This window comes from Vulpes lagopus, chromosome 8 (genome assembly GCF_018345385.1).
Source record: "Vulpes lagopus strain Blue_001 chromosome 8, ASM1834538v1, whole genome shotgun sequence".
Classification (NCBI taxonomy): domain Eukaryota; kingdom Metazoa; phylum Chordata; class Mammalia; order Carnivora; family Canidae; genus Vulpes; species Vulpes lagopus.
The window spans coordinates 86290962-86361952 of record NC_054831.1 but is presented as its reverse complement, the minus strand read 5'-3'; the positions used below and the strand labels follow the sequence as shown (position 1 = coordinate 86361952).

General features: G+C 43.1%; 3 protein-coding genes across 7 annotated transcripts; 1 reads left to right on the top strand and 2 right to left on the bottom strand.

Moving 5' to 3' along the window:
* Window positions 1-7175: 7175 nt before the first annotated feature.
* LOC121497560 (60S ribosomal protein L35a-like) lies at window positions 7176-7568 on the bottom strand. Its single transcript, XM_041767288.1, has one exon. It carries the CDS (start codon window positions 7543-7545, stop codon window positions 7213-7215), a length of 333 nt encoding a protein of 110 aa, XP_041623222.1. The 5' UTR covers window positions 7546-7568; the 3' UTR covers window positions 7176-7212.
* A 16748-nt stretch (window positions 7569-24316) lies between these two features.
* Window positions 24317-35470, top strand: GNPDA1 (glucosamine-6-phosphate deaminase 1). Of its 2 annotated transcripts, none has more exons than XM_041765768.1 (7): window positions 24317-24459; window positions 25311-25440; window positions 28567-28668; window positions 30076-30258; window positions 31321-31505; window positions 33197-33371; window positions 34064-35470. In XM_041765768.1, the coding sequence occupies exons 2-7, from the start codon at window positions 25317-25319 to the stop codon at window positions 34162-34164; spliced, it is 870 nt and encodes a 289-aa protein (XP_041621702.1). In that variant the 5' UTR covers window positions 24317-24459; window positions 25311-25316; the 3' UTR covers window positions 34165-35470. The 2 variants fall into 2 exon arrangements, with proteins under 2 accessions (XP_041621702.1, XP_041621703.1); XM_041765769.1 differs by lacking the exon at window positions 24317-24459 and adding an exon at window positions 25101-25119.
* An 8512-nt stretch (window positions 35471-43982) lies between these two features.
* On the bottom strand, window positions 43983-63032 carry RNF14 (ring finger protein 14). Of its 4 annotated transcripts, none has more exons than XM_041765763.1 (9): window positions 62875-63032; window positions 59932-60110; window positions 57532-57701; window positions 56324-56475; window positions 53036-53563; window positions 52176-52404; window positions 48814-48986; window positions 47737-47867; window positions 43983-45388 (listed from the first exon to the last, which is right to left on the bottom strand). In XM_041765763.1, exons 3-9 carry the CDS (start codon window positions 57683-57685, stop codon window positions 45331-45333), a joined length of 1425 nt encoding a protein of 474 aa, XP_041621697.1. In that variant the 5' UTR covers window positions 57686-57701; window positions 59932-60110; window positions 62875-63032; the 3' UTR covers window positions 43983-45330. The 4 variants fall into 4 exon arrangements, with proteins under 4 accessions (XP_041621697.1, XP_041621699.1, XP_041621698.1 ...); XM_041765765.1 differs by having other exon boundaries at window positions 57532-57714; window positions 59962-60110; XM_041765764.1 differs by lacking the exon at window positions 62875-63032 and adding an exon at window positions 62581-62825.
* Between the last annotated feature and the right edge of the window lie 7959 nt (window positions 63033-70991).

Below are 70991 nucleotides of genomic sequence, written 5' to 3'. Positions count from 1 at the left end.
TTCCCTCTTGTTTCTTGTGTCCTCTTTCCATGACACTCTCCACCTCTCATCTCTGTAGCCTCTGCTTGGCCTCATTCTGCATCAGGTTCTTTCCATGTATAAGAATGATGGCTGCCTGCTACTCATACCTATGTTCTCCCAGCTTAGCATCACCAGGGATGGTTTAAGATCTTGGGACAGAGACCTTCTCTCCCAGAATCATGTATGTCATGCCATCCTTGTATCAATCACGTGTCCAGGAAAACAAAGTCTAAAGTTCTTGGCCTCCACTGCTCCCACACCCACATCTGTGGTCAGATCAGAAGAAGGGGACCTTCTCAGACTCACTACCTAACTACTGCCTCGTTAGTCATTTCACTCGGTTGCAATTTTACTTTTTCCAAATGAGTGGAATGGAATCTTTTTTTAGAAAATGTAGGAACAACTTCAGTAATTGAAAGCACTTTCTATTTTACTCTCAATGGGTTCAAAATCTGAGAGGGACTCTCAAGGGACTGCCCAAATTTCTCAGGTAAACAGCTATCAGAGCCCACATGTTAAAAAGAGAAAATGAGCTGAGTCCTTGGATGTTAGTGCTGGAAGACTCGGTGGGGACCATGTAGTCCTCCAACTCATTTTACACAGGGAGTAATTGAGGCCCAGCGCTGGGAGGGGGTCTCAGCGCTGTCTAGTCACACAGATGAAAAGCAGTAGAGCCAGCCCTGAACCCTGATCTCCAGGCCATGACCTTTCTTCTTGTCCAGCATTTTTTTGAGTGCATCCTCCCTCAGATTAAACAAAGGGCTCCAGATTCATAGTAAGGGCATAAGAAGGAGGCGCTAAATGGCTGCACAGACTTTGCAGTTCCAATTCATTCTCTGGGCATCACAAGGACCCAATTTACGCTGTGGGGAGGATTTCTTGCTGAAATCAGCACTGCTTGGGCCATCATCTAGCTATGAGTCACAAATTGCACAGGAAGTATCTGAATGAGCTTTCTCTGAGCGAGTGAGGAGAGAACAGAAGGGTGAGGAACAGAAATAATATGCAGACATTTTTGGAACTGAGACAGAGCTGCAATCAACAGACTCACTTGACCTGCCTCCTGCCCCGTATAATGCTCTCTGGGCAGTGTAGACAGTGCACACACAACCCTCTCCCTGCACACTTACTAACCACTTATCCCGGGTCTCCGGGATCATGCCCTGGGCTGAAGGCAGAGCTAAACCACTGAGCCACCCAGGCTGCCTAAGAAATACTTCTGAGACATGTTTGAGAGTTTTTTTTTTTTTCCCACATGAATTTGTATGAGTTCTTTATAGTAAGAGTTGTCTTATAACTGGCAAATATTCCGGCCCAGCTTTCATTTGTCTTTTACTTGGTTTTTCTCCTGTGATGTGTTGAATTTTTCATATGTGATCATGTGATCCCATTGATGAATCATTTCTTTCATGTTCCCTCAGCTGGAATGTCATGATCCAATATCCTCTTCTCCTTTGTTTTTTTAACCAGTGAAAATCATTTCTTATAAATCCGTCGAAACTTCCCTTAAAAACTTGAGTTTGTAGTAATTTGCACTCAGAATTCAGGACTCCCATTCCCATCCTACTTCGATTTATCGAAATTTTCTTCCAATATTTTGTAAGCTTAAATACTAAAATAAACTCCCGATAGTTTGTGAGGTAAGGATCTAAGTTTCTGTTTTCTTGTTGTATTTTTTTCCAAAGGGTTTATCAGTTATCGTAATAACACTTAATAACCGATAATTCTCTTCACTCCCAGTAATGCTTTTTAGAAGTGCATACTGTGAGGACGTATATTTCGTGGCTGTTGTTTTAAAATGTGTGCATAAATCCATGATGCTGTCTTCTTCCAAAGGCGGAAATTAATTCCCCTCCCCTTGAGTGTCAGCTGGACTTAGTAACACAATAAAGTATAATGGATGGTGTAAGCGCTTGTGTGTGACTCACGAGACCAGGTCATAAGAGACATGCAGCTTGCTTCTCATCCTTTCTTGGTCACCCACTCTAGAGCAGGGCAGCTACCAGCCTTCCTATCCACCATATATGTAACGGAGGAAACTCTGCCCCACTCAGAGTGCCCCAGGTTTGTCTGGGAGGCGCTGAGAAGAGCCTGAAAAGGGCACACAAACCAACCTCCCTTGTGCCTGTAGTCACAAGGCAGCTACTTGCCTTTTTCTGCTCTTCAATACCACTAACTGACTGTGGCTCTTGGATCCCCTTGGAAAAGCATCCCCTCTGCATAAACCATTGTGAGAGGCCCCAGAGCGGAGTGTTTCCTGGGGGTTGGGGATAGAACTGGCTGCTTTTGAGCTCCAGCAGTTCCTCTGGGCCCTCAAGTGGCTCAGCTTTGCCCTGAATCTTGACTAGCTCTATCAGCTTCTTTTTGTAAGCCCCTCTCTCTGTAGAGTGCTCAACACAGTTCAAAGGAGTGAGCAGGGGCACAAGCCCTTCTCTCTGCTTCCAGACATTTATTCTTTCTCCCACAGAAAAAAACATCCCACTTAAATGGATGAAGCAATGGAGGCTATTGGGGAGATGGATTAGAGCTCTAAACAGCAGCCAAGACATAATGCTCTGTTATTCCCTAAATTCTTTTTATAGGCCTCACCTAAGAGGCCCCTTTGACTCACCTAGTCAGTATTTGCCCTCTCACAGAAATACATACCCCTTCCTTGGTCCAGATAGCTCTTCCTTGGAAACCTAACAGCTTCCTCTTTGCCCCAGAAGCACGACCTGCCTGAGCTTCTGCATTAAAAACTGACCTAGCATTCTTAGGAAACCAGTGCCTCCTGCACTTCAGATCCAAGAAAGAGAAACACTGTGTTTCAGAGAAAATTCTCTTGCTCTCTTGCCTTCAAAAGGTCATTCACTGAAAAGAGATAGGGTTTTCTTGTCAAGAGTGGGGTGGGAGCTGCTTCAGAGACAGGCTGGCAGCCTTCAGAACCAACCTTTTTAACAAGCAGCTCCACTGTTGGAAAAATTTTAAAGACCAGAACAAAGATTTAATGGCAATGGTGCTTATTACAACACTGTAATAGTGAAAAATTAGCAATAGCCTAAATACTCAATAAGGGGACTGATCAAAATATGGCACAGCCAGGGTCACCTGGGTGGCTCAGTGATTGAGTGCCTGCCTGCCTTCGGCTCAGGTGGTGATCCTGGGGTCCTAGGATCGAGTCCTGTATCAGGCTCCCCATGGGGAATCTGCTTCTCCCTCTGTCTGTGTCTCTGCCTCTCTATCTCTCAGGAATAAATAAATAAAATAAAATATGGCACATCCATAAAATGGAACATCATTCAGCTTTTAAAAACTATACTGTAGATGAATGTTCAGAGACATGGAAAGATGAACATTGTAAATTGTTAGAAAAAATTACTGTACTATGATGCCATTTTTTAAAGTATATACACTAATAAATGTAGGATGGATATATATCAAAGGCTAACAGTAGTTGACTTGAGATGATGGGTATTTTTATTGTCTTTATTTTGTCTACATGTATGTTCCACACACCCTCTAGCTGGTCTGTCACCTTGTAAAGAGAAGAAAATGGTTAAGAATTTTCTTTTTTCTTTTTTTTTTAAGATTTTATTTATTTATTCATGAGAGACACACACACAGAGAGAGAGAGAGAGAGAGGCAGAGACACAGGCAGAGGGAGAAGCAGGCTCCACACAGGGAGCCTGACGTGGGACTCAATCCTGGGTCTCCAGGATCACGCCCTGGGCTGAAGCCAGTGCTAAACCACTGAGCCACCAAGGCCACCCAAGAATTCTTTTCTTTTTTTCTTTTTTTTTTTTTTTAATTTTTATTTATTTATGATAGTCACAGAGAGAGAGAGAGAGAGAGAGGCAGAGACATAGGCAGAGGGAGAAGCAGGCTCCATGCACCAGGAGCCTGACGTGGGATTCAATCCCAGGTCTCCAGGATCACGCCCTGGGCCAAAGGCAGGCGCTAAACCGCTGCACCACCCAGGGATCCCCAAGAATTATTTTCAATGCAAAATTTGACTACATTTCTACTAGACAAGCTAAAATCAAAAGGAATGACAATACCAAGTGTCAATGAGGATATGGAGCAACCTAGACTCTTGCCCACAGCTGAGGGGAGTGCAAATTCTAACAACCACTTTGGAAAAATGTCACACAATATTACTAAAGCAAAGCACGCATCCACCCCATGCCCCAGCTGTTCCGTTTCCAGGTATATACCAATAGAAGTGTGTGTTTATATACAACAAGTACACACACAAAATCATTACAGATTAACAATAACTTTATTAACAATAACCGAACTCTGGGAAAATACCAGTGTTCATCAGCAATAGAATGAGTGAAAGAAACTGTTGCCTATTCATACGCCACAATACTACAGAACAGTGAAAAATAACAAACCACTACAAATGATAGAATTTCACAGATCTAATGTTGAGTGAGAAAAGCCTGATACTGAAAAGTATACACTATATTACTCCACTTACATGAAGGCCAAGAACAGGCCAAATGAAGCTATGATGAGAGGGATCAGTATAGGGGTTACCTGTAGGGATGGTACTGATGGGAAAGGAACATGAGGGAGCCTTCCAGGGTGCGGGGAATGTTCCATACCAGCATTGTCCAAAAAATATATAATGCAAGTTATCTATGTAATTTAACATAGTCTAGTAGCCATATTTAAAAAGCTAAAATGAAATCAGTGAAATTTAATTTTAATGATATATTTTTATTTAATATCCAAAATGCTGTCATTTGGACATTTAATTACTATTTAAAAATTATCAATGATATACAGTCCCTTTTTCTGTATTACATTGTTGAAAGTGTATTTTACACTTACAGCGCATCTCAATTCCAATTAGCCATCCTTTTTTTTTCTTTTAATTTGATTATGTAATCTCTACACCCGACACGGGGCTCAAGCTACAACCCCCAGATCAAGAGTCACACACTGTAGCATCTAAGCCAGCCTAGGTGCCCCTCAACTGGCCACCCGTCAATTGCTCAGTAGGCTGATAACTACCATATCAAACGGCACAGGACTGTACCTTGATTTGAGTGGTAACTTTGTGGGTAAGTACTCATAGAAAAGTTCATCAAACTGCGCATGTGAGATAAAAGTTCTATTTCGATCAAATAAATAAATACATTTTTAAACGAACCTTTATAAAAAGGGGGGGGGGTTCAGAGACACATCTAGCAAAGGAAAGTAGCCGATGGCTGTCTCGCTCTGCTGACCAGCCTTCTCAGGGCCTGAGGACACCGTTCAGAGTTCTAAGGGCAATCTGGCACGTCAGCTGACTTGTCTGCAGCAGAGACCCACCCCAGGGTGTGCTGGAGCACGGTGCCACCAGCAGCCCTACAGAAGGAAGAACAGAAACTTAGGGAGAATGCCCCAGTGTAATAGGGAGCTGGACACCGTGCCTTCTAACTGGGTTTACTGCTGGAGTTGAAGAACCCACTGGCCAGAAACGTCCGTGTGTCCACAGCTGATACCGGTTCCACCTGAGCCTGATAGAATCCACCTCCATAGCTTTCCTCAGGGAACCGTAACGCAGGCCCTGTTGCTGAGGTACAGAACGTATGCCTGATGACTTCTGGACTTTTTTTTCCACTAATGTGTTTATTTAAAATTGTGTGTGTAGGGTGACCTGGCTGGCTCAGTCGGTGGAGCCACTTCTCTTGATTTCAGAGTTGTGGGTTCAAGCTCCACATTGGGTATAGAGATTACTTAAAAATAAAATCTAAAAAAACAAAGTGTGTGTGTACAAGTTCCTGTGTGTATAATGGAATAGTATACATTATACATTAACATTAAATCCATGACTTCACTGGTGGCTCAGTGATTGAACATCTGCCTTTGGCTCAGGTCACCATCCCGGGATCCTGGGATCTAGGGGTCCTGGGATCGAGTCCTACCTCGGGCTCCCTGTAAGGTGCCTGCTTCTTCCTCTGCCTCTCCCTGTGTCTCTCATGAATAAATAAATAAAATCTTTTTTTTTTTTAAAGGTGATTTTCTAGAAAAACCCAGGCCTCAGAGAAAACAACCAGGGCAGGTTTCTCCTGAGGAGCTTACGTTGTAAACACGATAGAAATTATTTTTTGCTCTCCTGAGGCAAAGGAAAAGGCTCCAATTCCTCAGCCAGTGAAAACCCCAGAGCCAGGCATTTTATTTCCCAGGTCAGCAGATCTCTTCACATTGCACTTCCTGTTTGTCCGGCTCTGCGAAATGAAATAATGTGGCCTGCAGGACTGAGAAACCGCCCAGGGCCTGACAGAGAGGAAAGTCAGGGGAAGTGCACATCCGTGAATACCGAATTGCTAAACAAAGACAAAGAGCAGCACCCTAACTTTGAGCCATGGCTCTCTTTTCTGAATTTGCTAGTACCTCAACAGTGTCAGGAATGTTTTTCCTATTAATATTCTGGAAATCTTTTCTCATCTTTTTTCTTGGCTCTGACCGGAACCAAGTTCCGGTCTTGAGTTCTTGGGGAGTGGGGGTATACTCTCAGCATGTACTGAAGAGAGGCCTCCCCAACCCGCATTCAGAAGGTGCATGGGGTTCCTGTTCTATTTCTCCAGTGCCCTTCAGGCCTAAAGCCCTACATGTAGCAGCTATTGAGGGGACACAGAGATGTCACCACCTTGTTCTTAAGGAAGCTCAGTCCAATTGGGAGTGGAGGGGCGGAGAGACAAAGCCTAAAAAGGCAGAAGGAAAGCAAGAAGGAAGGGAAGCAAAGAGTGGACTGAGGAAGGAAGCAGCCACCCTCCAAGCCCCAGTCTGGTCTGCAGAGGACGTTGGGAGATGAATTTTATATCCCTCCTCAGAGCTCTCTGCCACATGAAGGGCCTGTAATGGTCATGAAAATTGTTTCTATTCACTTACAGTTTACAACGTGCCGAGCACCAGGCTGAGCACTAACCACGCGTTCTCTCAGTCAGCCCAGCCCAGAGCACAGGCTCTGGAGTTACTCATTCAGGCAGCACACTTCATTAAGAGACTACTATGTGCCAGGTGCTGTTCCAGGTACCGGGAAACAGCTATGCCAAAGCCAAGTTTCTACCCTAAGAAGTTACACCAGAGGCTTTACTTGGATCAGATTTGGGTTTTATTTATTATTTATTTATTTATTTATTTATTTATTATTTTTTATTTTTTAATTTTTTTTCAAGAGAACAAATCTACACCTTTATTTATTTACTTTTCATAAGTTTAAATCCTTGAGGGGTACAGCATCACGCGGATTCTGTGGCCAATGGCTTTCGCAGGAAGGTTGCTTCGGAATTTGGCACGAACCATGCCGCTGTTTCCATGAGCACGAGTTACTTTTCCCCAGATTACTCTGGTTTTGTTTGGTTTGCCACCAGGAGTTACTGTGTTGTTCTTTGGTTTGTAGACGTAAGCACATCGCTTGCCGAGATAGAACTCCGTTTCATCTCGAGCATGAACACCTTCGATCTTCAGTAGAGCTGTGTGCTCCCTCTGGTTCCGGAGTCCCCGTTTATAGCCGGCAAAAATGGCCTTGGACCAAAGCCTTCCAGACATAGTCGTCGCTTTAGGAGTCCTGTTCCCAGCAGCCTCCACAGGCTCCAAGATGGTGGAAAGAGCAGATTTGGGTTTTAAACCTGTGTCTGCCTTTTGCTGGATGATTGGCCATTAGCCGCTTGGGCCTTTATAGTATCTACATCTATAAAATGACCCCCCCCCTCAAAAAAAAAAAAGAGATTTGCCTTAAAGGTTTTGTGGGAGTATTAAATGAAACACACAAGTCAAGGTTTTAGAGTGGCACCAGCACAGCCTCAGTAAACACTGGGTGTTATTTACAATGCCCAAGGTAGGTACCTTTTTTGCCACCCTCTTTTTTTTTTTTTTTTTTTTACTGTAGAAAATATACAAAACATAAGATGGACCATTTTAACCATTTTTAAGTATACGGTTCAGTGGCACTACGTACATTGACACTGGTGTGTGGCTGTCACCACCATCCATCTCTAGAATTTTTCCCATCTGCCCAAACTCCTTACCCATTAAAAATGAGCCTCCATTCCCCATTGCCTCCAGCCCCTGATAAACACCACCCTACTTTCCATCTCTGTGAACGTGACTACCCCAAGTGCTAGTATAAGTGAAATCATACAATATTTATCCTTCCGTTACCAGCTTATTTCACTTAGCATAATGCCCTCAAGATTCATCCAGGTTGTAGCATGTGCCAGAATTTCCTTCCTTTTAAAGGCTGAATAATATCCCATGGTATGTAGACACCACATGTGTTTTTCCACTCACCTGTCAATGAACACCTGGATAGTTTCCACCTTCTGACCGTTGTAACAAATCGTGCTATGAATACGGTGTACAAGTATCTTCTCAAGTCCTTGCTTTCAATTCTTTCGGGTATATACTCAGTAGTGGGATTGCTGGTTCATGTGGTAATTCCATTTTTATTTTTATTTTTTTACATTTCCACCAGCAGTGCACAAGAATTCCAATTTCTCACCTCTTCACCAACACTTGCTATCTCCTGGAGTTTTTTGATAATAGCCATCCTGATGAGAGCCAAGTGGTATCTCATTGTGGGTTTCAATTTGCATTTCCCTTGTGGTTAGTGATGTTGACTATCTTTTCATGTGTTTAATCAGCCACTTGTGTATCTTCCTTGGAGAAAGGTGTATCCAAATCCTCTGCCATTTTTCAGTTGGGATTGTTTAGTTTTTTGTTGTTGAGTTGTGTAGCAAGGTGTTTTATATCCACTTATTCCTTTCTTCGCACAGTGCTCCTAGAGCCTCCTCTCAGTCCCCCAGCTAGGCCCAGACTCATGCCCTGCCTCCTCTCCTGGTATCTCAAAGCAAGCCAGACTGATAAATGAAACCTGGAACCGCAACTAGAGAAAAAAAAGAAACAAAAGCAGGAAGAAGGGAGGGAAGGTCAGCCAAGGGCATAAACAAGCAGGCATCAATTCTCTCAATCCAGTGGGTACTAAATTAGGTACAAAATATCAGTGCCTCAGAGTCTCAGGAAAACTGATTCATCATTGAATTTCATAAGGCAAATCGGTCTTTCACATTCTAGGAGCAACCTCTCTGCCTCTCCTGTGATGAAAGAGCAGCAGCAAAGATGAAAGAAAGTAAGAAAAAGGGTGGGGCGCCTGGAAGCACAGTAGGTGCTCTGCAAGCAGACCAGGAGCAGAACTGTGTCTGGGGGAAGAAGCAGGGAAGGTGATGGTTCCCCCATTGCATCCTCCAGAGGCGGAGACTTACAGCACTAAGGTAATGAGGAAGTTGATGTTAAAAAGGCAGGTGAGGCTGTGATGAAAAGTTGTGCAGGGAAGACATGTGAGAGCAAAACAGGAGATCCCTGAAATGGGAGCCATCCACAGTGCATTACTGAGATACGCTTGCTCCTCCGACATCAACCCCAGCCTTGCCCCAGGCAGTTTCTCCTTGATAATAGAGTAAGACAATAGCTCTTCACCCGGAACCATGCCGAATGCAGGTTCATAGGCACCATCTCCAGAGACACGGCCTCAGTGTGCCTGAGATGGGCTCAGGAGCCTGCACTTTGGCCCAGTTGCCCATGATGACGGCAGTGCCAATGGTAGAGCCATACTTTGAGCCCTTTTGGGTACTCTCAGGCGCAGAGGCAACCCTGGGCTTTCCCCAGTCTGCAGGACAGCCGTCATGGTCTCCGCTCCGCCTTTCTCTCCCCAACTCCCAGATTCCTGAGATTACAAACAAAAATTAGGAGGTGATTACTTATTTACCCTGTGACAACAGGATTCTTTCCTTCCCAAAAGGATTTGCTAAGAAATGCTTCTATTTTTCAGGCTCTTGCCCTGAAGTGTTTGCCACATAAAGAGTGTGAGAGGAAAAACTTGGCAGATGGCATCTGCGGGAGAGATGAAGAGCATCTAAGAGCCATGGCAGATTGATCATCACTGAGCAGTGAAGATAAAATGAGAATCATAACCTAAAGTTACATTGAGAGGAGCACCTGGGTGGCTCAGCACTGATGCATCTGCCTTTAGCTCAGGTCATGATCTTGGGGTCCTGGGATCGAGCCCCACGTCAGGCTCCGTGCTTAGCAGAGAGCCCATTTCTCTCTCTCCCTTTGCCCCCACCCCCAGCTCATGCTCTCTCTCAAATAAAATCTTTAAAAAAATAAAAATAAAGTTACAGTGAGAATAGGATTTTATGTACTTGTCAAGGACACATCCATTGTAACTGTCATAATGACTCATGAGTCTCATGTGCCAGGCCTTGTGCTAAGTACTTTATTCATTAATTAAAAAATATATTTAGATGGCAGCCTGTGTGGCTCAGTGGTTTAGCACCACCTTTGGCCCAGGGCGTGATCCTGGAGACGTGGGATCGAGTCCCATGTCGGGCTCCCTGCATGGAGCCTGCTTCTCCCTCTGCCTGTGTCTCTGCCTTTCTCTGTGTCTTTCATGAATAAATAAATAAAATCTTTTAAAAATGTATTTATGTATGTATTTATTTATTTACATACGAATAAGTAAATACACAAATGGTTATAAAAATATAAACAGAGGCTGTGTTTCCAGATGGTCACAGGTCATTCAAGCAACATAGCCTTGTGATTTTAGCACATGAGCTCTGGACAGACTTAGGTTCAAATCTTGGTTCTATCATTCATCAACTATGTGACCTCAGCAAAAAACATCTCCTGGCCTCAGCTTCCTCATCTGTTAAATAAGGAAGCATGTTGCTCCCCAGGCTGCTCTGCTGATTAAATGAGATGATACAAGTGAAACTCTTAGCACGGTCTCTGATACGTAGTAAAGCCGCTTTTGAGTGTTTTGAATGGTCGTTGTTACCACTGTTGCTGCCTGAGGAGAGTGAGTCCTCTGACCTAAAGTAGGGCATGTCGGGCCAACAGCTGTTTCCCTTCACCCGCCCCCAACAAAGATCTAGAGAGATCCAGGGGCCACTGCTAGGCCGGAGTAGTCCGTGAGGTGGCAGCCAGAGCTGGAAGCAACCTGCCTCTGGGCTTCCTGATAGATGACTCCATGCACAGGTAGTATGGCCTAGAAAGGCAGAGGACCTCATAAAATAGGTGTGAGGTGGCTTCAAGAATTAAATAGATGAGCAATGCCTGGCACACAGCAAATGTTCAATCATCAAGTATCACTATGATCTACAATTGTATAAGATACTTGCTAAGAACATGATCTTGATAATAATTAGCATTAATTGAGCATCTACTCCAAGAGCCAGCTCTTGGGTCTGGCTGCCCAATACTTGCACCCTTTGCTGATAACAGCATTCCACCTTCTTCTGTGGAAATCTCAGCCCTCCGTGCCACAGCCCTGGGAGGGGTGCCCACACAGTCCTCCGTCCCAGCCCCTGACAGACCTGTGAAGCCTCATTATCCAAAGGCCACCAGACCAAGCCCACAGTCTGATGGAATCGGGTTTGTGGACTTGATGCAGTGAGGTGGGCTCCTTTGGAGTTGAGAATGAGAAAAGAGAGTTCACTGGAGAGCAAAAGCTGTCATGACGTGAGGGCGGCTGAGCAGTTGGCTGTTCCTTGTCCCCCGTAAGAGATGAGAATAGCAAAGCAGGCCTTTGCTTTAACCTTTTGTCACAGATCAGAAAGCACTGGTCACCCAAAGAGAGGTCCTTCTGACATTTCACAGCTTCTGCTTGACTTCTGGAGAATCTGTTTCCTGCTGGCTTTCCCGCTGGCTTTATCTTCTCTGTCCTCCTGGCTTCATTTTGCACCACAAACTGCCTTTCACTGTCAGTCCAGGCCACATGTGGCTCTTTCAACCCCAACAGTGACTTCATTACAGACGCGCTTTTCTTCCAGACTGGTATTCGTTAGAAAACTGTCATAATGAGAATTGGAACCTCTGATGACTGGAACATGACTAAACCCCCTAGAGCCACGCAAAGCCCATGGCCACATTGCCTCGAGCTGGGGCGCCCTCAGGGGAGAGATGAGGTCAGAGCAGGGCATGGAAGGCAGAGCTCAGGGAAGGCAGAGCCACCAGCTGCTGGAACTGACACACTTGTCCCCGCCTGGCCTCCCAGAATATTGACTGTTTAGTTATTCTTTCGATTCTGGGAGCTAGCCTAACCTCCCCCCCCCAACCCCCCCCACCCCACCCCCCCCCCGCCCAGGATTATCTGTTCAAGCAAGCCACTCAGTTTCTACTGCTTGCCATCCTAGAACTCTAAACATACCTCTTTCTGCAGGCCTTTTGTTTGCTGCTGGCGACAGAGACGAATAGGCTGCAGTCCCACTCTGACAACTTGTGATTAAAGGGTGTGATTATTATAGGGAACAAACAGGGTGGCTGGAGGGGAGAGGGGTGGGGGGTTGGGGTAACTGGGAGATGGGCATTAAGGAGGGCAGGTGATGTAAGGAGCACTGGGTGTTATATGCAACTGATGAATCACTAAATTCTACTACTGAAACTAATAACACACTCTATGTTAACTAACTTGAATTTAAATAAAGTCTTTTTTAAAAAGGAGAGTGATTATTCTCATGACAAAAGATTTTTCCTTTTGGGGCTCCCAGCTGGCTCAGTCAGTAGGGCACGTGACTCTTGATCTCAGGGTTGCAAGTTCAAGCTTCATGTTGGGTGTAGAGATTATTTAAAAATAAAATCGGGGCGCCTGGGTGGCTCAGTGGTTGAGCAGACGTCTGCCTTCGGCCCAGGTTGTGATCCCGGGGTCCCGGGATCGAGTCCCGCATCGGGCTCCCTGCATGGAGCCTGCTTCTCCCTCTGCCTGTGTCTCTGCTTCTCTCCGTGTGTGTCTCTCATGAATAAATAAGTAAAATCGTTAAAAAATAAAAATAGAATCATTCTCCCTCTGCCTGTGTCTCTGTGTGTGTGTGTGTCTCTTGTGAATAAATAAATAAAACCTTAAAAATAAAAATAAAATCTTTAGAAAAGATTCTTCCTTTTGCAAAATAATTCACTCTGAAGTCCTCCCCATTCCCCCAATCCTCCTGTAAACTAGATGAAAGCTCACTCTATCCCCAGCAACTAGCAACTGGCCTACAAATAAGCCCTCAACAGATTCACTGAATGAATGGATGGATGGATGATGGGATCATCTTCATTTCCACATATAAGGAACCCGCCTCAGAGAGGCTTATAACTAGCCCATACACATGCTATCAACAAGTGGTAGAGCAGAGATTCAAAGCCACACCAGCCTGCGTCTTCACTACACTACACTGTGTTTCTCTTGTTCACCCTGGAAAGGAGCTCTCGCCTTTTCTCAGGAGAAAGAGTCACCAAGAGAAGATTCCAATGTCAAAATAGCACATTGCAATTTAGGGGTTCCCTAAAGAGTTAAACTTAGAATTGCCACGTGACCTGGCAGTTTTACCCCTAGGTATAGACCCCAAAGATCTGAAAGAAGGTATGCAAGTACATGTGCACACATGTTCACAACAGCACTGCTTGGGCAGCAGGACTCGGACTGGTCCTAAAGGTCCACTTGTTTCAAGCATATGCATTCCCTGCTTGCTAACCTAAGTCCCTTGATGGGTAGCAGTGCTAACTTATTTTCCTTGAGATTTGCAGACTGCTGGTTTGGAGGAGCAGAGAATCAAACTTTTGCAGAAGATAAGGGTTAATCACATTTAAAAAAAGCTGCCTGGGCAGCTCGGGTGGCTCAGTGGTTTAGCGATGCCTTCGGCCCAGGGTGTGATCCTGGAGACCCGGGATCCAATCCCATGTTAGGCTCCCTGCATGGAGCCTGCTTCTCCCTCTGCCTGTGTCTCTGCCTTTCTCTCTCTCTCTCTCTCTCTCTCTCTCTCTCTGTGTCTCTCATGAATAAATAAATAAAATCTTAAAAAAAAAAAAAAAGCTGCCATTGATGCCAGCAAGTCTGTTTAGGGTCATGTCGACATACAAAGAACCACCTGGGCACCTCCTTCTTCTGCATGCAGTCCCCCTGCCTTTTCCATTGCTTCCACTTTTTTTTTTTTAAGATTTTATTTATTTATTCACAAGACATACACACACACACACACACACACACACACACACACACACATACACAGGCAGAGGGAGAAGCAGGCTCCATGCAGGGAGCCGGATGCAAGACTCGATCCCAGGACTCCAGGATCACACCCTGGGCCAAAGGCAGGCGCTAAACCGCTGAGCCACCCAGGGATCCCTATTGGCTTCCACTTTCAAACCATCCAGCTTCCCCTGGACAGGGAAGATGGTCTGTGAGACATTAGTCTATCATCTTCCCCAGTTGCCAGTCTCCTGAATAAAAACAACCTTTCCTTTCCTTCCATCACTGTCTCTTGGTTTTCAAGCAGTGGACAGCCGAAATCTCAGTTTGGAACTGGTTCTCTGTCCTGTAGCATTTGCAATAGTCCAAATGCCCATCAGTGAGTGGATGGACAAAGTGTGGTATCCAGGTACATGGAATATAATTTAGCCACAAAAAGGAATGGAGTAATGATACCTTTTACAGTATGGATAAACCCTGAAAACATTATACTAAGTGAAAGAAGCCAGACACAGAAGGTCATGTATTATATGATTCAATTTACATGAAATATCCAGAATAGGTAAATGCACAAGACAGAACACAGATTTGGTGGTTACAGGGCTGAGAAGAGGGGATTCTTTAAATATAAATAAATAAATAAACAAATAAATAAATAATGATTTTTATTCATTTTTTATTTATTGGGGTGATGAAAATGTTTTGGAACTAAATAGAGGTGATGGTTATACAACATTGCGAGTGTACTAAATGCCACTGAATTGTTCACTTCAAGATGATTAGCTTTACGTTGAGGTGAACTTCACCTCAATTTAAGAAAATCACATTCCTAGAGTCATGTTAGCACTCAAACACCAAATGCTTCCCATGGCACCTCTCCCAGCCCCAGGCACACAGTAAGTGCTCAATGAATGTTGATGCTTTTTTTTTTAAAAAAAGATTTATTTATCTATTTTAGAGAAAGAGAGGTGAGCAGTGGGGGGTGGGGTGGGCAGAGAAAAAGAATCCTGAAGCAGACTCCCTGCTAAATGCAATTCCAGGGCCCCGAGATCAGAACCTGAGCCGAAACGAAAAGTAAGGCCACTTAACCAGCTGTGCCACCCAGGCACCTCTGCTTGATGCTTTTAATTGGTTTTTCGGCTGCTTTGGAGAAACCTTCTTTTGGAGGCAGTGTGATTGAATGGCTAAGAATACAGACAGCTTGTGTTCAAGCCCCAGGTCATCCACTTGGGTGAAATTCTAAACTTCTGTATGCTAATTTTCTCATCAGTAAAATTGGAATAATATGCCTACTTCATAGGACTGTTCTAAGGACTGAAACTGTAAATCCATGTAAAGCACCTTGCCCAGTCCACATAGCACAATAAATTCTCAGTAAATATCATCTCCTATGGTGATGGTGATTATCTGTGACAGAGGGTTCTACTGTCTACTGGGTTCCCTCTGTTTTCAAAAGTTCTTATCACACACACTCTCTCTGTAATACATTCTGTGCTGCAGAGATCTGTTTCTGCCAGGAAAGAAGCTGTTATTTTCAAAGCAGACTGACTCTCCCATGAGAAGACCTCCAGCTCTGAAATCCCAAGGCCGCCCTGGAGTACCCTGCTTGGTTTTCATCTCCATCAGCGACAGAGAGCTCCCAGGAAGTGAACTCTATACAGAATAATGAGAGTGGCTCCTGTCTCCTTTGGCTGCCCATGCATGCAATTTAGCGCATTTATTGTGTGCTCTGTTTCTTGGGTCACATGCTATGTCAGATGACACCGCTCCCTCCCAGCCCCAGGCTGCTTCCTGTGTTCTGTGATGTGGAAGAGACTTGGAGACGATGGAAACATCCCACACAGCTGGTCAGCCAGACTCAGAGGTCCATGCTGGTGCAGAAGGGTCACCAGGCTCAGAAGACATCCTGTCCACACCCCCAAACATATCAAACCTGTGCCTCTTGTCCATGCCCCGGTCACACCTTTGATTTTTTAAATCACTGTTTTAAAAATAATTTATTTAGTAGAGGTAATGCACTCACAAAGGATAAAAAAAAATCAAACAGTATCAAAAGGATATGACGTGAAAAGGAAGACTCTCCTGCTCCTTTCCCTTCAGCTTCGAAGCTTTTCTGCTCTCCTCCCCCAAGAAGATCATCATGACTGTTCTTAAATGTTGTTCTAGAGACAGTCTATGCATATAGGAACATATATTTATTCCTACTCCGTGATCCCCATGAATCCTTTAGTGTCGAAGATACCATACCTGGAATTCTGCATCCTGTTGTTGTTGTTGTTTTTGTAAAGATTTTATTTATTTGAGAGAGAGAGAGAGCGAGAGCACACAAGCACGAGAAAGGGAGAAGCAGATTCCCCACTAAGCAGGGAGCCGGACATGGGCCTCAATCCCAGGATCCTGGGATCATGACCTGAGCCAAAGGCAGACGCCTAACAGACTGAACCACCCAGGCACCCCTGCATCTTGTTTTTTTTTTTTTAATACTAAATTATCGAGTAGTCTTTATAGCAGTTCACAAAATTTCTCCCTTTTAACTGCTGCATTGTGTTCCATTTTATAGAGCTGCAAAACTTTATCCAACCAGTTCCCCAATGATGGACACTTAGGTTGTTTCCAATATTTTCCTTTAACAAAGTGGGGCTATAATGAATGCCCCTCTGGAAGGAAATGAGAATTAGATTTCCTTCTGTTGGGGACGGGGATTCTTCTTTTCCCTCCACTTTCCCCAGAGTTGCTTGTATATACAGGACATGTCCTGTATTTTGTCCTGAGCTCTCTACTGACCAACAGGATGCCACGAATGTCCGATACTCAGCTTTTTTTTTTTTTTTTGTAGTTAAGTTACAAAAAACAAAACAAAACAAAACACACACACACACACACACAAAAGTTAGAGCTATTTTTCTTCCACCATCATTGGTACTTAAATCAATTAAAGGCCACACTAACTGAAAAGCGTATCTCTTCGAAGAAAGATCTGGACAATCCCATACGGTCACCTGCAGGTTTAACTGAGGGGAAGTTTATAAAAGGGAAGACTGCAAATTAAAGGTACTTATTTTCATATTCAGGAAAGGAAAATACTGTTCCTTGGCTGAAGTCCCAGATCGTGAACAGCAAGCACTATCAATAAGAGGTAACTTCAGATTTTTGTTCTGACCATCAGCCAATCAGCGATAACGTCACCCCGGTAACAAGCTTCGGAAAGGGAGCAAGTCTCGCACAGCCCCAGCCTCCGAAAGCCAGCCAATCAGGAAGCCCCTGTGCAGACAGCAGCCAATCAGCAAGCCCCTCACTCCGGAGCCCGGGCTGGAAAGTCAGCGAGCCAAAGGCAGCTTTGCTCTGCGCGGCTGGAACCCAGCTGAGAGTCCTTCCCACCCCTGCGGACCTGCTCTCCCGAAAGGCCACCAGCGCCTGGCGTCGCGTCTCCCCAAACCTTACCTAAAACCAGCTCTAGCCAAGTAAGACTTAAGCACACTTCTCACTTTCAGGCAGACATGAAGTTCATCTTTTTTGTATCAGATATCAAGTTCAACTGAATGTTACCTTGCAAATTTGCAGCCCTTTCACCGTTTGGACTCCCGTTGATGGTTTGTTTGTGAGGTCAGACTTGTGAGTGCAGTTGCACTGATGCAGTTATGAGATCTTCGAATTCAGCTCTTGGACTCTTGCAGTGATTTCTATTATCTATTTTTTATTTCTGTGCATCTGAACCCACACCCCCAAACCAAAAGCAAGCAGAAATTTTTGTGCTGAACTTTCTGAGCAGTAGTCATCTATTAAATCAGGAAAAATTCCTTTTGAAGCTTTCTGCAGTGTGCAATTGTTCGTTTAACATTACAAAAAAAATTGTAGTAAGCCAATATAAATCAGCATTTGTTAACAGCTATGCATCAGAGACGTATGATTTCCTCAACTAGTGTTAAGGAAAGTGATAAACAGATTTTTTTAAATTAAGAGAAATTTAGGCTAAAATTATAAAATAATTGCAGCAGAAATGTAGTTGCCTTCCACACAGTATATGATATGATCACTCTTTCAGCTCAAATAACCTGAAAGTGTTTTCTGGTTCCAAAATTGCAAGCAAAACAAACAAAACAAAACAAAAGCAAAATTACAAGGAAATTTCAAATAGTAGGATGAACTCCATTGCTATAATAAAAATGTAAAAGCTCCATTTAGCATTACAGAGGTGATCAAAGATCTAAATGTCTCACATTATGGCACAGCCACAATGTAAGTAATCTCAATGCAGAAACAGCTTTTCCTTTGTGCAATATTTTTCTTGAAAAAAAAAAAGTGCTAATAAGGCTATTGTGAGTAAACTCTCTTCCAGATAAAACCTCAGACACAGCAGCAAATTTAGGTAGAGAGTGAACTCACTAAATCTCACACACACCAAAGATGCACAAAAACACTTTTGGAGGTGATGGATATGTGTATTATCTTGCCTGTGGTGACAGTTCACAGGTGTATGCATACGTCCAAACTCATCAAATTGCATACATTAAATATATGCAATTTTATTGTATATATTTTAAAAGTTGTTAAAAATGTTTTTACTAAAAAAAAAAGTTTTTACTACTGGGACACCTGGGTGGCTCAGTGGTTGAGCATCTACCTTTGGCACAGGTCATGAGATACAGAGGCCCTGGGATCAAGTCTTACATCAGGCTCCCCACAGAGAGCCTGCTTCTCCCTCTGCCTATGTCTCTGCCTCTCTCTGTATGTCTCTCATGAATAATTATTTAAAAAAATGTTTTTACTACTTTTGTTGGAGATAATACAAACGACTTTTGGTGAATGCTTGTATAAGGGTATATACAATACTTATTCAAGGTCAAAGCACAGCATAAATAATTCTATGGTTGGTCATTCTAATCATGCTCTGCATAATGCTACTCAACAGTACTCGATGTCTTTTTCATTAGGATTGAAGTAACTGTTGTGAAGTTGCTCTCCTATTTCAGCATTGATACTGTTCTAAGTGATCAATTTAGGATTTTTGTGATTTTATTGGCATTCAGTATTCTTCATTTCTCTCACATTTAAAAACTATTTATCCAAGAGAGAGAGCAGGGGGAGGAGCAGAGGGAGAAGGACAAGCAGACTCCACGCTGAGTGTAGAGCCCAACATGGGCTCAATCCCATGACCCCAAGATCATAACCCCAGTCGAAATCAAGAGTCAGAGTCTCAACTGGCTGAGCCACCCAGGCACCCCTTAAAGCTATTCTTTTTTTAAAAAAATATTTTATTTATCTATTCATGGGAGAGGCACAGAGAGAGGCAGAGACATGGATAGAGAGAGAAGCAGGCTTCTCACGGGGAGCCCGATGCGGGACTTGATCCCGGGATCCAGGAATCACGCCCTAAATCAAAGGCAGATGCTCAACCGCTGAGCTACCCAGGTGTCCCCAAAGCTATTCTTAAAAGGGATATTATGTATGAGCTGGAAAATAAATTTCAGCCCAAAGTGGATAATTATTTCAGCACCTGCTATGACTATCTTTCAAAATGGATTTCACTCATTGAAAAATAAGATTTTTGGCATAGGTGTTACTAAACACTGTTTCAGCATGGGAACAAGTCAAATCAACATGTGTAGTACTGAAGAAAAAAGGAATAGAAATTGATGACAATGCTCCTTTCTGTTACTGGGCACTTTACAAAGTTATTGATTAAGAGATGCAATGTAATCCTGAAGAGTGGAAAAGCAGGTTATTCTACGAAAGATGGTATTATGTGCTTCAACCAATCACATCTGAAGAGCAATTCTTAGTGTTGTTAACTCTTTGCAAGTACATGTTCCATATGCTGGTTCATAATGCTAATTCTGAGCACAATTTCTCGTTGGCCAAGAACAGAATTAGTTGAATATGACCATTGCAGAAATCACATTAAAATGTAAATGGAACATAGACTGTAACTTCAGGGAATTTTATAAGCAAATTCTGCAAAACAAGGAACTATTTTTTTTAAGACTTTATTTATTTGACAGAGAGAGAGTGCACAAGTAGGGAGAGCAGCAGGCAGAGGGAGAGGGAGAAACAGGCTCTCCAACAAGCAGAGAGCTCGAGGCGAGGCTCGATTCCAGGACTCTGGGATCATGACTTGAGCTGAAGGCAGATGCTTAACTGGACAGAGCCACTCAGGTGCCCCAAAACAAGGAACTCTTAACGAGAGCCAAATTGCCAGGGAAATATAATGGAATAAATAGGTATGTAATTTAGATATTTATAATTTACTTTAGATAAACAAGTCTGTTTTTAGAATATGTGTGTCTTGGGACACGTGGGTTGCTCAATGAGTTAAGCATCCAACTCCTGATTTTGGTTCAGGTTATGATCTGCGGGGTAGTGGAATCAAGCCTGAGTCAGGCTTCACACTCAGCAGGGAGTCTGCTTAAGATTTTCTCTATCTTCCTCTGCTCCTCCCCACTGCCCCCCCCCCCAGATAAATAAGTAAATCTTAAAGAAATGCAATATTTTAAAAATCTCAAATATATACGTGTAGGCAATTAGGAATAATTCAAATTTAACTGGGTCTTCTGCGTTTTTATTTTTTAAATTGGTGAACACCTCAGGCCCAGTTTCTGTGCCTCCATGTTTTGGATCACCCCTGCCTATAAAGCCATCCTCCTCTTCTTCAATGACAAAATCCTAATTCTCTTTCGAGACCCATCTCAAAATTATTCCTTAGTGGTGGCTAACTCTGTGCCAGGCATTATTCTAATTGCCTTACATCTATTAAATCATTTATTCCTCCCTGAGGTAATCATTCTTAGTTATAATAGCAAATATGATAAGGAAGATATTTTTCCTATTTTATAGATGAAGCAATTAGGGCACAGAGAAATTAAGTGACTTACCATAAGTTACCCAATTAGTAAGTAGTGGAGCTGGGATTCAAATCCAGACAGTGTGGCTCTGGAGTCCATTCCATGATACGGCACCCACATCTGTAGAATATGCTTGCCCTTGGAACCCAGCCCAGGCCACAACGAGAAGTCCCAACGTGAGTGTTCCAGATGACAGCCAGCATCAACCACCAGACATGTGTAAACGACCCTCATGATTCCGGCTCCAGCTTTCGAGTCTTACATTTGAGGCTCCAGACATCATCCCCACTGTATCCTGTCTGAATATCTAGCATACAGAAATCATGAGAGATGATAAAAATGTTTTATTTTCATTTTTTAAGAAATTTTTATTTATATATTTGATGGAGAGCACAAGCAAGGGGAGCAGCAGAGGGAGAGGGAGAAGCAGGCTCCCCACTGAGCAGGGAGCCCAATGCAGGGGCTCGATCCCAGGACCTCGGGATCATGACCTGAGCTGAAGGCAGACACTTAGCTCACTGAGACACCCAGGCACCCCAATAAATGTTTTTTTTTTATTTTTTATTTTTTTATTTATGATAGTCATACAGAGAGAGAGAGGCAGAGACACAGGCAGAGGGAGAAGCAGGCTCCATGCACCGGGAGCCTGACGTGGGATTCGATCCTGGGTCTCCAGGATCGCGCCCTGAGCCAAAGGCAGGCGCCAAACCGCTGCGCCACCCAGGGATCCCCCAATAAATGTTTTTAAAAATATTTTTTTAGAGCAGTTTTAGGTGCACAGCAAAATTGAGAGGAAGATCCCGAGACTGCCTGTATATCTCCTGTGCTCACACATGAACCGCCTCCCACATGATCACCATCTCCCACCAGAGGGGGGCACATTTATTATGTAAATATAATAAATATCTGTTTTTTGTATAATGAACCCGCACTTACACATTGGAATCAGCCAAAGCCCACCATTTTCATCAGGGTTCATTCTTGTATATTCCATGGGTTTAGACCCACGTAGAGTGACACATACCCACCATTACAGCATCATACAGAACAGTTTCACTGCCCTAAAAATTCTCTGTGCTCTTCTTATTCATCCTTCCCTCCTCCCTAACTGCTGGTAACTACTGATCTTTCTACTGTTTCTCCAGTTTTGCCTTTTCCAGAATGTTATATATTTGGAATATTATGGCAGACATAGACTATTCAGATCAGTTTCTTTCAGTGACAAACGCTTGAGTTTCCTTCCATGTCTTTTCGTGGCTTGACACCCCAATCCTCTGTAGCTCTTATTGGACTCATTGTCAGGCATTGAGTTTTGGAATAATCTATTATGCAGCATTAGATAACAAAACATCCTTCCAGGATTTTCTCTAACTAGCCTCAGGGTAAAAAAAAAATTACTTATGTTTTCACTCATTCATTCATCCAACTATTGAACTTAACAGGGTATATTTGGCTTCAGACATGGCCAGATCGAAGTGGCTCAAATGATGTCATCAGGGTTCTGTATCTCTGTATCTCTTTTCTCACTGGCAGCTCTAAGCTTTCCTGGATTTTACAGCTCCCCACAACGTATCTCCTCAAAATACCAGCATAAACTCCGAGGAAGCTCTGAATCATCTGCTGTAACGATGAGTCATGTTTTCAACTTCAAGTTGTAGAAAACTCTACTAACAGTGGCTTAAAGTTTAAACCATGAGGATATTTATTACTTAGAAGAAGTCCAGAAGCAGAAGCCCCAGCACTGGTCAAATATTAAGTCCTTAAGTTCTTTCTAGCCTTCACTCTATCCTAATGCTTATTGCCTCATGGTTATAACACAGCCTTCCCAGCTCCACCCATCACATCTGCCTTCAAAGCAGGAGGAAAAGGAAAGGAACAGAGACAGTTTGTTTCACAAGCATGGCACTTTTCTCAGAAAGTCAAGTATCTTCCCAGAGCAGTGTTTTTACTTCACTGGCCAGAACTAGGTTACCTGGCCACATCCTCACTGAGAAGGTGGGAGAGTAGCTAACTTTCCAGAGGCTACAGCAGGAAGCAGCCAAGAAGGGAGCCTGTGAGTGGCTGTTGGGTATGCATCTTCCATGTCTGCCTAGCCCTGAATCAATCATTGCCAGGGGCATGGAGATTTCTAATTGATTAGATCTTAGGCCAAGGGGTAGGACTAGCTTCACAAACCTCACATGAACCTCAGGGACTGCACAGGATTTTCTGAGGCTTGGGGCAACGTGTTTCCTCAAAGCAAGAGCAATGAAAATGTACCAGTCCATCCACAGGAGAGCTACAGAGTGTTCCACTGTGAGGATGAATCCACAATTCTTTTAATTAGCCCATTTTAGTTCTAACACAAGAAGATGGAAGGTTGGGTATGGGTAAGTTTAAACCCAGGCGTGCAGTGGGAGGGACATGAGGGGACAGGAGGTTAGGACAGGGAGCATGTCAGGGCAGAGAAGGCTGCAAGGAAGCTGGGGAAGAGGTAATCATGGCTGGCCATGAGAGCCAAGCTATGCCACTGTTTCAGCCAGTACTCACAACAAATACATGAGGTCACTATTACTTATTCCCATTCAATTCTCGTGTTCCAGAAGAGAAAATTCAGAGCTGGAGAAGTTGAGTCATTTGCTGGAGTCACTTGCTCCAGAACCAGGGATTGACTAGATGAGATCTTTCTGATTCGTCCCCTAAGCTCTTTGATTCCAGAGCTGCTAGGCTTAATTGAGACCTGGAACTGGTTCCCTACAGAAAGGGTAAGGGGGGTGAGGGTGACAGGCCCAATTAAAGTTACATGAGGTCACTCTTCCTGGAACCATCTGAATGCAGCTGCTGCAGACCAGGCCCCATTATCTGATGTGTTTGGAGACTGGGGTTGTGAAAAATCTACAGTGCTCAAGCTGAGATGAGGTTTCTGACTGCAGAAGGAGCAAGTCTACAGAATTGTAGAGGTAATAGCTCCACCACATCGCGTAGGGCCTCACCAGACGGACATCACCTCCATCAAGCTGCTCTGGAGCTGCAGCTGGGCCCCAGGGGAGGGGTGCGCCCAATCCCCACCTTGCTCCATGTGAACGCCACGTGTGGCGTGTTCCCATTTCTGTAAAAATTAAGTATATTCGAGGTTAAACAATTTGGAAATGTAGCCTACACTGTTGGCAGTGCTATCTGGGGGTGGGGCGCTGGGGCAACCACCGACCTCCTTTTTTCCCTAGTACAGACTGCTGTGAAGATTAAGCTCAGAAGGGAAAAAAAAGGAAGAAAAATCCAATTGTATTTAAGGCAAAAAAGTTGTAATATCTAGGTTAAAGGGAAAAAAAAAAAGAGCTAAAAAAGTTAAACCGAAGGCAGAGCTAGGCCCAACCCCGGGACCTGTAAGGGAGCGATTCTGCTCGTCCCCCCGCAGCTCCCCGCCCCCGCCCCCCGCGGCCGCTCCCAGGCCCGCGCGCTCCCGAGAGGGTGACGGGCGGCGGGCGGGGCGGAGTCGGCTCCGAGCCGGGCCCCTGCGCGTCTGCCCGCACTCGGCCCCCCGGGGCGGGCTCCGCGTGACCCGGGGCCACGTGAGCCGCGCGGGGCGGGGCCGCCGGCGCTGCCGCAGCCGCAGCCGCCGCCGCGGGAGGCGTCCGAGTAAGTGGGGAGCGGGGCCGGCGGGGGCCCTCCTCGCGGGCGGGGGCGGGCGGGGGCGGGCGCGGGCGCGGGCGCTGACCCCGCCCCGGGCCCCCAGGCCGGAGCCCGCGAGCTGCCGGGACCCCTTCCCGGCGCGGGGCCGGAGGGGCGATGGGGTCGCTATCGGCGTCGGGAAAACCTCCCGTGCCCTTGGGTTGGCCTCGACGGCCACCTCCGCCTCCCACTCTGGTCGCCGTGCGGGAAGGTTACGTCCCCCGTGTGCTCTGGGGGAACTGGCGGTCCGCAGAGCCAGGCCGGCGGGCGGCAGCACCCCTCCCGGGAGACCCCGTGGCTCTCCCCTGGCCTGGTGGCCCGATCGATCGCAGGCCCCCTCTATGGAGGAAGAGGCCGGGATCCAGAATAGCCAGCGCGTGGGGTGGAGGGGCGGGACAGGGGCGGGGTCGAGCGACCGGGTCCTAGCCCACTACGCGGTGCACATGCAGCCTCGTCTGATATTCGCCATCGTGGACTCTGTCAGGGAGGTACTGTTGTCCTCATTTTCGCGGAAGAAGAAGCAGGCTGGGAGAACTTGAGCCCTTTGACCAAGGTCCTGCGGTTGGTTAGCTGGTAAATGGAGGGACTGAGGTCAGAACCCGGCCTGTCTTCCAGCAGCGCCTCCTGGTGGGTGGCGGCGGCATGGGCCCAGCCTGTGTGAACTGGACGGTGGGGTCTTTTTACCTCCCCCTCTCTCAGAGACACCCTGGGGAGAGGGTGTTGCTGGGTGAGAAGGACTTCTCCCCTCCCCCCAGCCGCCTGCATCCCTATCTCCCTGTCCTTTACCACGGATTCCTTTTGTCACCTGCCGCCTCCAGGACAAGATGAAGCTAATCATCCTGGACCATTATTCTCAGGCCAGCGAGTGGGCAGCCAAGTACATCAGGAACCGCATCATCCAGTTCAACCCAGGGCCAGACAAGTACTTCACCCTGGGACTTCCTACTGGTGCGTTGTGGGATGGAGAGGGTGCCAAGGATTTCGCGAAAGTGAGCGAGCATTAGGGTTTTTAAGGGGCCAGGTATGTGGGCTCACAGAGCCAAGGGACTTTTTAAAAAAAATTATCATTTATTTGAAAGAGAGAGAGTGCACGAGCTGAGGGAGAGACACACAGAGAGAGAAGCTGGCTCCCCTGCTGATCAGGGAGCCCAGTGTGGACCCGATCCCAGGACTCCAGGATCAGGACTTGAGCCGAAGGCAGACGCTTAACCCACTGAGCCACCCAAGCGACCCTAGTCTCAGTTTCTTATGGAAAAATCAGAATAGTGCCTTTATGGGAGGATATTTTTTTTTACCCCAGCTCCTCAAGGCAAATGTCCTGATTCTTTCTCTCCAAGTTTGGGTGGATTTGTCCCAGTGTGGCATCCACTAGAGCAGGAGACTTCAGACTTTCTCTTTTTTTTTTTTTTTTTCAGACTTTTTCTGTAAATGGTTACAGAGTTAATATTTTACGCTTCCCTGCCCATATAGCCTCTGTTGCAACTGCTTACTGTCCTTGTATCTCAAAAGTGCTGCAGATAACACGTAAATGAATGTGCATAGCCATCTACCAATAAAACTTGATGGATGCTGAAGTTTGAATTTATATAATTCTCACATGTCACAAAGTAATATTCTTCTGATATTTATACTTTAAAAATGTAAAAAACTGATGAGCTGTATGAACACTGGCAGCAGGCTAGGTTTGGCCCGTGGGATGAAGTTTGTGGGCCTCTGCACCAGAGAGGTTTGTGGGAGCAGTATCTGCACGTCTCTATGAAACCACTAATGTCTCAGGTCCTGGAGGGGCTGCACTAACATCCTGTTTTCTAACTGTGGTGCTTCTCTAGGTCAGTCTCTGTTTCTGCTGAGATCCCTCCCTAACTCCCTATCACCTGCACAATCAGATCCCAGCTTCTTGGTGTGGCATTCAGGGTCCTCTGAGATCTGGCCCCTTGCCGACTGTCCTACTTGAACCAGCACAGTATTACCATTTTGGTTCCTTGGAGCATGGCTTCTGTCGGGGCTCTGGGTGGAAATCAAAGAAACCAACTCCGGCTAACTTAAGCAGAAAAGGAATGTACTGGCTAGATATTGGGGAGCACAGAATTGATGGGAAACAGAGAAATTTGGAAAGTGGACATGATGAAGCTCAGCGGGAGGCCGGGGAAGTGTGTGGCTCAGGCATGGCTGAGGCCTTGTCTTAGGGACAGACTGATGATGGGGACAGGGAGGGAACTTCCATTCAGCAGGTATTTGTTGAATGCCCACTGTATGCTGAGCTCTTCTAGGTGCTGCGTATACAATGACAAAGACATAGAGTCTTGCCTTCCTGAGTGGGACAGAATAAGCAAGTTAATTGACAAAATACAGAGTATATTAGATGGTGATGAGTGAAGGAGAAGAATGAAACAGGGAAGGGGGATAAGGAGTGTCTAGGCAGGGGTGGCGGTTACAGCATTGGCTATGGTGGCAGGGAAGGTCCTTCTGAGAAAGTGACATTTGAGTAAAGGCCAGAAGTGAGAATCACATAGGTCCCTGAAGGAAGAGCAATGCTGGCTGAGGTGGACCTACCTTGAGCTGCTGTGGTAACCAGGGGCCAAGGTATGTAGAGACTTTGTGAGGATTGGTTGTCACTTTTTGAAATGAGAAGCCATTAGTAGATGCTGAAAAGAGCAATCTGATTTGGGTGGGGCTTCTTTCCATTTTCTTATTTTTTAAAAAATATTTATTCATGAGAGAGAGAGAGGCAGAGGGAGAAGCAGGCTTCTCACAGGGAGCCTGATGTGGAACTCGATCACAGGACCCCAAGATCATGACCTAAGCCAAAGGCAGACATTTAACTAAGCCACCCAGGTGCCCCTCCATCTTATTTTAAAAATATTTCAAATATTTACAAAAGCTGAAAGGACAGTACCATTTTCCTAGCCTTACCAATTATTTATTATTAGAGACACACAGAGAGAAAGAGGCAGAGAGACACAGGCAGAGGGAGAAGCAGGCTCCATGCCGGGAGCCCGATGCGGGGACTCGATCCTCGGACCCCAGGATCACGCCCTGGGCTGAAGGCAGATGCTCAACCACTGAGCCACCCAGGCGTCCCAACCTTACCAGCTATTAACATTTGCCACATTTACCCTTCATCTCTTCTGCCTCATATTCTCTGTCTACACACACACACACAGACACACACTTTTGAACGAGCTACTTGAAGCTACTTCATCTCTTCTGCCTCATATTCTCTGTCTACACACACACACACACACACACACACACACACTTTTTAATGAGCTACTTGAAGGTAAGTTCCAAACCTTCTGACACTTGACCTCTGCTCTTTGGGCATGTATCTCCTCAGAATAAGGAAGGGTACATCCTGTTGCATAACTATAGCGCTGCTATCATACCTATTAAAAATCATTCTATAGTATCACTGATATACAGACAATAGTAACATTTTTTCTTAATTGTCCACATTTATCTTTTATGTTTTTTCCCCCCAATAATCCAGTATCCAAACTTCATGCATATTTAGTTTTTTAATCTACAGAGGTCTTCCTGCCTTTATGTTTTATGACATAGAGACTTTTTAATGAGACTCAACTCACATGAGTCTGCTGCCCCTTGGGGAAGTCTTCCCTGAACCCACAGACTTAGCCTGGTCACGGCGGACATTACTGCTTCACATTGCAGTCCTAGACCCGGAGCTCTTTCACCGTGGCTGCTGTGGCTCTCCCTCCTCCATGTTCCCATCTTGTGGCCCACCGCCTCCCACATACTAGTTGCTCAGGGAATACGTAAGTGTGATATTTACCCAGGTTCCTATTCCAGTCATTCCCCTCAGCAGTGTGCTGAGCACCGGGATTCAGCAGCAGAGTGGACAGGCGCAGGCCTGCCCTGGAGCTGGCAGTCTGGCGGGGAGGGAGGCATTCAGAAGCACTTACGGGATGGCAGTTGGCACTGGGGCACCGGGGGCAGGACTTCGGATCTGACCTGCCGTCTCAGATCTCATAGGGTCTCCCTGCTGAAGAATCCTGACTCATTCCGCAGGAACTAGGAGCTGAAGGGTGTTCATGGCTGTGGCCTCTCTTACAGGGAGCACCCCAATTGGTTGCTACAAGAAGCTCATTGAGTACTGTAAGAATGGAGACCTGTCCTTCAAATATGTGAAGACTTTCAACATGGATGAGTACGTGGGTGAGTCTGTCTCTTTCAAGGTCTCACCTGATTCCAGGAGGGTCCTGCTCCTCCCCCTCCGGGCTCAGCCCAGGAGTAGAATGGGGATGTCTCCGGGACCAGTGATGTTTGGTGATAAGCTCAATTAGCGACGCCCGTCTCTCCCAGGCCTTGGTGTACTCACCTACAAAATGGTGCCATGACAGCTGACCTCGGGTTGTAAGCATTAAGGGATCTACCAGGTAGGGGAGCCTTTTGTACACAGCGAGCATTTTAAATATGAGAGCATCTCCTCCTCCTCCCTAGCTCCACGCCACTTCTTTCTGTAACCAGGGGGATCGTGGCTGGGTGTGTTCCGCAGTGTCTGTGTCTCGTCTTTCCGTGTCATCCTCTAGCTCCGCTCCCTGCTGGGCACACTGGGAGAGGAGCAGAGACTGGTGGCCCTTCCGGTGCTGGGAAGCTATACCTTGGTCTTCTGTCTCCCTGCCCCCCTCTCCCATCATTTCGTAAGGCTTCACTTTAAACATTTTTGTTTTCAGTTGTGGTAAGATACACGTAAAATTTACCATCCAGCAATTGTTTTATGTGGAGTTCAGCAGTGTTAAGTATATTCACGGTGTTGTGCAACCAATCTCAGAACTCTTTGCATCTTGGAAAACTGAAACTCTCTACTATTCCACACCAACTACCCGTGTGCTGCTTCCCAAGCCCTAGCAACTAGCATTTTACTGCTTCTGTGAATTTCACTACTTGGGATACCTCCTTTAAGTGGCATCGTAGAGTACTTGCCTTTTTTGCAACTGGCGTATTTCACTCAACAAAACCTCCCAGCGTTTGTCCATGTTGCAGTATGTGTTAGAATTTCATTCCTTTTTAAGGCTGGCATTAAACACTCTTCATGTTTAATTAAACATCCACTTGAAACTTTTTCTTCTTGGCTAGAAATCATTTTGGGGAAGCCCTGAGATAATTCTCTCCAACCAGCTGGTGTTCAGGTTGGGGTTCAGGTTGAAAGGGGTATATGGGGGTGAATGGTGGGGTGGGAGGCACAGGGCAGGGGGTACGCATGCTTCCTTTCCCAGATGGCCCAAGGCCTATGCCCAGGTTGCTACGCCTTCTCAGGAAGCAGAGAGTAGCCCTGGCCTCCCGTCTACAATTACTCCCTGTGTGAAGGAGATCCAGATGAGGGGATTTCTCAGGCTCTTGATGTGCAGTTACTCTGGCCCAGTCCTGCCGCCACCTGTGGTGGTGGGTGGGCAGAGGGGTACCATCTCAGCCGATGGCCAGTGGCTCGGGGTCAGAGGATGGGTGTCCAAGGCCCCCTTATAGGCATTCCCCTGCAAGGGTTGTGGAGGTCTGAGGGCCTCTCGGCATCCTCCTTTTGGGAGGTTCCACCTGGCATGACTGAGTGTAGCCGCGGCCCCACAGGCCTTCCTCGAGACCACCCGGAGAGTTACCATTCCTTCATGTGGAACCATTTCTTCAAGCACATTGACATCCGCCCAGAAAACACCCACATTCTGGATGGGAATGCAACTGACCTGCAGGCTGAGTGTGACGCCTTTGAAGAGAAGATCAGAGCCGCGGGGGGCATTGAGCTGTTTGTTGGAGGTGAGTGTGACACTTTGTGCTATGTGTCCAGGGCAGGCCCAGGGTGGTGCAAACACGTGGAGGGGAAGGTAAGACCTAGGCCTGTCTCCCAACAGCTTCCTCACAGTGCAGTAGTAACAGTGGGAATCATTTATCACCCTGAGTAGGCAGGGAAGACAGAGTAGGAGCCCTCCCTCCCTGCCTTGACTGGGCCACTCAGTGACCGTGTGGTTTTGGACATCTCCTTTTTCTGAACCTTAGTGCCTTGTTGGTAAAGTGAGATATTTGGATTTGGACTCTTAAGATTTTGTTCCTTAAGTTTTTATATGGATCAGTCCATGGGACTTAACCTACACAGTAAAAATCAAAGACTCATATAGTTCCAGAAGATTCCACACTCAGCCCCTGCACCTTATAGATAGCCATTTGAACCAGAGAAGTTTTGTGACTTGCCCAAGGTCAGCCAGAGCAGTGGAAAGAAAGCAGGAACCTAGGGTTTCCCCTGTCAGTCTGTGTTTTCTTCCTACCCTGGGCTGTCCCCTTACGTTTCCATCTTTTTGCCATCTCTGAAGTCATCTACAGGGGTAGTAAGTTGGAGTGCCTTTTACTGCTCTAGACCTAACTCTTCTTTACTTCAGGGTAGGAGGAAAAGGCTGAGAGCTCTCATGTTCTAAGATTTTATAAACTTTGCAACCCTTGTTCAGTCTCTGCTCTTTATTTGCTGGGACTAATCCCAGCACCAGGACCCTTGACTACTGGCAGGAGAAAGAAGTTAAAGAAGTTACCCTTCAATGATCTGGTGAAGCAGAAGCTATTTGGAGTACTGCTTACTTAGCTTTTGAGGGTGGTAGCAAGGTGACCAGACAAACAGAAATGTGTGTGTGCCTCAAACAGAAAATGGGCAGGATGTGGGGAGAGGAGAGGACCTATGCTTCAAGTGTATCTTCCCCGGGGGTGAATGAGAACAGAGTTGTGATTTCAAAGATTTTCACACACCCCAGGTGGGGAAGGGTAGATTGTCCATTCTTAAAATCTTGGATCTCTGGGGCTGACAGGGCTGTCCTGGCTGTTTCTCTTGGGCAGGCATCGGGCCTGATGGACACATTGCCTTCAATGAGCCGGGCTCCAGTCTGGTGTCCAGGACCCGTGTGAAGACTCTGGCCATGGACACCATCCTGGCCAATGCTAGGTTCTTCGATGGTGACCTCACCAAGGTGCCCACCATGGCCCTGACGGTGGGTGTGGGCACTCTAATGGATGCTAGAGAGGTAAGGGCACTGGGGTCCACAGGCCTTCCTTAGGGGGTTGGACTTGTCTGGTTGTTAACTATCCAGTACCATCTGAGTACACGGTTACTAGAAGTGAAGGCGTTATAAATAAGGCTAAACTCCCAGGTCATCCTATGACTGTTCCTCCTTCCTCTTTGGAGGTAACTATTATTCTATTCTCAGTGGAGCCCTTTCCGCACGAGAGGCTGTGGGCTCCCTGGCCTCTGCTTATGTGCCCCTTTGGAGTTTAAGGCCAAGAGATGCTGAGCACCACTAATGTCTGAATAGGAATGGGCCTATTTGCCCAGGTACTGAGAGGGACTCCCTGCAGTGAGTGGAGGTCACTGTTTGAACGGAGGTCCCCCTGCCACCCGGGATACATGTGGTTATGGCCTTGTGCTTGGGGACTCCTAAATGTGGAGAAGTGTGATTTAAGTGTCTTAACCCAGTTTAGTGTGTTTTTCCCTAGAAAGTTTGGTATCATTTTAATTTTTTGTGGTTCTAGTTTCTTTACTATCTTTCACTAGAATTTTAAATGCATTTTCTCTTCCTTTCAGGGGTATAGTCAGTGGGCAGCAGTCACTGACATTTTAGCTTCAAGTTTCTTTGCCCAAATCTGTGAACAAAGGTCTAAATCAGTGAAAAAAAGCTCCCTATTTCAAGAGAACTTTGTGAAATGAGTGTTACCAGCTTTGTCTTGGGTAACTTTTGACTCAGTACTGTGGAGGGTTACCCTGCTGTTTTGGGCCTCAAGGCTTGTTAACACTAGGGTGTGAGGGCCCTCCCTGTCACGTGAGGGTATCATGCTTGGGGAAGGACCTGAGTCTGGAAATCAGGAGTTCTGGGATCCTGAATAAAAAGAGTTCCATTCTCTCCATGCCTCTCTGGTTTCTCTTCTTTGAAGAAACAGTAAATCTTGTTCACAACCCTGTGGTACAAGTGCATCGCAATGAGAGGAAATCTAGAGAGCAAGGTACCTTTACAGTCACTTTCCAGCACTTATGTTCTTAACATTTTAACTGTTGAGGGAGTCGGGTGTCTTTGCTTTATTTGAACATAAAGCATCATTCCAGGTCCCGCTAGTCAGTCTAATACCTGGAATTGAAAGTGACCAGATTAAGGGGCAGCTTTTGTGGGATTGAACCTCAGCGGCTGTACATATAACCATTACCCCCGTCACTTCACGGGTTCTTGGAGATGGTGCAGGCTGGGACCCCTCTTCTTCAGACTGCACTTGTGAAAACTCAGCCTAGGACTCCTGGGGAACCAGTGTCCCAACTGTTGGGTCAGAGGCATGGGCCTTTGGCCTATGTGTTCACAGCTGTTGTCAAAGGTACCAGGAGGCATCATCACCTGGTGGTCTAGAGCATGGACTCTGGGTCAGAATGACCTGGGTTAAAAAAAAAAACAACAAAAAACAAAAACAGAATGACCCGGGTTAAACTACTTAGTCCCCTGGAGTTCATTTCCTCATCATAGGTTATGGGGCTGATGATGCTCCCAGCCTCAGGTCATGGGTGATGCACACAGAGCAGGGAGCAGTGTGCTGCAGGCTAACAACTTATAAACCATATCTTAAAAACACACAGTGCTTATAGCCAGTTGGGGTAGCTGGACCAGAATTCAGGCCTCTGGATTCCAGGTTCCACTGCTCATCCTCCTGCATCACAGGCTTGTTTTCTGATCCCCAGGTGATGATCCTCATCACGGGTGCTCACAAGGCCTTTGCTCTGTACAAAGCCATCGAGGAAGGAGTGAGCCACATGTGGACTGTGTCTGCCTTCCAGCAGCATCCCCGCACGGTGTTTGTGTGCGACGAAGATGCCACCCTGGAGCTGAAAGTGAAAACTGTCAAGTATTTCAAAGGTGAGGGGAGGGGAAGGGTGGGTCCGGAAGTAGGTGGCCAGGTTTTAGGGTATGCCAGAGGTGAGGAGTGGATCTAGTTTTCTTGCTCTGGCTGGTTTCATAGACAATTCTTGATTTCATTAAAAACCAAACCTTACGGTCATTGCTTTTCCATCCATGACTGCAAGGGTCTATTTCTGGAGGCCCATTTGTTCTGAGGAGGCACAAAGAAAATGAAATGAAAGTAGTCCAGCAGCTGTGTGGTGTTCTCTTGGCAGGGATATTGAACCTCAGGTTTTGGGTTTTTTTTAATCTCTCCAGGTCTCATACAGGCCTCTCCCTTCTAGGTAAGGCGCCAAACTGTCACGAGGATCTTTTCTACTTTAAAAAGGACACACTGCTTTAGGCAAACTTAGGGGAAAACCTTCATTTACTAAGCAGACAAATTACGAATTTATTCTTTGGTGACGAGATTAACCTTTTGATAGCCAACACCTCTAAAGACTGAATTTATAAAAGGGTTGTGGATTCTAGCATTCACTGGGAATAACAAATTCTTTTTTTACTCTTAGTATCTATATCATTTGGAGTCACAGAGAAAAGATGGTTTTCAGTACTAGGACAAACTTTGAGAGCTGCTGGATATTGTTGTTCATAACGTAGTACACTGCTTCTACCTGCATTTAAGTACCTTTGTTTTTAATTTTTCACAGGTTTAATGCTTGTTCATAACAAGTTGGTGGACCCCTTGTACAGTATCAAAGAGAAAGAAACAGAGAAAAACCAGCCTTCTGAGAAACCATACGGTGATTAGCCTGTACCCATCCTAGCATCGAGTACCTCTTTAGGACAGGCAGAGCAAATTCTGGAAATTGCCTTTAGGAGAACAGAATGGTGTTTCTTTAATCCAGTATGGTTACTCCAGATCAATGGATATTTTTCTTGGCTATGCAGCATGGAACCTAGTCATGAGAGTTTAGCTACAGGGAGAAGGACATGTTTTCTAACTTACTTTAATCAGAAAAAGCGTCTCTGAAAAATGTACTCTGGAATTTTGAGGTCTGCCCTACACAGATCAGGATTTTTAGCTTTTGTTCTGCCTCTGGCACAGTTCTCACAGACGACACACTCCTGTCAGAAATTTCTATCATTACATACACTGATTCTCCATTGTGGGAGTACGGGGGCCTGTGTATATTGGCCAGAACCTGTTTGGAGAGGCTTTGAAAGCCCCTCTTGAGTGGGCCTGCCTCTCCTTTGAGAATTCAGTGTTCTAGGTTAAGGAACAAAGTCTCAACCTTCTGTTCAGTTATAAGTGCCACGGCAAGAAAATGATTCCTTTCTTTCCCTAGCTAGTTTTTTTTTTCCCCCTGCTCTCACAGTTGGCCTTTCTGTGAACTCAAGAGGACCCCCTGGGGGAGGATATGGGTGGCTAGGGCTGAAGAGAAGGCTTTTGCTGATACACTCAGAGCCTCAAGGTCCCTAGCCACATCAAACTCCCTTCCCTCTGGGACCCTCTGGCACCCATGTTGTTGTTCCGAGGTCTCACTGGGGCAACAGATCCTGCCATAGTGTGTTCAGCAAAGGGGGTCGGGGCAAGCAGCTCAGGCCTAAGTTTAGTCACAACAGGAACAACATGTTATCCTGTTTCTCTGAGTGCGGAGTGCCCGGACAACATACCAAATGCTTCTAAAGTTGCCTAATAGTAGCCTTTCTCCACTTAAAATACCCTGCCCTTCCAACCCGCTCAGGTTCCTGTGGTGTGGTCTGATGTTCCCAGAGCATCAGGAAATAACAGACTCCTTTGTCCCTTTATCCTTCACCTCTTGTTCACAAAATGAATTTACTGCCCTGCCTTTAGATTCTCATAAGCCTTTGTGAAGCGGATGTTGCCTTCCCCTTCCTGTTTCTGTGCCTGTTTGAAGCTCCTACTTCCTTTCTTTCTGGGAAAGATCTTTCAGAGACTAGCTCAGGCCTCTCTTCAAGTACTGTATTGGGTACCAGTGTTTTGTCTTTAGCTTTTATACGTGATTGTGCTGTTATTCTGTCTTAAGCTAATGGATCAGTGGACTTGTTTACAATGTGATATTTTCTATTAAATCCAGTATTTTCAAATAAAATGTGTCTTTGTGGACTTGCACCCCCCAGAGGGCAGACAGTGGTCTGGGTTGCTGTTTACATATTTTGGGAAGAGTGGGTGAGCAAAGCTTCACACTCCCTCCTCACAACAGCTCTATAGGGAGGCACACTCAGGAGCACCTGGGTGGCTCAGTGGGCAAGCACCTGCCTTTGGCTCAGGGCGTGATCCCTGGGTCCTGGGATCAAGTCCTGCCTCAGGCTCCCTTTGGGGAGCCTGCTTCTCCCTCTGCCTATGTCTCTGCCTCTCTCTGTGTGTCTCTCATGAATAAATAAAATCTTAAGGAAGGCACAATCATGGCAACTGTTGACCTCGTCTTCAGTCACGAGGGGGAGAATAAAATCGTTTATAAAAATGAAGCACCTGTATAAAATGGTGAGCTTGAACGGATGAGTAATAGATTGTGATGTTCTTCTGGCTGTACCTGGGATCCAAACAAGGTACAGCTTCTAAAAAGAATAAGGAGACTTGTGACCAGGAGGGATAAAAGAACTGCAGGGTATGGAAAATACGTTTAGTTGTGGGGTTTTTTTTTTGTTAGAAAAGTAAATATAATTGAACATCTTGGATCAATATAAACAGTTGAGGGACAAGTAGAAGTTGGCAAAAGGGTTTAATTTTTTACCAGTTGTATTGAGATATAATTTACATGCCCACAAGTCACCTATTTTAAATATAAACTGATTTGTATTGTCTTTGGAGCTTGCAATTTCCTATCACATCCATTTCTATCCCCAAGAGCTCCTTACTCCTACTGCGCCCAGGTGACCACAGATCTGCTTTGTCTCTACAATTTACCTTTTCTGGATATTTTGTATCAGTGGAATCCTATGGCATGCCATCTTGTGAGTGTGGCTTCTTTCACTAAGCAGAATGTTTTTGAGGTTAATCCATTTAATGCATATCAGTATTCCCTTTTTATTGCAAAACAGTATTCTGTGGTACGGATATACTGCATTTTGTTTATCTGGTGAAGGAGAGACTACATTTTAAATAAATACATTTTTAAATGTTCTAGAAAAAAATTAGAATGAAAAAATTTAGTCACAACAGCTAAGCTGGACATGGCTGTGTGAACTTGGGATCTTAAAAAGATCTCTTTCCCAGGCCTGTTTTCTCTGATGGTCCAACAGTAGCAATGTCATCCCGCTATAACCGGTTCTTATGCAGAGCAAGTGGGATGTATATATTCCTGAGCCAGACTGGGTCTCTGATGGTACTCCAGGCTCCTTGGAAAAGAGGTAATTACATTTTGGGGTGGGGATCACAGTGAGCCTGGAATATCTTGCTGCCAAAAAATAAGGGTGCTTTAAAAAAAGGCTTAGGGTAGTAATGAAAGGTCAAAACAGCCAGTTTAATGGGGCTTCTGCTCAGGTTGCGACAATTTGATCAGTACGAAAATATTAAATACAGCTAAATGGAACAAGTTGAATCTGTGAAACCGCAAATCCGATACTCAAAGAGGAAAATGAAACGATACTGTTGAGTATAAATGGTACCGTATTTCAGGAAGAGAGGAGTGAATGTGTTTAACGTTTTATTGCATTTCATAAAAAGCAGCTGCATGTTGACATAAATGGGGTGTGGCCTCTTCTATTTAATCTGTTTAGAAAGTACTTTGAGATAGATATAAGATCCTGGCCCACTATTTCGCCCAGATATATCAAAGGCTTACTCCCTTCCTTCCTTTGGGTCTCTGCTTCAGTGTGATTTATCAGAGATCTCCCCTGACCCTTCAGTATGAAGTAGCAATCCACAGTCCCTACTCCCTGACCCAGCTCTTTTACTACCTACTGTGTATTTTGTTTCCCACTAAATGTAGCTCTATGAAGGCAGACTTAAATATTGCTCTATGCCATCCCTCTCAGTGCCTTGATATCCAGAAGGCAGCTGTTATATTTGTTCAACTATAATCCTGAATAGTTCCCCACAATAGTAGTGAACATACACAAGAACCTGGGGAAGTAACAGCATATTATCTGATAAGAGATTACCCAGTTGACATACTAAGGAGATCTAACTAAATTTGATGCCTCATTCCTGGGAACCCAAATCCTTACTGTGATGAGATGCTAGTGAAGCAAGTATACATTTCTAACAAATTATATTTTGACAGACTACTGAGTTATATAATAATGATAAATAGAACATAGTATTTTGAGCTTTAAGGGAGGCCTTAACACCAGATGGCAACCACATTGTATTCCTCTTGTTTGTTCAGTGTCCTAAGACTAATTCATAAAGCCTCAAACCTCCACTGCTTCTGCCGCCAGCTTTTCTCTCAGCTATGACCTTGAAAATCAGACCAAGCAGGAAAGAACTTCCACAACCATCACACATATCCACCAGAGAGCCTTGCTTTCCTACTTTGCTTTCTTCCTATTATTTGCTCCTTGTCTAGTTCCTCCACTTGAATACTAGATCCCACTTCTCTTGCCTCCTTGAGGGATTGTTCCAGCAAGACCGCCACTCCCCTGCAGCATCAAAATGTCCTGCTTTCCTGGATCACTCCTATCGGCATATAAAACAGTCTTTTAAAACATTTTTTTTTTTTTTAAGAGAGTGAGTCTGCACGAGGGTGGTGTGGGGTGGGGTTGAGGAGGGGCAGAAGAAGAGAAAGAGAGAATCTTAGGCAGGCTCCATGCCCAGTGCAAAGCCTGACACAGGCTCACCCCATCTTGCAACCCGGAGATCGTGACCCAAGCTGAAATCAAGAATCAGGATGCTTAACAAATGGAGCCACCCAGGCACCCCTATAAACAAAACTCTTTACACCATTTCTCCTCCTGTAGTAGCCTCAGTCTCTGATTCCCTTTACTGCAAAACTTTTGGAAGTTACCCCTTTTGGGCTCTCCTGTCTCTCCTCCTGCCTCTCTTCTGGTATTCCCATTATGTATATGTTATACCTTTGTAACTATCTAAGGATTGTTGGATATTCTATACCTTTAAAAAAAATTATTCCTTTTTTCTCTTCAAATTTCAGTGTGAAACATTTCTCTTGACATATTTCCAAGCTCACCGAGTCTTTCCTTAAGTGTTTTGAGACTACTGATGGGCCCCTCAAAGGCATTTGTTTCTGTTGTTTTTAGTATTTCTTTTTGATTCTTCGAGTTTCCATCTTTTGCGTAATTACTCAACTGTTCTTGCACGTTGTCCACTTCTTCCATCAGAGATTTCAGCATATTAATCATTATTTTATTTTTTAAAAAAGATTATTTGAGAGAGACCACCAGAGAAAGAGCATGAGCAGAGGGGAGGGGCAGAGATAGAAACAAACTTGCCACTGAGCAGGGAACCCAATGCAGAGCTCTAACCCAGGACCCTGGGATCATGACCTGAGCCCAACCGACTGAGCCACCCAGGCACCTCTAATCCTTGTTACTGTGAATTCCCAGTCTGATATAACAGTACAATCTCTGCTGTATCTGAGTCTAGTTCTCATGCTTGCTTTGTTTCATCAGACTTTGTTTCTTGCTACTTAGCATCCTTGTATACTTTTTATACAAGAATGGAAGCTGGACATGATATATATTGGGTAACAGGAACTGAAGTCAATGGGCCTTGGGCGTGAGGTCTTATGTTTACATGACTAGCAATGTCTGCTGTGTCCTTGTTTTTGTCTTCCCTTTCTATGTTTGGGTTTCCCTAGAAACTCCTTGAAATAGAGTCTGTGTCTTACAGTTTTCTTAAAAGCTGTAATCCATGTTATAATACTAGAGCTCTACTGCTGGTAGGGTATTAGGGAGAATTATTCTATATCTTATATCTGTTTTGTCTTTTTTAGTGAGCTAGAGTCCCTGGGCCAAGATCTTCAGAAGTGCCTTAGCCCCCCCCCCCCCTTTTTTTTTCTTATATGAGACAGGAAGGCTAAGGGGGGGGCTTAAGCCATCCAAGTGCCCTTCTCCAAGGTTAGAGAAGACTCTGGCAAAGCAGTTCTGCTTGAGGGCAGCCTTCTGCCATGGAAACAGAAAATTCGGGGTGTATTTTAAAATGGCTACTTTCCCCCTCCACCTTGCAGAAGGGGATTTTTCTGTCATCTTTACATTGAGAATCTGGGGAAGCTCCTGGAGATAAATCCCACCAGTGTGGGAGACCACACAGAGTAACTCCTAGGAGTTTTAAACTCTCAAGCAAGTCCACACTCAGCCCCCAGTAATTCACTTCAATCCTGATAATTGGCTCTAGCAGCTTCTCCTTTAGGTGAACAGATCTGTATTTTCTGCATTTTTTTTCTCTAGTTTTTGTGGTGGCTCGCCCTGTGACCTCTTTTCTTTGATGGATTGAAGAAAACCTGATTTTGTTCAGCATTTTTTCTTATTGTGAGGATACCCCATTCTTTCTCAAATATATTCTAGATTTTCACCTCCCTTGTCACTTTGACACTTGTCAACGTCACCAATGGCCACAATGATCACTAAGTCAATGCTTTGAGCTCCTATCTCTTGACCTATTTGCACTACCTGACAGCTCACCACTCCTTCCTTCAAACTTGACGTGCCTTCCAGGACATCACACACTGATTTTTCTGACCTTACTGGTCACTTGCTGTCTCTTCTGTTGGGTCCTTCACATCACCCTGAACTCTTGGCATTTGGAGGGCTCCAAGACTCAGTCTTTGGACCTCTTCTTCCCATATAACTCACTCTCTTAGTAATTTCATCCAGTCTCATGGCTTCACATTCTATCTATACATTGACTCCCATGTTTCCATCTTCAGGCCAAGACGCCATTGAATTCCAGACTACAACACCCAAATGCCTACCCAACATCTCCACTGAGATCACTGCCAGGCACCTCAAACTCCTCTATCCACAAATAAATTTCTGATCTTCACCAGCAAATCTCTGCCATCTATAGCTTTTCCTGTCTCAATTACTGAGACAAAAAGAGCTAGAAATCAACTCTGATGCCTCACTTTCTCATATTATACATGCAATCTATTAGTAAATCCTTGAAGTTTTATCTTCAAGGTTAAGTACAGAATCTGACCACTCATCAGGATTCCAAGTGCTGGCACAGAGGGCCAAGCCACCTCCACTTGTCACCTGAGTTACTAGAGTAGTCTCCTAACTGGTCTGTTTCTACCTTTGCTCACATGCTCTCCTAAAATCTAAGATCCTATCACACTTCTGCTCAATGCCCTTCAAAGGCTTCTATCTTAGAGTAGAATCCAAAGGTCAAGCAGTCTGCCTCCACTGTCCAACCTCTCACTACTCTCCCTTCCTCAGTCCACTTTAGCTCTCACTGGCTCCCATGCTCTACTCCAAGGGCGCTGGCCCTTGCTGCTCTATCTAGACTCTCTTCTCCCAGGTGCTCACATGGTACACTCCCATACTGCTCAGCCTTTGTACAACTGCTATCTTGATGAAGTCTTCTACACTCTTTAAAATTCCAACATCACACTCTGCCTCCCCTAACTTCTCTTCACAGCACTTGACTTTTGATAACCCATCTTGTTTCCTCAATGTCTGTCTCCTTCCACCAAAATTTAAGTTGCATAAGGAAAAAGATGTCTGTTTTATTAACTGCTACATTCTCAGGACCCAGAAAAACAGTAAGGCCCATCATGAGGTATGCAAGAAATATGTTAAGTAAGTGAATGAATACCAGGAAATACAGCAGACTGCAAGAAATAGAACAGGAATGACAAAAAGAAAAAACAAACACAAAAACAAAAAAAACAGGAATGACAGTAAGACACATAATCTTTTGAATTTCTATGCATTGACATTACATCGATATTAGTTTGTTTGATTCAATGAAGGGAAAGGAAAAAAAAAAGATCCAAACAAGGAAATTCAGTAACTATACTGATTTTGTATTTATAACTTTGGCATCAGAATCTCACTGTGTTTTCAATGTGCACAATCCTCTCCAAAGTACCTTTGAGTGGTAAATCTTTAGGAGATCTGAGTAATTATGCAAAGACTAGACTGTGAATGCTAAAAGTTGGTAATCATCATTAACATTGGTCAGAACATCCTCAAAGCCAGCTCTCTGACCACAAAGCCTCACTCCGTTTTGCTGGCCGATTTTTTTATTGAGCCAAAGTTCAGAGAGCAGATTATTTGGCTATTTTTACCCAGTATCTGAAGGTATCACAGTATAATGACTCGTCTGTCATACATAGGGGCATGCATCAGATATAACTTAATTTGTTTACTTCAGTGGATGGAGACAAGTGTTACTATCAGGAGCGACACTTCCCATGTAACAATTGAACGTCAACTATAGTTTTAAGTGGCCTTACAGTTTTTGGCAATACTTCTGTTCCTGCCTTGCTAATATCATTAGATGCCATTCTACCTACCAGTGCTTATAGCAGACTATGATGAAACACAAGAAGGAAAATTAAAATCCCCAAAATAAACCTGTTTCTGTAACAAAATAAAATACCATCTTATTGCATTTTTATAACATGGGAACTGCTGCCACCTGCTGGTCACGCTTATGACAAAGTTAATACTTGGGATTTCCAAAATTTCCTTTCAAAGCAGGCAGCCACATGAATGGTGTTATGATTATCCCATCTAATTAACTCTACTTTTTTCTTTACCTAAATAAATATATAAAAATTAAGTATATTAAGAGATTTATAATGTAAACTAGAACCCTCTACTACTAAAAAATGACCTTGCAGGGGTGCCTGGCTGGCTCAGTCAGGAGAGTGTGTGGCTCTTGATCTTGGGGTAATGAGATTAAGCCCCACATTAGGTGTAGGATTGCTTAAAATTAAATCTTTTAAAAAACAACAACAAAAACCATCCAGTTTGTGGATTTCCTCATGAAGCTGAGTAGGAAAATAACCATAAGAGTATATGGACTAAAAACTCCACACAAAGCCAGTGAAGTGTCCTGAGCAATAACTGATTTAAAACTACAAACATAAATAAAAAACCAAAACAAAACAAACAAAACACCATACATTCAATAATTTGCTGAGCCTGCTAGGATTAGGTCATCAGTCTTCCATAAAAGGTTTTCAGCTCCTGACCAATCCAGGTACATCAAGATCTAAAGGATGTTTAAATAATACTAACAATAAAAATGGATGGTACAACTGGGCCAGCCAAAAGAAGCCTAAGAAGACATGATAACTAAATGTAATGTGTGGTATTCTGGAAAGGACCCAGGAATAGCTCAAGGTCAACAGGAAAAAAACAAAGAAAATATGAATAAAGAGTGGACTTTTGTTGCTGATAATGTATCAATACTTGTTCATTATTGTGACAAATTTACTATTCTAATGTAAGATGTCAAGTAATAGGGGAAACATGGAACATATGGGAACACTGTACTATCTCTGCAATTTTCCTGTAAATCTGAAACTTCTAAAACTGTTTACTTAAAAAAATAAGATGCACAATTCAGTGGACAAAAGTGAGCTCTTAAGTCAGTTCAATCACAAGCTTTAAAAGTCACAAAAGTTCTAGTTTGACTTTAAAAGTTATTTAGTAATTTATTTTCAACTATCTGTTCTAGACTCAAACCTTTTATTTAAATCAAAAGACGTAGCCTTTTCAAACTACAGTTTTCAGCATGATGAACTGGCAGTTACAAACTGCTATAACACAGGAATCCTTGGCTCTCTTGCTTTTATCAAGAGAACACATGAGGTTCATGTCAATGTAGGATAAATCCTGGCCCAATTGTAAAAAAAAAGAAAGGGGGGGGGGAGCCTTCACGAAATTAAACTAGGTATAAAACTCTTTGTTCTATTATATAGTTTCTTGATATACCAACCTTCCACAAACCCAGGCATTTCATAGGGCATTCAGGGAGTTATGCCAATTTTTCATTTTACTCAGAGACAAAAGTGCTCTAGCCAAAACCATGCCATCTTAAAATTACTGCATAACTCATGTCTCAAAATTAAGACTTCACAAGCCCTATTATCTTTGTTAAAATTGCAGGAAAGAGGATGAAATTAAGGAAAAAGGATGAAACATTCAGATGAACAAACAAGTCTGAGACTAACCACTTGTGTTTTTTAAAATCATCAAGAAAGAGAAATATCCCATTTCTTTCGCAAACCTTCATTATGAAGCTTTCTTATTTCCACTATGTCATCAACATAATGTGCAAAAGACTAAAATAATAAAATAACCTCTAGCAAATACCAACTAGTCCATGAACTGGGGAACTTCTGAGTGGCTACTACTTAAAAAAAATTTTCAACTGAATTCCTATTAAATCACAGAGCCACTCTTCTTAGGTGTATAGTGTATAACTATTTTAATTTCCATTTCTTATTCAACTTATTCTTTAGTTCTTATATAAAATGTGCAAAATGAAAGCTCATGAGCCATATGGTCCAAACAAAATAGAGACACTAAAAGCTAGGTTCAGTCATGAGTCTGGTTAAGAGAAGAAATGCTATTCCATGACTTTTTTCTGCTCACTTTAAGAATACGTGTTACATGCCATATTGTTTTTAAAAATGTGATCAGATGCCTTGGCGACAGAGTAGCAGAAACTCTGCTCTAATTACAAGACAATTTTTAAATTATTTTTATTTTTAAGATTAAGCAGCCTCACTGACAATCCAGAAACAGTCCCTGCTGACTCTGGATACACACGCATAAAATGGTGAAAAGTGATTCCCCAATTTTCAATGACAATTTGGGTAAAAAGAACTGTTCACAGCTGCAGCTGTATCCCTCTTGTCCTCTTTTTCAAAAATCTTATTTTGCTACCAAGCCATTCACCAAACCATAAGGAAAGACAATTTTTCAAAAAGCCATCAAAACCCAGAAACAGGGATCTAGGAATTAAGCCAAAATTATCCCCCAAAACAGTGCTGTTACAAAAGGGGGTAGGAAGCCAAATTTCCATAGCTCATTAGAAAAGACCTTTAAAAAGAATTCAGAAAATGAAGGCTGGAACTACAATGGTGTGGAGTTCAAAATGGAGGTAATTAAAGAAAGTACAGCTTGTTCAGCTTGGGAATATATTAGGCTTTCTCTTACTTCAGCAGAAATAAAAATATGAGCTGCTGGAGTTAATATTAAAATTGTCCTCACTGATGGAAGGTAGGGTAAGAGGAAAAGGAGAGAATGTAGAACAAAAAGGTAGCAAAGACAAGTCATCTTGCATCTAGGCTCTATAGCCCCGAAGAGTTGAATGGGACTCCAATTCTTCTGGGCCAGTGTCATGAAATTCTAGACTTGGCTCAAAACCAGTGGACTGCACACCACTAATAAATACCAGGTGACCCACAGTGTTTGTGGCATTGAAAATATTTTTCAAATTATCTATAAATTTCTATTCTGAAAAGCAGTAGATCAAAATGACATTGGGCCATCCAATCAGTTACAGAATAAAGGGCTTCCTCCAAAGAATACTAACTTGGCAGAGTTAGGTTGAAAGGAATGTAACATGGAGTTAATGAGATCAGGCTCTCAGTACAATTTTAATAAGGCTTCTTTCTACCCATCCCAGTTTTAAGGAGTAATACTGAGGGTACTCCCACATGTCTTAGAGGGATGTTTTCAGGTAAAAAGGTCTTTAACTCTTGACTCCTCTCCTTACCTAAAGCTTGGGGAAGAAAATAAATATTTATTTTTTAACTATTCAGAGCTTCGGGCACACTGTAGTATTTAATATTCTCTAGTTTTCATTTTCTGAACCTTTGGCTTATAATTTTCTCTATGTTACAATGAAAAACATATGAATATGCCTTAATCAGTAGTACCACACGAAAATATAAACCTTGTTCTTCCACATCTTCTACAAAGGAAGAGTGAATTAACGGTACCCTAAATATCCTGCAGTTATTTTCTGTACTCGACAAAAGATTAGGGCAAACCATTCCACTTCCTTATCTTGAGCAGTAGGAGTTAACTAGTCTTCAATCTCATCTTCCCAAATATCTCCATTAACATCCACAGCATGGAACAACCTAGAAGCATAAAATAAGGTACATTTATAGGCACTTGGGAAAAACTTAGTATCATCTCTTTCCTTTTCTCAAAATTACTTTCTGCATTCTTCTGATAACATGTGTATCTTTTCCTTGCATTTATTTATTTATTTATTTATTTTATTTTATTTATTTTATTTATTTTTTTAATTTTTTATTTATTTATGATAGTCACAGAGAGAGAGAGAGAGAGGCAGAGACACAGGCGGAGGGAGAAGCAGGTTCCATGCACTGGGAGCCTGATGTGGGATTCGATCCCGGGTCTCCAGGATCGCACCCTAGGCCAAAGGCAGGCGCCAAACCGCTGCACCACCCAGGGATCCCTATTTATTTATTTATTTTTAAGATTTTATTTATTTATTCATGACAGATGCACAGAGAGAGAGAGGCAGAGACACAGGCAGAGGGAGAAGCAGGCCCCACGCAGGGAGCATGACGCGGGACCCGATCCCAGGACCCCAGGATCATGCTCTGGGCTAAAGGCAGGCGCCAAGCCACCGAGCCACCCAGGGATCCCCATCTTTTCCTTTCCTTTAATCACTACACCAAGAAGGGCTGAAATATGGCTCCCTTTGAACAAGCTTTTTTTTTTTTCTTTTAGTATTTTATTTTTTTATTTGAGAGAGAGCGAGACAGAGAGCAAGCGCACAAGCAGGGGGACCACCAGGCAGAGGGAGAGAGAGAAGCAGGCTCTCCACTGAGCAGGGAGCCCAACATGGGGCTTGATCCTAGAACTCAGAGATCGTGACCTGAGCTGAAGATAGATGCTTAACCATCTGAGCCATCCAAGCGCCCCTGAATAAGCTGTCTTAAAGTTTCCAAGAATAGCCCTTTTCAGATCCAAACAAATTCTCTAGGGCCAAGAATTAACAATAACGGAAAATGGGTATCAAAAAATTGATACTCAATGTATACATATACAGTAGATGGAATTAAGCCAGGATTGGGGAGTCAGGCAATCTAGAAGGGGGAATTCTTTCAAACCACCATAACTCTATTACATGTGAGTCACTATACTGTTTCATTGTCCTTGCACTCTCCAATAGTATGTTTTATAGCTGCCAATTTGTTTTCCTTCCCCATGTTACCTAAAATTTACGCAATTTAAAAAAATAAAATGAAATTTATGCAATTTCAACACTAGATTTATAATGGCTCACGGAAAGATCCTATTTCTTCAATTTCTCTTATAATTTAGTAACATCAATGATTGTAGATACAGATGTCTTTTAACAAAAATCATCAGCTGATGTTGAAATCAGAGCTGTTGAAAAACAGGATATTCACACTGTGCCAAGAAACCACCCCAGAGATTACTTACTAATAACAGAAAAAGAAAACTTACATTTACAATGTAGCATAGAACTGAGCAGCATACTAACCTGGGACAGCCTGACATTATGGACCTAATGTCATCAATAAGAAGTACACATCAACCCTCATGTATTCTTGTCAAAAATGTGACTCTAAATCTATTCAAACTCAGTCTAGATCTAACTTCTAATTTATAGGAAATAGGACAGAGAAACTAAGGACAGAGCAACTAACAAAAAGACAACAGGGAGAAATAAAACTCTAGAAAGCAAGCTGTTCTCCACAGGACAAGTGGCCTGGACTCTCTAAAGTGTCAACATAGAGGAAACATGTCTTTCCTTAACATAGAGGAAAAAAGGTGGGCAAAACTCTTCTATAGTAAGAGACTGAAGAGACAGAACCAAGTAAAATGTTTGAACCTGATTATATCCTGGTTCAGTAAAACAGCTTTAAAAGATACTTTCAGGGATAAGTGGGAAGTTTTCAATATGGTTTATTTATTCATGAGAACACACAGAGAGAGGCAGAGACATAGGCGGAGAGAAAAGCAGACTCTCCAAGGGGAGCCTGATGTAGGACTCGATCCTGGGACTCCGGGATCACCCAACTGAGCCAAAGGCAGACAGACGCTCAACCACTGAGCCACCCAGGCATCCCTAAATATGTTTATTACATTAAAATATGCCATCATCATTAAATTTCTTTAAATATTCTTGTTATATAGAAGAATTTTATTATCACTTGTTCATCTTCATAGGTGGTATCCTACTAATCATACTCTTTCAACTTTCACCTCTTCCGTATGTTTGAACAGTTTCACTATAAAAAGTTGAGGCGGATAAAAAATAAAATTTCCAGACAGCATATTTTTCATCATTAACTCATTTTCAAGAAAATAGAAAGTCCACATACATGAAAAAAAATATGTAAGAGAATTCTCTAAGCAAAGTGGTCCACAAATGAAGTACCAAAAACTGCTGTTGAGACAAGGGGACTGGACTGTGTATACATACCGATTAAAACACGGGGAAGCAGGATCAGTGAAATGTTTGTAAGGGTTTGCTCTAGAGAGAGAACCCATGCAAATCCAGCAGAAATACTGCATACAGCCAGTACATGTCATCTTGTTACATCCATCTAATTTCTGGTGGGAAAGATAGAGAAAAATATCAAGGCTATAAAAACAATAGAGAAAAGCACATGCTAAAAAGATGTACTAAAAAGAGTACAATGGTCTCCCAGTCTTCTCCTTTTTCCTCATGCAGGGACTATTACATGCTTACCCTGTTGCTTTACAAGTAAAATACAGAAAATATTTAGCAGGTGTACCTACAACTAGATACTTCACAAAATCTTTTCGATGAATAGTAGATTCAAACCAAGTATGTATAATATTAGCTGAACTTGTTTGGGTTAAAAAAATGTTTGGGTTTAATATGTGTGACTTTAAACTTTTTACATAAATCTAAGTAAACATTTGGTACCAAGTCCTCCACTGTAACATGCCGAGACATGTCTAAAGTGGTTAAACACAATGCCAGTTTCCTTAACAAAGTAACTGGGGAATCACCACTTGGTTCAGTTAGGATACAATGGATTAAAACAGGAGCATCAAATGCCAAGTTATATTCTGATTTTAAAACATATTACGATTTTGTCAAGAAGCAACAGATTTAATTAAATGTCTATTTTGGCTCAGACTAACAGGAAAATGTCTTCATTTCCTAAGTGTATACTTCTTAATAAGCAGGTGTGTTAATTTTCAGGATAAATAGTTCTAAGAAGTCAAACTTGATTTTTTTTTTATCATGTGTAATGTTAAGAGTTCATTGTAGCTCCACTAGGGCTCCCCATAACATATTCAAATTTGACGTGAATACAATGTAAGGACAATTTTCACTCTATGAAAGCATTTAAAAAGGTAAGTCTACATACATTTAGGATCAATAACAATATTTGGTAGTGAATTTGCATTTTATAAGTAAGAAGGTTTAATAAATGTGTTTTCTTAGTCATAAAATTAATAGGCTTCTTAAGGCAATCGTAACAAGCTTGTAAGTCTGTCTGCCAAATTTGGCCCAAACCTTTACCTCTATGGGAGTCCCACAACATGGGCAGCTCTTTGAGTTCTTTTCTAGCCATTCCTTACTTTCCATCTCTTCCAGTGCCTTCTGAATCACCCTCTTACCATACCTCTGTTCCAAAAATCTTTTATTGGCCTCATCTGCTTGCAGGTACTCATTTCGTAAGTCCATTAATTTCTCTGGAAAGTGAAATGGAAAATTAACTTTTATACAACTTTCCAAAGCTGACTAAAAGCCATTAAAAAAATGGTCATAATCTTTGATTATTCAATAATGCTATTACTGGAAGTTTAATCACGAGGAAATAATCTAAAGTAAAGTTATATGCATGGAGATGCACATAACAATGGCAAACAAATTAAATGTCCAAGGGAACAACCACATGTGAAAGAACCAATTAATGACAATATTTAGTTATTAAAAACTTATGAGCTGGCTACAACTCAATTAAAATACTCATTACAAAATCCAGAAAAAGGCATATTTAGGTTAGAACTAAGTAGGTAAAAATATTACATGTACAAATGACAAAGAATATAAAAGAATGCTCTAGCTAGAGAAGTGGGACTTGCTCAAGGCATTAGAATAAGAGGTCATCTTTTTTGTTGAGTCTGACTTATTAATGTTGACATGTTTGAGCAACTAGTAGCATACAGTTAAAGACTGACTTAGCTAGAAGTCACAGGTTGAAACACACACTGATTTTCCACGAAGTCAGCATCATTCACACTTGACAATAACAAGGCCTACCAAATAAACAAAGCATCTTTGGCTTAAGAGCAAAGACTATTCAATTCTGTAGATTAAAAAAAGTCAGTGACTGAAATTTACCACCCACAGGTACTGTAAAGTTCCTCCTTTCAACCTTTCCGCTGATATTTTTCAATTTCACTGCACTGTTCTATCACTTAACTCAGCTGCAACAGGCAGCCATTCTCAAGGGCTTTACTTATAGACAAAAACTTTTGTTCACATTCTATCACCTTAATTTTTAACAAGATTAATTGAAGACCTCTCTCAACGGTGTTCTAATTATTTTATTAATTTACTAGTCTGACTCCCTTTTTATGTAGTTGATCTTTGGGGGGAAGATTTCTCTGTATTGTGCACTCCATGGCTCCATCACCTCTACTTAGATGTAGCAGACACGTACCTTTTTATCTTGTCATTTTTATCCTTCTAAAAAAAAAAAAAAAAAATCAAAGCATTTTTGTGTTCTCAGATTTCTTGAGAATTTCAAAGATTATTGCTCTAATGTTCTCAAAATAATTGTTAGTATTTCATGTATTTTATAGAATAATATCAATTATGTCTAGATCTACAGATACAGGTAGATACAGAAATTCTTTTTTTTTTTTTAAGATTTTATTTATTTACTCATGAGGGACATGAGTATTTACTCATGAGAGAGAGGCAGAGACATAGGCAAAGGGAGAAGCAGGCTCCTCACAGGGAGTCTGATGTGGGACTTAATCCTGGATCCTGGGATCACGCCCTGAGCCAAAGGCAGATGCTCAACCACTGAGCCACCCAGGCAAGAAAGGAATTCTTAATTTTGTTAGTCCCCAAGCCTCTCTGACTTCTTTCACAAATGCTATGAAACACCTAAAATGTACTTCAGCCTCTCAATGATAAGGTTATAGAAGTCTAAAGCAAAGGCTTATATTATACTCTGGTGAATCCTCCATCCCATCTGCCCATATCCACTACAAGACTCTGCTCTAGGCAACTGGAAGAATCCAGTCATTCTCCTCTTAGGGTTACTTTCTTGGGAGATAATAACACTCTGCTATAGTAACTATAGTAATAATGGCATTAATGGTTAACATTTTGGGATCCCTGGGTGGCTGCCTTTGGCCCAGGGCGCGATCCTGGATACCCGGGATCGAATCCCATGTCGGGCTCCCGGTGCATGGAGCCTGCTTCTCCCTCTGCCTGTGTCTCTGCCTCTCTCTCTCTGTGACTATCATAAATAAATAAAAATTAAAAAAAAAAAAAAATTAAAAAAAAAAATGGTTAACATTTTGCATTTTAAATGGATCAGCCCAGTTCCCAAACTGTCTATGGTGAAGAACCAGTTTTCTGCGCGCGCGCATGCACGCGCGCGCGCACACACACACACACACACACACACCTGCCTCCACCTATTCCTCCTGCCTGTCAGGGACCAAAACTTTTGCAAAATATAATCAAATGAATTATTAGAAAAATTATTTTAAAAACAAGAAACAAAGCTTAAATTTTTATTAGATCTGACATAAAATTATTTTGTGAAATCGCTGTAACTGTCTAGCTCTCACTCTCAATTTCTTTTATCACAGACTAGTGTAAAAATATGAGCTTCAAGTAGCACTACGATAGTTTATTTGATCCTTCAAATAACCCTATGAAATAGCTATTATCATTACCCCTGCTAGCCTGAAAAAAACTAACCCATCAAATCTAGTTAAACTGAGGTCTGAGGACTGATTTCTCAGTCCTTATTTATTAGATCAGAATTAGCAAATAGTTGCACCTCCTGTACCCGCTTCAATAAATGGTGGCTTTCTGAAGCGCTAACTGTTGATGAACATTCTGCGGCTTCCCTGGGCTCAATGATAAAGAACTTGATGACTGATCAGACATAGGTGCCATGGAAAAAGAGTAGCAGCTAAGACAGTCTGATTTGTTAACTAGAAGCTACATTATCCCATGTTCATAGACAGAAATTAGCTTGCCATTCCTTTTCTGGCATGTTCCCCCTGGCTATCTGCATGGCTTGTTTCCTTGGTTCCTTCAAGCCTTTTATTCAAACCACTTTGCCACTGAAGTCTTCCCTTTTTTCCCCTAAGTAAAATCCCAAAACACTTCCCCTTCAGATCATTTCATATCCTGTCCCTGGTTTATTATTTTTTTCCTCCACAGCACTTACAACCATCTAATATTCTTTTTATTTTGTTTGCCTGTCTCTGCCATTAAAATATAAATTCCATGAGGGTATCTCCAGAGCCTAGGACAATAACTGAAACAAAAATATCTGCTGAGGGGATCCCTGGGTGGCTCAGAGGTTTGGTGCCTGCCTTCAGCCCAGGGCATGATCCTGGAGCCCTGGGATCGAGTCCCACATCAGGATCCCTGCATGGAGCCTGCTTCTCCCTCTGCCTGTGTCTCTGCCTCTCTCTCTCTCTGTCTCTCATGAATAAATAAATAAAACCTTTAAAAAAAAAGAAAAGAAAAGAAAATGGGAGAAAAAATAAAAAAAAAATCTGCTGAACGAACACTTTCAAACTGGAGGATTAAAATGTTAAAGTTTTCTCTTGGGGCAGAGGGTGGGAGGAGCGGTGGTGTGTAGAGGTTAGGAGGATCGAGTTCACACAGTTACAACTTACCTGCAGTTACCTTACATGGAGAGACCCCATGGTAAGTCAATCTGCACAAGGTACAGAAAGCAAAATTGCAACTGGAGCAGATGCCCATGGTGCAGCCAGGCTCCTGCATTACAGGCAACTGGCAGCACGGTCGCGGACAGTACACCACATCTGCCATCAGGTCCAAGGTGGACTGGAGGAGAAGGCGGTCATAACGGGCAAATAACTCTGTATCCACTAGCTCTTTGACCTGGAGGGAATATAAAACACATAAATGTGATGATTTCCCAGCCAGTTCTGATTCTGAGGAGATCCTTAAAATGTTGGTGCTAACTAGATGCACATGAACTAAAACTGTCTCACTTCAAAAACAAACCAAATGTGGCTGAGACTATACCTTGATTGAGATGGTGGCTACATGGGCCTACATATGTGTCAAAGCTAAGCAAACTGTACACTTTAAATGGGTACATTTACGGCTTAATAAAGTTGATTGGAAAAGTCAAACTAAATACGCTGTCCCTGATTCTGTTAACCATTCAGATCTCAACCTCACATAAAGGCAGGTTACTGATTCTCCAGGGTTGATGGAATCCAGCAGATAAGCAAGTAACTCAACAGAACACTTTACAATAATTTTTCTGACACTCATCCCTGCCAAGAACTGCTCATGCCCAGGCCAGCAAAGGAAGTATTTACATTTGCTTCAACCACTGAGGAAGACCAAGGCATTCTTGATGGACATATTGAAACTACCTGCGGGTGGTCAGGCTTCAAGGCCTCACCCTACCCTGATGAGCCCCATCAAGGAAATTGCTGAGAAGATGCCTCCCTTTATGAAAGAGAATCAGGAGGCAGCTATCAGCAGAGTAGAGGATTACCTGACCAGGGGTGGCCACCGAAGGGCACTTGGGTTCTGGGCAGTTGAGGCACTGAACTTGGCCATCTCTGATCTGGATTTCAAAGTAGTCCTTTAGACAGGCTTTACAGTACACATGTCTGCACTCCAAGAAGTACATGCATTCACTGCCCAGCTTCTCACAAAAACAGATATTGCACATGAACAATTTACTGTTAAAGCATTTTATCTGCTGAGCTTGATCAAAGTCCAAGATTTCCTGAATCAGACTTGACAACGATTCCACATCCTGTACAGCTCTCTCATCCACAACCTCCTCTTGATCTGCATCCGATCCAGCAGCTCCTCCAAAATCTAGCTCTGTGTTGGGAGAGGGTTGAGCCGTCCTTCTCTGCACCTTTTTCTGAGAACCCATCTTGAGCTCAAAAGGAGAGACAATATTCAGGTATGCTAAAGTCTCTTCCTTAAGAAATTGCATCCAAGCGAACAGGACCACGTTGCCACGGTGTTCTTCCCATAGGTTGTCTAAGTGCTTGCAGAGAGCAGACAGCTAGGAGAGAGCACAGGAGGGTGCTAGTGAGCATGGAAAGATGATCATACTGTCAACTCTTCATTTCTCTTGTAATCTTTTTAACTTCTAAGTGAAGCCCTTACAATTCCTAATTTTTTTTTTTTTTTTTTACTGCTGTGATAAAGTGTGCTGTAAAAAGCACCAATATTCTTACTGGGGCACTTCTTACACTATTCAACAACACTGAGTCACAGCAGAACACACAGTCAGAAGCTAAAAAAAGTATCCTGAAAACAAGAGAAATGGCAGGACGCTCTAAGAGTATAGGTCTACACATGAGCAGCTGAAATGGAGGATTTTTTTTTCTATTCTTGGTTGTTTAAGTATTGATACATATCTCATGTAAGAAAAAGAGATGTGACTCTAAAATGCACCACTTAAAAAAAAAGATTTTATTTACTCATGAAAGAGAGAAAGAGAGAGAGAGACAGAGACAAAGAGAGAGAGGCAGAGGGAGCAGCAGGCTCCCTGTGGAGAGAGAGCTTGATTTGGGACTCAATCCCAGGACCCTAGGATCATGACCCGAGCCAAAGGCAGATCCTTCTCACTGAGCCACCCAGACAACCCTAAAATGAACTACTTCTATCCTTTGGAGTCCTAGTCCTATAGGTATGCTGCATAATGATTAGAGCAGCTTAATAATATCACCCAACTTTTTAATTCTAACTTTTTCAGTCCTAACAAAAAGCCAACTCATGTGAAAGATTCTAACAGAATCCAACCTCAGAATCCTTGTTAGTCAGATTTACAAGCTAGTGTTAACTAAGCAATCTGGGCTTACGCCAGATCCTGGTTAATGGAGGGGGACAGAATGATATGGAACCTGGACTTGATTATAAGCTCTCAACAGGGTTTTGCTGCCATAGGGAAAGCTTACACTTCCTAAGCTAAGCAACCAAAGTTTAGACTACTCTGACTTTTCTCTTTAAAGGTGGTTTGTTCAATTTGAAAGAGGATTTTCCATTAGAAATGTAAAATATTGGTAAGTAGAGCTCAGGAATTATAAGCAGCTTTTCTTTTTAGCTAAACAGAAAAAATAAGCCTTCCAGATGCAGACAAATTTTGTAAATTTACATAACAAGTGGTAAGACCACATTTTCTGTTCCTTGCTCTGTGTAGTGCCATTTACCACACCCTACACAGGGACAAACTTAAACACTTCCTGATCTTAAAAACTTACTACATTAAATACCGTGCAAAATACTTTTTCACACTGACATGAATATGCTTATAAGATCATCATACTTCTGAGAAACTTGCTGAAATGTGTAAAATGTAATAAATACTAAAAGGAGAGCTCTGAGTGCTATTTGAGCCACCAAGTCCAACAAAGAAGTGAGATTCACAATGCCAAGGAATCAGGGTCCAGCAAACAAGAATTGAACCAAGAAGGAATAGGAGGCCAATTAAAACATCAATTACAAGAATGCATCTGATAGAGAATCCTACTGTAATTTCAGCTGTAACACATAAAATAATGAACAACTCTCCTTTCCCACACTCCCACAAGCCAGCAGTAAGTAGATGCTACTTGGCTGGAATCTGAAACTGCAACCACACACACAGTGAATCTGTCCTTGTTTGTGCTTGTGTGTATCCATGTACACACATGTACGGATATAAAGTATCAAGAGCTCTCTGAAGAAATGAGATTATCAGTATCTAAATAATTCAGTCAACTCTCAGTGATCTAAATGTCAAACAGCCTTGATATGCTTGGGCAAATAATTCACTATATTACATGTATTGCCTCTGGCACAGATATCAGAATGCTAGGTAATATTCCTTTTTTATTAGACATGTATCATCCTAACTTAAAATTTAATTTTGTTTTTAAATCATAAGCTCAATTTTACAAAAGCACTCTCATCTGAAAGATTAGACTGGTCAGTGGGGTGGAATGAAAACTCCATGATCAAAAGGGAAAAACTGACAAGCTGTTCCTTGAGGTCAAGTAACTCTGACAGCTTTTGTCTTAATATACATCAGCCTATCAATCTTCATCACGACTTCTAGAGAAGTAGCTGCTATTGATCCATTATCTACCCCAGAGTACTTTATATTAGCTTCAAGTCATATTTATGTCTCAATCAAGAGCTGAGGCTATTACTATAAAAGGATATGTAAGCCAGAGGAAATGAAGGCTTCATAATACAGAGTTTGTGAAATAGGAAATATAGGAATCCTATGCATTTCTATTTGTGTGCATTTACATCTGTGGGAGACCAGTCAACATTTGTTATTAATACACAGATCTCTAAAAATAAAAGTGCTTATTATGTTGACTTAGGAAATGTGTTTATCTAACTACATCAGCTCAATTTTAGTCCTCCTAATTATAGTTAAATCTTCATTTAAGGAATGGTAAGAAACTAAGGGAAAAAAGTAATACCAACATCTAAGGAAAATTAGGACCTTATAATCTCTATTACAAAGCAGATTAAGTGGAAAAATAGCAAGATAAGGAAAAAAAAATATATATATATACTTGATTAAAAATTATTCCTACTGCAATTCATAATGATTAGTCATCCTAATTAATGTCATTCCTTTCTACAACACCAAACACTTTCAATTCATTACCATTAGGATTCATGAAGGCACGGGGAAAAAAAATTACAAAACCAAAGCCATTTGTTCTTCATGCAATGAATTCAAGATCATCAAGATAGTCTTCAATTAAAGATGGTTTTTTAAGTTTCTAAAAACGGATAGGAGAAATTAAGTTTCGGGTCTAACCTGAGTTGGTGACAGCCATTTGCCACTAAGTGTGAATGAAGGTGGGGAGGAGGATGGATAATCTGGTGGCAGTTCAAAGTTCAGCACAAGTGGAGGCAGAAAGCAAATGGTGTATTCAAAGCCACCATTCTGGAGACACTCATTTGAATTGCCTGAACCAAAAACAAAGATTAGAAAGAATCAGCTGGTCAACACTTGAGTGTCCATTACTGTTGAACAGTGCTCAAGAAGGACTAATGCTTTAGTTGAGGGGAGAAGAACCCTCCCCCAAAGCAGTTTCTATTTCCTTATTTTAACTTCATAGCCACCACCTTTAAAAAAAAAAAATCGTAAGTCCTTGAAAAATCTATTAAGCACCATGATATTTCTGAAGACACATAACTTATTCTCGTGTATACTTTTGAGTACAATTCCTAACACTAGCTAATAAGCAAGTAATAAACAATGTTTTCTTTTGTTGTTTTACAGTAGATGATTACAGACACAATCTAGAGAAAAGGATGTTTATTTCTATTAAAGAGCCATGACCTACTTAGAGCAGCATGTGCCAACTACCCATGAATCATACTTGGGAGAATTTGTGCCAACACAATGATCTCAGGCTTGAGGGCAAGATACAACACACAACATTCTCGTAATCAAAGTTTCATTTTAAAAATCACACTTACTTTCTTTACTCAATGCCTTTATAGTAGAAACATTTTGAGAAAGTATGCATCAAAGTCTTCTGTGAACGTTTGTATCAAAAGTAGTTTGGGTTTTTTTTTTTTTTTTTCTGAAGCAAAAGGTCACAGAATAACAGCATATGTCACAGGTTTATGGTAGTTGAAATGATTCTGGAAACCAAACAATATTAACAACCACCACGGGACTTTAAAACTTTCCAAGCATTTTTACATACATTATGTCATTTTCTCTTTTATTATCCCTATTTAACAGCCAATGACTCATAGCTGATAAACTGCTAGTTAGAAAATTAGAATGCATGAAATATGCAGGATAATATCCCAATTCGGTGGTCAAAAGGCGAATCAAATTGAGAACTATTTACTCTCAGTCCAATTTTCAATTAAAACAGAAACATGCCTTAAGTCTGTAGTACTACCATCTATCACTAATGCCTACAAACACAAGATAGTAAGTTTGAGGTACACTAAGAAATTGAGAATAACATTTATAAAGATCTGTTTAAGAGAATATTAACTAACCGCTCACAAATATCTTGAAATTTTGTGGCAAATCCAAATAGATCCTGGTTTCTCCACCTTGGACAGACTCTGCTTTTCTAAACTCATCTCCATCATAAATACTCGCCAGGGCCAGCAATTCATCCTCCTGAGCTTCTCGATCTTCTGACGACATTTAATTTTCTGAAGAGCTGAAGATAATCATTGAAATTAGTTAAGAACAGAAAAGGCACAGAGTTTGGACAAGCCTAATGGCACCAAAAAAAAAAAAAAAAAAAAAAAGGTAAAGTTCCTTACAAACAACTGCAAAGAGTTAATCACTATTTCCATATTTCCACTTTTCTGCTAAACTAGATATGATAGACATATCTAATATTCCAGCAGCATTGCAATAGCAATAACTTTTTCAAAAATGACAGTTGTGGTGCTTCTAACTGCTGCCTTCATCAGTTAAATATCACTGATTTAGAAAAAAAAAAAAAAAAAAAGCATGATTTAGGGCAGCCCAGGTGGCTCAGCAGTTTAGCGCCGCCTGCAGCCCAGGGCCTGATCCTGGAGACCCGGAATCGAGTCCCACGTCAGGCTCCCTGCATGGAGCCTGCTTCTCCCTCTGCCTGTGTCTCTGCCTCTCTCTGTGTGTCTCATGAATAAATAAATAAAATCTTAAAAAAAAAAATTATAGAAAAAGAAAGCATGATTTAAAAAAACTTTAAGATTTTATTTTTTTATTTGAGAGAGAGAGGGAGAGAGCCAGAGAAAGCATGAACAGAGGGAAAGGGCAGAGGAAGAAGCACACTCTCCACCAGCAGGGAGCCCAATATGAGGTTGGATCCCAGGACCCGGGATCATTGACCTGAGCCGAAGGCATATGCTCAACTGACTGAGTCACTGAGGCACCCTTGAAAATTTTTTTAAAAAGGACAAATCAGGGCAGCCCCTGTGGTGCAGCAGTTTGGCGCCGCCTGCAGCCTGGGGTGTGATCCTGGAGACCTGGGATCGAGTCCCACATTGGGCTCCCTGTGTGGAGCCTGCTTCTCCCTCTGCCTGTGTCTCTGCCTCTCTCTCTCTGTGTCTATGAATAAATAAATAAAATCTTAAAAAAAAAAAAAAAAAGGACAAATCATTGGGGTCCCTGGGTGGCATAGTCAGTTAAGCGTCAGACTCCCTTGATTTCAGCTCAGGTAGTGATCTCAGAGTTGTGGAATCAAGCCTCACATCAGGCTCCATGCTCCATGTAGAGTTGGCTTGAGTTTCTCTTTCTCCCTCTCCTGCTTGTGCGCGCTCTCTCTCTCTCAAATAAATGAATAAATCTTAAAAAAGGGAATCCCTGGGTGGCTCAGCGGTTTAGTGCCTGCCTTCCTTCGGCCCAGGGCATGATCCTGGAGTCCCGGGATCAAGTCCCACGTCGGGCTTCCTGCATGGAGCCTGCTTCTCCCTCTGCCTGTGTCTCTGCCTCTGTCTCTCTCTCTCTGCACCTCTCATGAATAAATAAGATCTTAAAAAAAAAAAAAAAAAAAAAAAATCTTAAAAAAAAAAAAGGACAAATCACAAATTATTTTGATTTGCCCACCAAATCTAGCTAAGTGCCTTGCTCACAGAAGACTAAAATATATGTGATATCTTCCTAAAAATCAATGAGTTTTTTAAATGTACAGAAACCTCTAGGGCAAGTTTTCTCAACCTCAATACTCTTGACACTTGGGAACAAATAATTCTTTGCGGTGGGAGGCTGTCCTGTGCATTACAGGATGTGTACTAGAATCCCTGGCTTCAACCCACTAGATGCCAACAGCATGCCTCCCCTTCAACATAGCCAAATGTGCTTCCCCAACCAGGGGTGCAGAAGGGGTACTGCTCCCAGTTGAGAGCACCCTGTTCTAGAGAACATTTCAGGGGCAGATACTACAGGAGAGGGTTAGATAACTAAGGAAGCAGCAAAGAAAAGTTAAATTTTTAAAAATACTACCAGAGTCCGTCAAAACAATTCTAAGATTTACCATTATTTTAGGCAAAAGTAGGAATGAAAGTACACTACAATTAAAATGTAAAATTGATACTTTTTAAGTGCAGCAACTGAAAGATGCACCACAATTTCAGATAATGTGTATGCAGAAAAATATGTAATGAGAATCTATAAAAATTCATTAAAACAAAAAATTACTGATCTGTCAATTAAAATATTGGACTATTAAGTGGATTTGCAAATATGCCTTCAAAAATATTTTAAAATTGAAATGTATACAACTGAAAAGTTAAGACATTATTAAAGGTGACACTATAAAATTTGAACAAGTTTATATAAAATGATTGTTTTCAATTTTTTTTTTTTTTTTTTTTTGCCAACAGATGATCATGGTTTTGCTTAAGCTTCATCCCTTTCCCAAATAGAACACAGTGACATATTTCCATTGAGGTCAGTACCTGTTATTAACAACCAGAAGAAAAGGATATTAACACTGCAGTCTGTTTTTCAGTTCAAAATTTGGAATTCATGCAAATCCCATTTATTCTCCAGAAGGTGGTGTTGAGACTGTTGATACTGTTGGATACAAGGCCAAGATCTGGAACTCATACTAGAGATACTATAGAAATCCTGCCATCTGCAGAAAAATTAAAACAAAAACAAAAACAAAAACAAAACATGGTGTTAGGACAATCTCCAAATTTATTTATTTTTTTAAAGATTTTTTAAAAATTTATTTATTCATGAGAGACGGGGGGTTGGGGGTGGGGGGGTGGGCATAGACACAGGCAGAGGGAGAAGCAGGCCCCACGCAGGGAGCCCGATGTGGGACTCCAGGATCACTCCCTGGGCAGAAGGCAGGCGCTAAACCACTGAGCCACCCAGGGATCCCTCAATCTCCAAATTTAAATTCTGAATTTCTGTTATTACCACTTAAGTCAAATACATCCTGACACATAGTCAATGCCAATCTACAGCTGTGTATTTCTTTAGGAAAGCCTAATTGAGCCACGTGGTTAAAGGGGTATTTATTTGCAAGTCATCAGCAATGATCAGCCTTATCTGACTGCCTTCAGCCCTGGGAGGAGCCGAGGTGGAATACCAAGGTCATATGGGAAGTGAGCACATCAAGTCCCGTAACAAACACCTAAACATCTTCCTGGGTCTGCTTCTGTTTCTTCTTTCCTCTTCAGCTTCTTCTATTTCTTCATTTCTTACTAATGAATTACCTGCTAATAAACTAATCCTGCTAGGGACATTCAACGTTAGGTCAATTTAACCATGACAGAAAGATATTTAAAACAAGTTTTAAAAAAATTTTTTTTTAATTTTATTTATTTATGATAGTCATACAGAGAGAAAGAGAGAGGCAGAGACACAGGCGGAGGGAGAAGCAGGCTCCATGCGCCAGGAGCCTGATGTGGGATTCGATCCCGGGTCTCCAGGATCGCGCCCTGGGCCAAAGGCAGGCGCCAAACCGCTGCGCCACCCAGGGATCCCCTAAAACAAGTTTTTAGTTCTATTCTGAAAGTTTTAGAGCCAGACTTCTCAACGAGGAATAAGGGGGAAAAGGAAGGTGGTCCATAGATGGGTTATGGGGAAACCTAAGAACACTATGAAGTCACATGCAAAAATGTCATACAAAACAGTAATTTTAAAACCAGATTCTCAGATGTGTGACTCCCAAATAAACTAAGAATGAAATCTGGAATCAATTCACATTTATTGAGCACCTACTATATATTGTATTAGGCCCTTCTATACTATTTTACTTAATCTTAAACAATTTTACCAGACCTAGTGCCCGGTGACAATATAATTTTGTTTCTTCCTGTTTAAACATTTATAAACAGGGTGAAAGACGAATTTATAATGATTCTGGTTTTAGGTCAGTGTTCTCCATTTTGTCTGCACATTAGAATCACCTGGGGAGCTGCTTTTCAAACTCTCAATACCTAGGCCATATTCTAGAGCAGTTAAACCAAGCCATCAGTAGTTCTCCAAGCTCTCCAGATGATTCCTAAGTGTGCCTGGGACTGAGAAGCTCTAATCCAAGCAGTGTTTCCCTTATTTTTTTTTTCAGTGTTTCCCTTAAATAGCTCCTCATACCTACCCCACCACACCCCAGCTTCTAAGGCTGCCTGCCATCAGGTCCCAGTCCCTTAATTCACATGGCAGACCTACATTTCATTTTTATCCACTCAGCCTCGAAGGCTCATGTCCCAAAACCCTATTCAATGTAGAAATTTTCAATTAGGGATGATGTCTTCAAAAATCCAGCAAACTTTTTGTTGTTGTTGTTGTTGTTACTGTAACTTTCCTAGGGCATTAGCACATCCCACTTTGCATTTGAGCGGTTTATGAAGAACCTGCACTATCAGACTCCATTAATTAGCTCCGTAAGGGCAAGGATCGAGTCTTCTGCATCTGTGTGTTGGTCTCAGCATCTACCAGTGCCTGGTGTTTGACACTGGATTAAAAAACAAAACAAAACACCGTAACTGAATTGGCGTGAGATGCAGTGTGCTGAGTTGGGGACCAGAAGTGTAACGTTCAGGGACTGCTCTGCCACAACCCACTAGAAGCAGGAGTCACAGTTACACGAAGAGAAGTAACACTCAGGGGGCTCTTTCCGTGTGTCAGGCACTGTGCTAAGCCCTTTAAACGTATCAACTCCTGTTAGATTCCCACAGCCCCATGAAGCAAGTCCCTCTTAATATTTCCATTACACAGATGAGAAAAAAGGGCAGTTTAAGTCTCTTTCCGGCCCAAGGTCACACCGCTAATATATAACTAAATCTGGGTTCAGACCGCTCTGTTTCTTCACCTGTAACCCAGGAGCAAGAACAAACCCCGGCGCCACGAGACGAGAGGCGGACATCGGGTTTCATACCGGCTTTGGCCCACGGGAGGCGGCTACCCGGGGGACGGAAGCCCTCGGCCGCCGGGTTTCCCTCCGGCCTCGGGAAATCCTCCTCCTCCTCCTCCCAGGCCACACGGTGCAAACTGCAGAGCTGGGGTCGGCCCCGGCTCCCGAGTCAGCACGCCGCCGCGGCTGTGCCCCCGCGCACGACCCGGCGTGCTGAGTCGTCGTGGGCGCGACTCACCTGCAGGCGGGCGGCGGGCGAGCCCCAGCCTCGCTACCTGCCCCAGCGCCCGCGGCCGAGGGCGCCGTACGAACGAGGGGGCCGGGAGCCGGCCCCGGGCGTCCCCAGCGAGCAGGGCCTGGACCTTGCCCTTGCTCCTCGGAGCGCCCCCGGGGGGGTGGCGGGATCTCGGCCGGGCCCGGCTGGGGACGCCCTGTCTGGAATGGGGGGGGGGGGGTGCTCGGGCCGGCCGAGCAGTCCCGGCCAGGCCGCTCTTCTCCGCCTCGCGCGCCCGGAGCGCGGTCCACACCGTACCTTCCGGCCACTCCGCCGTGCCGAGCCAGAAAGTTCCGCCCTCTGCCCTAGCCCTGGTCCCCTCGCCGCCACCGCCGGGCCGGCCTGGAGACGCCCGGCTCAACCAGGGCTCGCACCGCCTCTTCCGTGTAGGGAGCTGTCAGCTGAGCCGGGCGGATCCGGCTGGGGCGGCCCGGCGAGGAGTGGGCTTCGCGCAGGCGCCGTGGCCGCCCCGGTCCCTCGGTCGCCCCCTGCAGGCCAAAGGCGGCGCTGCCGGCGCGGTCCCGTCACCGCGCCCCACACGCGGCCCTGGAAACTACGCGCCAGAGCAAGTTGATACAAACGCAGCTTCTGTGCCCCCGGGGCTCCTTCTTTACAGTAGTTCCGGGAGGCGCTCGGGAATTAGAAGTTTTGCCAACCCTTGGAGGTGAAGGGAGGCCATGGTCTATCCACGACAGACCTGCTCCTCCGGGCCAACTAAGCAGGCCTCGCCCATCCTAATTTCTTCCTCAGAAATGCTGCCCATTTTTGTGGTACCTCCTCTAGGAAAGCATTCACCCATTGTTATTACCGCACTTATTGAGCAGTTAGGACGCTTCAAGCGCTTTGCTAAGTGCTTTACATACATTTTCTCTTCACCATAACCTTATGATTATTCCCATTTTTTTTAAAATTTTTATTTAGTTATGATAGTCACAGAGAGAGAGAGAGAGAGAGGCAGAGACATAGGCAGACGGAGAAGCAGGCTCCATGCAGGGAGCCCGACGTGGGACTCGATCCTGAGTCTCCAGGATCGCGCCCTGGGCCAAAGGCAGGCGCCAGACGGCTGCGCCACCCAGGGATCCCTATTCCCATTTTATTAATGAGGACATTGAAACGTAGAGATGTTCGGGAATTTATTTTATTTTTTTAAGATTTTTTATTTATTTATTCACAGAGACAGAGAGAGAGAGAGGCAGAGGCACAGACAGAGAGCCCGACGTGGGACTCGATCCGCTGTCTCCAGGATCACGCCCTGGGCTGCAGGCGGCGCGAAACTGCTGTGCCACCGGGGCTGCCCCGATGTTCGGGAATTTACCAAATGGTAGGTGATTATTGAGAGGCTGAGAGGGAATTAAAATGACATGCCCTCTACCTCACACCATATGCATAAAGTAGCTCAAAATTGATCAAAGATCGAGATGTAAGAGCTAAAACTGTAAAAGTCTTAAAAGAAAATGTGAGAATAAGTCTTCATGAACTTGGGTCAGGCAATAGTTTTTTAGTTACGAAACCAAAAGCACAAGCAACAAAAGAAAAAAATAGATAAATTGGACTCAACACAATAAAAAATGTTTATGCTTCAAAGTACACTATCAAGAAAGTGAGAAGACAACCTACAGAATAGGAGTATTTGCAAATCATTTATCTAATATTCAGGATATAAAAAGCATTTCTGTAACTCAACAATAAAAGAGACAATCCAGTTTTAAATGTTTTTAAGTTTTAACCATGTTGTAGCATGGGCAAAGGATCTGAATAGACATTTCTTCAAAGAAGACATACAAATGGTTCAGAAGTATGTGAAAAGATGCTCAACATCATTAGTCATTGGGGAAATGCAAATCAAAACCATGAGAAACCACACGCACTAGGATGGCTATAATAAAAAGACAGGTTGGGATGCCTGGGTGGCTCAGTGGTTGAGTGTCTGCCTTTGGTTCAGGGCGTGATCCCATAGTCCTGGGATCGAGTCTCACATCAGGCTTCCTGCATGGAGCCTGCTTCTCCCTCTGCCTATGTGTGTCTCTCTGACACTCTGCCTCTCTCTCTGTGTGTCTCTCATGCCTCTCTGTGTGTCTCTCATGAATAAATAAATAAAATCTTTAAAAAATAAAAAAATAAAAGGACAGATAATAACAAGTGTTGATGAGATTGGGGGAAATTGGAACCTTCATACATTTCTGAGAATGTAAAATGGTGTAGCTGCTTTGGAACATAGTTTTGACAGTTCCTCTAAACATAGTGATGCCTGGATAGCTCAGTGGTTGAGTGTCGCCTTTAGCTCAGGATGTGATCCTGCTGTCCCGGGATCGAGTCCCACATCAGGCTTTTCACGAGGAGCCTGCTTCTCCCTCTGCCTATGTCTCTGCCTCTCTTTGTGTCTCTCATGAATGAATAAATAAAATCTTTAAAAAAAAAAAAAAGTTAAACACAGAGTTTCAGTAAGACCCAGAAATTCTACTCCTAAGTATATATCCAAGAGAGTTGAAAACATATGTTCACACAAAAACTTGTACACATATGCACAATTACATTTGTACACTGGTACATATTTATTTGCATATAGTATACATAAATGTTCACTATAGCTGCAGTATTCACAATTGCCAAAAGGTTGAAATAACCTAAATGTCCATCACTGGATAAATTGATAAACTAAATATGGTACATCCTTACAATGAAATATTATTCTGTCATAAAAAAAGAGTGAAATGCTGATAAATGCTACAATACGGATGAACCTTAAAAACATTATGCTAAGTGAAAAAGACACAAAAGGCCACATATTGTATAATTCCAGTTATATGAAATGTCCAGAACAGGCAAATCCATAGGGACAGGAGTGCATGGGAAGTGACTACTAATGGATATGGGGTTACTTTGGGGGGATGAAAATCCTATAGTGGTGAAGGTTGCACAGTTTTGTGACTATACTAAAAACCACTGGGCTGTACACTTTTAAAGGGTGAATTTGGGGATATGTGAATTATATCTCAATAAAAAAATTTTAGGTAGTCAGTCCTTATGCGAGATGCTGAAATGTTGGTTCTGGTTCCTGGAAACCATCAAACTAATGTGGCCCTAATGATCTAATAAGCTCCTATGTCCCCTATATCATATACTTCTCCCCCAAGAAAAGTAATTTTCAGGGGTAAACCTCTAATCCAAGCCTACAGGATTCAAAAGGTCTTTACCACCCCTGCCTTCCAGGCAGGATTGGCTTCATGGGTAAGTCAGCTGTGTAGTCTCACAGGGCCCTGTTCTCAGGAAGGCCTCAGGCTTGGAAAGGCCCTGCTCTTAGTCTAATGCTCTCCTATGCCTATCTTGAAGTTCTTAATTTTCCAATAAGAAGTGCTCTATTTTTATTTTACACTGAGCCCCACAAAATACAGAACTGGTCATGCACTCAGGAGAGAAGGAAATCAGGACATTGAAGGGGCTTACCTGACTGGGACAGAGGGACAACTTTTGAGATGCAAATAATCACTCCTAATTTTCCATACTGTCCAGACCAGACCCAAACCAGAAACATGTTCCTTAAAGATGCAAAGATAAAAGAAGAGTCTATGAAGCCATTCACTAATATCATTACTCATGTTAGGCAAAGGAAGTAAAAGCAAGAGCAAAATGTATGGCAACCCTACCTTTGAGTGTTCACAGGTGAGACCATGAATCCTGCCAGTGACCTCCTAGATGCAAAAAGTGAGGGAGCCTAAGAACCAACTTGGGAAATTCTCACAAATCAGAGCAGGAGGTAAATTATGACATCATGTCATGACCTCATGTCAGAGGTCACAGGATGAAGGGAATAGAAGAGAGAATTTCAAAGCAGTGTTAATAATTTGGACTAGGGCAGCTCGGGTGGCTCAGCGGTTTAGCGCCGCCTTTAGCCCAGGGCCTGATCCTGGAGACCTGGGATTAAGTCCCACCTCAGACTCCCTGCATGGAACCTGCTTCTCCCTCTGCCTGTGTCTCTGCCTCTATCTCTCCCTGTGTCTCTCATGAATAAATAAATAAAATCTTACATAATAATAATAATAATAATAATAATAATAATAATAATTTGGACTAAATAGTTACAGTCCAGTTTTGAGGTCAGGATTGGATAAAGAGAGTTTTCTAATCATTTCTGGTTTTAGGGGGATCCCTGGGTGGTTCAGCGGTTTAGCGCCTGCCTTTGGCCCACAGCGTAATCCTGGAGTCCTGGGATTGAGTACCACATCAGGCTCCCTGCACGGAGCCTGCTTCTCCCTCTGCCTGTGTCTCTGCCTCTTTCTCTCTCTCTCTGTCTCTCATGAATAAATAAATAAAATCTTTAAAAAAAAATTCTGGTTTCAGACTCAAGAAAAACAATAGACTTTTGTGTCTTCAGTTTCATGTGCCTATCTAGTTTTTTAAGTTGAGTTTACCCTGTGGGCCCAGCGCTCCACTGTGCTAAGTACTTTACATACATTATGTCATTTATTTATTTTAGTGGGTTTTAAATATGTTTATATATTTATTTGATAGAGAGGGTGCATACTAGTGGGGGGAGGGGCAGAGGGAGAGAATTCTCAAGCAGACTCCTCACTGAGAGCAGAGCCTGACTTGGGGCTGGATCTCATGACCCATGAGATCATGGCCTGAGCTGAAATCAAGAGTCGGACACTCAACTGATTGAATCACCGAGGTGCTCCATGCATGATCTCATTTAAATACCCAGGACCTCATAACTGAGGCAATTTTGTCTCCCAGTTTTACAGATGAGGAAATTGGTGCACCAAGGGGTGAAGTGATTTGACCAGTGTCATACAATGGTAACATGCAGGATTAGGACCAGTTCCTCATCAGTGATTACACTCTTCTGTAAGAGAATTAGGTTTGTTGTAGCAGAAATACAGAGAGAATAAAATAGTTCCTGCCTTCAGAATTAAAGGGGAACACCCTAGGAAGTCGGGATTAGATTTTATGACATAATGGTAGAGGGAAAGAAACTTACCTCCATTGCCTATCCCCAAGCACAGTAGGTGATGGAGCCTCAGGCCAGAAGAAAATGGGATGTGTGACCTAGAACAGAGGTCAGGACTCACGTGTGGCTAGACCATTGAGTAGAGAAGCAGGAATTAGTCAGAACATGCTGGTTACTGGAGGGACCAGCAGGCTTCTCTCAGTGACAGTCCTTGTTCCCATGCATTACTGGGGTATCCAGTGGGTGTCCAGAGACTTTGCTGAACTCATCCCACCTGCGTGATGTTAATAGTCACTTTTCAATGGCCACCATTCATGAGCACCTCTGAAACAAGCCTTGACACACAGATGGGTGGCAATGTGGAAGGAAAAGCCCTGCCCCAACTCTGAGGTAGTTCTGGACAGTGGTGAGCCCCACTCTAATATAGAAGAATCACTGAATTCCCACTAGCATCTTGTCATTATGTATTTGATCACCATGCAGATCTTTAAAAGGTCTATAATCGACACATGGGAATCTGAAAAATTGGTTTTTCTTTCAAATGGGGGCTTTAGTGTCAAAAACAAATTAGGAGCTACTACACTAAAAGCACAATTATAAATAAACGTTAAAGTGCTAGCCACATCCCAGGCCTTACTCTAAATGCTGTATATTGACTAAGCTAAACTTTACAGAACCTTAAAACATAGTTACCGTCATGATCATCCCTATTTTAAAACTAAAGAAACTGACAACAGAGAAGTTAAGTGACTTTTCACTGTCACACAGATGGTATGTCATGGAACCAATCTTTGAACCCAGGCAACTGCAGCCCTGAGCCCATATCATTAAGCTCAGTGCTATGCTTAGATCAAATTAGTGCTTTGCTCAGGGAAAATGGTCAGTTGGGTATGTAAGGAAAAGCAGTCAGATCACCTGTGTGACCTGCTTCTCTGGTCAGGGCAGCTCAACCACCACCTCAGGTCATCCCAGGGTTACATAAAAACAGACTCCTAAAGAGGCTTGAGGTGGCTGACAGTATAAAATGTTTTCTGTGCTTCTGATGCAAGGTAAAATTTGATTTACAATAATAGGCACAGAATGATCATGTTTATACTTGCAACCTGGCATTTTATTATTATTCCCCTGAATAACAGTGAAAAGAGTTTTGTAACCCCAAGGTAACATGGTTCTGTAAGAAGGAAAGAGGGGTGAGATTTAGCAGCAGCTGCCATCATAAATCAGTGTGTGGCTGTTTCTCTCAGAGCTCCAGGCTCAACTCCTGGCTGTCATAAACTTATAAAGGGAAGCCCCATGAGAATTTATGTAACGATGGGAAGACTCATTTTCCTTCCTGCAAGAACCTTTCTGAAGCAAGGCAAGAATTAGGCTGATTAGATTCTATGTGAAAAAGAAAACCAAACCAATGGTTTAGAGGAAAGGAAAATGTGGATCAATGTCAGTTACTTCCCTTGCCAAATAAACTGACCTTGTAAATAGAGAAGAACATGCTGAATTCCACCAGATAAATGAGTGACTGGCTGACCGAATAAGTTAATGAATGAGTGTGATCCAGGCTTCCCCCGGGGTGGTTCTGTCAGTGTGAGAACCGTTCAATCTTGGAGTCACCCAGAAATGCTGAATACATAACAAGGCCAATCAACACAGTCAGCTTCTGAATATTCATGCACAGATGATGCTCCCAGTCAATATGTTTGATTTTTGTGTTCACTGATAGATTTTCAAATTCACTGTGTAAATCAAAAAGAAGGAAAAGGAGGAGAAGGAGAAGAAGGAGCAAAAGAGGAGGAAGAGGAGGAGGGAGAGGAGGAAAGAAAACAGAAAAACAGAAGAGAAACTGTGTTGAGAGTATATATTACTTCTGAGTAGGATTGCCAGGTACAAATACACTTAAAAAAACCCTGTCATTGTGGGGCACCTGGATGGCTCAGTTGGTTAAGCATCTGCCTTTGGCTCAGGTCATGATCCCAGGGTCCTGGGGATTGAGCTCTGCATCAGGCTCCCTGCTCCGTGGGAGGTTCTGCTTCTCTTCCTTTGCCTGAAGCTCCCCCTGCTTGTGCATTTTTTTCTTTTCTCTGTCAAATAAATTTTAAAAATCTTTTTAAAAAACTGTCATTTACCTAAAATTCAAATTTAACTGGCACCTTATATTTTTATTTGCTAAATCTGACAACCTATTTCTGAGCTAATAAGCCCATGGAGGAAAGAGGGTTGAAGACAGTATCTGGGGACACACCTGTAACTGGGAATCAGAAGGAAGGAAAACCAAAACTTTCAGAGAAGCAAACAGAAGAGTCTGCAAAATATGAGGGGGCAACCAGCTATGCACAGAGCTTCTGCTGAGCACTGACACAGGCATGAGGGAGAGGTGGCGACCAGGAGGATGCTCAGCAAGAAAGGCCTGATGGCTATACAGGTTTGACCCTTACAAAGTTGCTAGTCATTCTAAGAAGTTCTATATCAGTGGTTCTCAGCGAGATTGGGGTGGAGATGGGGTGCACCTCAGAGTGTTCCGTATATCAGAATTAAAATCTACATACTAGAAGTAGCCCACTTTCCCTCTGAGGTTGGGAAGAGAGACAAAACACATGTAGCCCTTATTAAGTCAGAATTTATGTTGTTCAGTTATGCTTACTAAAGCACAAAATAAATTCTGAGTCTTTTCTTGCATTTTTCTTGAAAATCATGAAGGAGATCCATGGCTCACAAGGATTCCCTGGCAAGTCTTCATGTTCACGTTACTTCCTTCACAGTCCCTTCTTTCTCTTGTGAACCCCCTCCATAATTTCTTCAGCCTTCATCAATCCCCGCTCTCCTTTTACCTTGTATTATGTAGATCACTTAAGCCTCTCTTTCCAGAAAAAAGAGAATCACCGAATCACGGAATCACCGTCTCCCACTTTGTCCCAAATGAAAGGTGAAGCCTTTTCGAAGGGAGGGAAGGAGAATGGAGCTGGTAGTTATAAAGTTCTCTTGGGGGGGGGGGTGTAGGAATTGTCTTGCCCTGTCCCTGGTATATGGAAAAGTAATTCTGGTATCTGGCCCCCTTTGAGAGCTACCACTCTTAAGCAAGACAACCAAGACACAAAGCCTTTTCATTTCTTAAAGGTTCTATCTCTTGGCAAATTTTTGCCTGCAAAGTACATTTTTTCTTTCTGCACTGGTTCCAGAGAGAGGTGCCACTGTGTGGGAGTGGACATCTGTCATCTGTCCCAACAAAGACCACCAAGTGCTACATCAGGAGCAGTTGACTCAGAACACCTACCTGAGTCTCCCAGTCAAGATTCCTGGCAGACTGGCTCTAATCTCACCAAAGTCTTGCTAAAAGAAAGAGGCTGACCTTGGGTGGTCCTGTCATCCTCCCAACAGGAATAATCCCCAGGAGGACGAAGCTTCCGAGCTTTGAGCTTTCGAGCTTCGGAGCTTC

What these genes read in the sequence shown, in the direction of transcription:
- LOC121497560 (XM_041767288.1), bottom strand. Translation starts at nt 7,545, where the DNA reads ATGTCTGGAAGGCTTTGGTCCAAGGCCATTTTTGCCGGCTATAAACGG.
- GNPDA1 (XM_041765768.1), top strand. Translation starts at nt 25,317, where the DNA reads ATGAAGCTAATCATCCTGGACCATTATTCTCAGGCCAGCGAGTGGGCA. An exon ending in CACCCTGGGACTTCCTACTG is followed by an intron (nt 25,441 to 28,566) that starts GTGCGTTGTGGG and finishes CCTCTCTTACAG; the next exon opens with GGAGCACCCCAATTGGTTGC. An exon ending in CATTGAGCTGTTTGTTGGAG is followed by an intron (nt 30,259 to 31,320) that starts GTGAGTGTGACA and finishes TCTCTTGGGCAG; the next exon opens with GCATCGGGCCTGATGGACAC.
- RNF14 (XM_041765763.1), bottom strand. Translation starts at nt 57,685, where the DNA reads ATGTCGTCAGAAGATCGAGAAGCTCAGGAGGATGAATTGCTGGCCCTG. An exon ending in AATGGCTGTCACCAACTCAG is followed by an intron (nt 53,564 to 56,323) that starts GTTAGACCCGAA and finishes GCTCTCTCCTAG; the next exon opens with CTGTCTGCTCTCTGCAAGCA. An exon ending in GTTGTGGGACTCCCATAGAG is followed by an intron (nt 47,868 to 48,813) that starts GTAAAGGTTTGG and finishes CTTTCCCACCAG; the next exon opens with AAATTAGATGGATGTAACAA.